The 72,089-nt window shown below is 43.8% G+C and overlaps 2 protein-coding genes across 3 annotated transcripts; one reads left to right on the top strand and one right to left on the bottom strand.

Moving 5' to 3' along the window:
* The first annotated feature begins 1,038 nt into the window (after positions 1-1,038).
* On the top strand, positions 1,039-17,369 carry SASH3 (SAM and SH3 domain containing 3). 2 transcript variants are annotated; one of them, XM_049644267.1, is made up of 8 exons: positions 1,040-1,293; positions 8,002-8,097; positions 8,813-8,959; positions 10,464-10,602; positions 11,847-11,995; positions 12,145-12,354; positions 12,505-12,655; positions 13,224-17,368. In XM_049644267.1, the coding sequence occupies exons 1-8, from the start codon at positions 1,237-1,239 to the stop codon at positions 13,412-13,414; spliced, it is 1,140 nt and encodes a 379-aa protein (XP_049500224.1). In that variant the 5' UTR covers positions 1,040-1,236; the 3' UTR covers positions 13,415-17,368. The 2 variants fall into 2 exon arrangements, with proteins under 2 accessions (XP_049500225.1, XP_049500224.1); XM_049644268.1 differs by lacking the exon at positions 8,002-8,097 and having other exon boundaries at positions 1,039-1,293; positions 13,224-17,369.
* A 6,935-nt stretch (positions 17,370-24,304) lies between these two features.
* On the bottom strand, positions 24,305-54,438 carry ZDHHC9 (zinc finger DHHC-type palmitoyltransferase 9). Its single transcript, XM_049644269.1, has 9 exons — positions 54,198-54,438; positions 43,964-44,124; positions 39,064-39,222; positions 33,431-33,568; positions 32,437-32,485; positions 31,580-31,682; positions 30,242-30,345; positions 29,742-29,838; positions 24,305-25,872 (listed from the first exon to the last, which is right to left on the bottom strand). Exons 1-9 carry the CDS (start codon positions 54,362-54,364, stop codon positions 25,756-25,758), a joined length of 1,095 nt encoding a protein of 364 aa, XP_049500226.1. The 5' UTR covers positions 54,365-54,438; the 3' UTR covers positions 24,305-25,755.
* Between the last annotated feature and the right edge of the window lie 17,651 nt (positions 54,439-72,089).

A 72,089-nucleotide genomic window follows, 5' to 3' on the forward strand; every position in this document is an offset into this window, starting at 1 on the left:
TCCTTTTTGTGTATCCATGTTTGCTAAATTATATATGATGAATATGAATTGCTTCTGGAATAAGAAAATCATTGAAGTTATTAAAATATCTGCCACAGATAACCCACAAAGTGAACATTGTAAACTTAACTACACACGCATTCAAGAAATGCCTTGAAGGGGACATTTGCTAATGGTACGAAGTTGCTTGCGAAATCATGTCTTTTTCGTGGTGATGGCTGTTGTGATGACAAATATATGGGGGTGGTCAAGGAGTTTTGACTCCAGGCATGACTGCTGTGGTGAGGACGGCAGTCAGCATGGTTGTGGCAGTGGGGATGATAGCTGTAGGGAGACGGCTGTAACCATGACTGCAGATAGAGGCAGATGGCTGAGAGTTGCTGACTACATGGGTGGTTGTTCTAGCAAGTGGCTGTGGTAGCATTGGCAATGACTGCAGCAGTGACAGTGGCGGGGATGTCGTGATGGCTGTAAAGGGTGATGACTGTAGGAATAACTGTTGTAGGGGTAAGATGTTGGGGTGACTAGGTGGAATGTCTATAAAGGTGACAGCCGTGAGGCTGATGATTGTAAGCTGATGGCAATGATGAGGACTGTGGGGGTAACGGCTGATGGTGCTGACTGTAGGGGTGATTGCTGTGGTGATGATGGCTGTAAGTGTGCTGATGACGGTGGGGATGACTGGTGGGAATGACATGGTTGTAGGGGTGGTAGTGGTGGTAGCAATGACCTTGGTGATGCAAGGTGACCAGGAGCATTGGCTTAACAGACAGAGAGACATGGTCCAACTTCTGACTTCTGGCTTCTGGTCAGTGAGATAAGAGGCGTGAGTAGGCCATATAATGTCCAGTTGATTGGCCACCTGCGGGGAGATGGAGCAGGATTGCTGATGATTGACATGAGATGGCAGAGTAGGGACTTTTCTCTGCTTCTTCAACCTAAGAGCCGTCTGCATCGGAATCTCTGGAGACTGAAGCTGGGACTTCCTTCCTCCCTAGGGGCCAGCAGGGGCTGCGATTGCTGTAAGAGCAGGTCACGTGGCGGGGCTTCCTGTATGCTGCCGCCGCCGGGTGTCCATGGCCCGCACCCCCAAGCTGCCACTGCAGCAGTCAGAGTGGCGGCCAGAGGCTCGGTCCATGCTGTACTCCCTGGACGGTGTTAGCGAGGCTGAGCAAGAGGCCTCGGTGTCTCGACACCTAAGATTGCAAGGACGGAGCGTCACCAGGTCAGAGGACCATGTTGCGCCGCAAACCCTCCAACGCCAACGATAAAGAGCCCACTCAGAAGAGAAAGGTGAGGAGCATCTCTGAGAACCCACTCCTTCCTTCCCTCTGGTCTCTCAACCCATTCCCTCCAGGAATCTTAGAAGTGGGAAGAGCCAAAGGCCATACGTTGTGTCTGTAGGCAAGGGCCAAAGGGCAGTGGGGCAGGGGCCCAAAGGTTACTAGAGTAGCAGAACTACAGAAGAGACTTTCAAAAGCTAGAGAAGCAAGGTTATAGAATAGACTCTTAGAAGTCTGGAATTCTAGAATTCAACTCCACAACGATGGGATAGAGACCTAAAATTAAGGGTTAGAACCCTAGACCAGAATTCAAGAATCACAAAATATAATTCTCGAGTTGAATCCCAAGATTGTACTTAATTCTCTCTCCCCTACACTGGTCCTGCCACTACTTCTGCCCAAGCATGGCCTCTCAAGAGCTGCTCAAAGGGCCCTGCTGGGCCACCCGGTTAAAAGCCATGATACTCCTGGGGCCCCTACCCTGTGGCCATCGCCTGGACTCTGCCCCCTTGATTCAGTTCTGTTGCAGCTCTCCAGTACCACAAGAGCGGCAGCCAACTAGAGAGTGGGCCCAAGGTGATTTCTATACTCAAGAAAAGGGTCTCCAATGCTGAAGTAGAATGCACAGGGTGTACAGGTTCTTCCCAGGTGGGGAGAAATTATTTGTGAAGACTGAGAAATGAAGCTGGTGAGATGGGAAGGAGGAAAATTTCAGTGGAGGGATTTTAAAGACCAGGAAGAAAAGCAGGTGCCATGGGCAGCTGAAATATTCCTCTTCCTGGAGCAGAGGCCCAATAGAAGATTACTTGAAGACTGCCAGATCTAGATTTCCCTAAGTTGGATTTGAGGATTTCTAGACTTATTCTTTGATTCAATTATAGGATTTTCCCAGGCAACCAGCAAGTACATCCCACACATCCAGCGGGATCCTAGGACCATCACAAAGCAGGCTTGAACCAGGCCCAAGAGGCCCAGGCCTAGCTCCCAAGCTACACTCTGGGGCCTCCAGACCCTCACTCTGCCCTGCTGTTTTCTCCTGGAGCCCAGGTGCCCTACGGGGGAGCCCCTTGTCAGGGGAGCAGCTCCCAAGCGGAGGCCCAGCCAGCTGAAAGGCTGAGCCCTGGGGCACTGGGGTGTGCCTCCTGCCCCATCTCAGGTCCTGGGGTGGCTGCCACTTCCGGCTGTACACTCCCCACTCCAGATGCTCCTCTAAGGTTGCAGCGGAGGTGGGCAGAGGCGGGTAGAGACTCATGAGTCTTCACACAGGCTCTGCCACCACCATCCAAGCCCTGCTTGGCGCTCGGCCCAGCAGGCTTACCATTGGCTGCCACCCCTCAGTGAGCAGGTCCACTTCCCCTTGATCTCTGGTTGATGGGGGTGGGAAGCAGAGACTGCTTTAGACACTGCTGGGCCCCAAACCACAGGGGAGCTGAGCTGGAGGAAAGGGCCTGAGAAAGAGCTGACACTTTGACAGTGGGACCCTGTGTACCCCAGAGGCACACAGAAGCCAAAAGTCCCTGTCTTCTTCCATGACTTTCCTTATCCAGATTCTGTTTGGTGACTCGGCCTCTGGGATTCCCACCACCCCCACCCCAACAGGCTTCTCCCAGGAGAAGCAAGGCCCATGTGGCACTCTGAGGTCCATGTCCTCTAGGGAGGATCATCCAGGCAAATCCCAACCCACCCCTGCCTGAGCCTGGGCCAGCCTCCAGAGCCACTCTCCAAGCCCTGCACTGTGGAAATGCCCTTAGCTTCCAGAAGGTAGGGACAGCATCTTCTCCAGGCCTGGAGGTAGCAGCACTGCTCTAGTGCTATGACCTTGGGCAAGTCCCTTCTTCTCAATGGCTGAAGTTGATGTGATGGAGGGAAAAGCACAAAGACAAATGAGGCTTCTTTCTCCTGCCCCTGCTCCTCATCCCAGGCCTGCCAAAAAAGAATGTGCTGGGCAGGGGGCAAGAAAGTGGGGTTGAAATCCTACAGGTTCTAGGTGTAGGACCTTGGACAGTTCATTGACCTTCTCTGGGCCTTGGTTCCTTCATTTTGGAAAAAGGGGATAGTTCTTGATCTGCGCATCTCAGGAGGTTGTATAGATCGCCTGGAACAATCAGTGTGAGAGTGTTCTGTTATGTGCATGCATGTGCACACAAGAGGGTGCGTGCTGTAGGCATGGGTGGGCATGGGGAGCATGCTGCAAAGAAGATAGCCTCAGTCCTAGCCCTGAAGTGGAGGCAACAAGACTTGAAAGCACTAAGAGCCTGCACCAAGGGAGGACTCACATCAGGTGCCAGGTGCTGCACGTTCACCCATATCTTAGCTTGTTTGCTTCGCATGTCAGCTTTGTGACATAGGAGCAGATCTTGTCTTTATGTCTGTTTTATGCCCAAGTCTCAGAGAGGTGAAGTGACTTACCCGAGTGCACACAGACAGGAAGCTGCAGAGCAGGGATCCAAGCCAAAATTTGTCAGTCTCCAGAGTCTTAACCCCTTCTCTTTATACCCTCGTGTCCCCCTACTGATCCCAAAAGCACTAGGAAACTCTGATGAGCATAAAAGACTCAGCCCACCAGTAAGAAAGCACACCTCTACATGATACCCTCACCAGCATACACTTTGTATTTCCAGTGCTTTCTCATTGCCCATAGGCTAACTAACACCCAAGTTCCTTGGCATGGCTGGCAAGGGCCTTCCATGGCCTTTTCTGCTCCACCTCCCACCATACCCACTATACTCAGAATGTTTCTAACTCTCATTCTTGCTTAAACTTTTCCCGGCTCCTCCTGGAGAAATCCTGGCTCCCCTGCATGGAGCAACTTAAATGTGCCTCCTTCTCCATGAAGCCCTCCCAAACCCTTCCTCCTCCATGCTTCCACCCGCTCTCCTGGAAGCTCCCTCCAAACACTGCCCACAGTTGCCATTACACTCAATCCATTCCTGTACTGGGAGGCAACTCCGTAAGCTCTGAGCACAGCAACACACACAGGCTTCCAGAGTTGCAAACCTGAGTTCAAACTCCTGCTCTTGCTGCTGCCAGTTGTGTGACTCTACCTAGGACACTTCATTTCCCTGAGTCTCAGTTTCCTCAGCTGGGCAATAAGGACATAAGACAGGACCGTGGTGAGGCTGGAGTGAGCTGGTATGCACGAAGTGCTTGGCAGGGTACAGGGTACCTGGGAGGTACTTAAGCCCTTTCTTACTGGACCCCCACATATGCACAGGTCAGTGCCTAGGGCCTAGGGGGTGCTGGGTATATGGCTGGTACAATGAAGAAGCTGAGAGGGTGGTTGCAGAGACACCCAGGGAAAGCCAAGCTTCCTTAAGAAGTAGGGGAAGAAGATGCCAATGGGGAACAGTGTGAGGCTCTGAGGGGCTGAGCAGGGGAGCCTTCCTACAGGGAGCAGCATCTTTGAAACTGGAATTGAAAAGCCTTTCTATGGATGTATAATATTCATTCAAAGAAGTGCATAAATTATAAGTGTTCCACTCAACGAATTTCTATAAGGCAAACATTCCCTCACAGGCAACACCCAAATCAAGAAGCAAAGCACTTTCGTGGTGCCCAGCTGGTTCAGTTGGCAGAGCATGCAACTCTTGATCTCGGGGTCATGAGTTCAAACCCCATATTGGACATAGAGCTTACGTAAAAAAAAAAAAAAAAAAAAAAAAAAAAAAAAAAAAAGCACTTCCAACATTCCAGGAACTTCCTTCATGCCCCTGATTGTCACTACATGCTCTCTTTTCCTAAGGATCACCATTATCCTGACTTCCAACAGCATAGCTTAGTGTTGCCAGGTTTTGAAATTTCTATATGAGGAACCGTATAATGTACTCTAGTGGCTGACCCCTTCTGCTCAACAGTGTATCTGTGAGATTCATCCATATGTTGGGGAGAGCTCATTGCTATGTACTATTCCCTTCCATGACTCTGTTACAATTCCTGTATCCATTCTACATTTGATGGGCATGTGGGTTGTTTCCAGTTCCATTGGATTGTGAAGGAGGGGAGAAACTATGGGTGACAGAGAAGGGTGGAGTTTTCCAGGTGGGGCACACCCTGGGTGAAAGTACGGAGGGGGTCAGAGGAAAGGCTAAGCACACATGGACATTTGCTGAGGGGTTGCTATGTCAGCGCCTTCTATTCTCACAGTGACCAACGAGGTAGGTGCTCTTGTCTTCATTTTACCCACAAGGAAATAGAAACCCAGAGAAGTTGAACTCTTTTAGCTTTGCACAGCTGGTCAATGGCAGAATCAAGATGTGATCACTTGTGAGCTGACAGAGACTAAGGATCGGGGAGGTTAAATAACTCACTGAAAGTCACACACCCCCAGAGTTGAACTCACCAACATCTGATGCCAGAAAAGTAGCTCTTTCCAAGAGGCCCACATACTCCTCTTGGACATGGAAAAGGGGCCAACAGTGTATGGTACTACCTCCTGCCCTGGGCAGGACCCCCCAGGAAGGTCTCACCCCTTCACCTGGAAGCCAGGTGGAAATCCAAAGGGGCTCAAGGGTTTCAACCCATACATGGGTGGGGGATCATTTCAGAGTCACCAAAAGGCTTTCAAATATTTGTGGTTGTCCCTCAGGTTGGAGGTAGGCTGGGCCAAAGTCTACCCTGGCTGGCCCCCACCCCTAGTCACCTGAAGAACATGTTTAGTTTTTTCCCTGTACCTGGGTTGAGGAGTGGCCAGCAGGCCCAAGTCCCAGCACCATCCCCACGGCCATTTTGGATGGTTTTCCTCCCATTTTGAGCTAAAGCTGGGACAGAGGGGCCCTGACATAAGGTCTTGGGGGCCAAAGGCCCCCCTCCCAGCCCCCAGCCTGCAGATTAATGACAGGAAAAGGAAAGAACTGCGGCCTGGTGGTGAGTTTACTCTCCCCAACAAAGCCCACTTCCGGCCCCGTGCCTGCCCTCCTGCGTGCTTTCCTAGGCTTGCCAGCCCCTGGGGCTTCTAGGGCGACTCTCAGCCTCCTGGTCTGCAGACAAGCTAAAGGGCAGTGAAGGGAAGGCCATAATGGTCCCATCGGTCTATAAATAGCAGCACAGCCTGCCCTCCTTGGGCCCAGGCCAGCCTGGTGCCCACCCTCTCTCTGTTCCCTCTTTTCCAGGCAATAAGAGGAGGAAGTTATCCAGGCAGCTGCATCCTAGCCATTCAAGAGAAGGAAATAAACAAAAGGTGGAGGAGAGAAGGGGAAAAAAGGGGGGGAAAAAGAGGAAAGAATAGTGGGTGGGGAACACCAAGGAAGGAGGATGGAGGAGACGCATGGGAACCACAACAGTCACCCCGTGGTCATGCTTTCCCCTCCCCATGCCCACTCGCTCCCCCCTTTTCCATCTCTCCAGTGTAGCACAGAAGAGGCTTTCTGACTGAGGCTGTAGGTGCTTCATTTGGGCAGCCCTCATGGTGGTAGTGTCTGCTTGGCATGACTGCTGACCTAGTTTCTGGTCAGCTAGTTGGCTGCAACCTCTAGGAAGGTGTGGCCCCTGACCCTGATTGCCTATTTGCCTTTGGTCAAGACCCACCAAGAGAACTAAAATCCCCAGGAGTCTTCGCTGTAGTCCCCAGGAGTAGGGGCCAATTGTGTGTGTGTTGGGGTCAAGTGATACTGCCCCTGTCCTGGGGGGGGATTGTCACTGGACCCCCCTTTCATAGGAAAGAGGATGTGAAACTTTCAGCTTTGTGTGGGTTTGGGGCTTCGGTTCCTCAAGCCCTTATCTCTGGTGTCTGCAGTATATCCAGCTCTATCTGTCTGGCCATCTGTGAACCCTGGTTCCTGTGTGTATCTCTGGTCTTGACTGTCGATCTTGATTCAGGCTCAGCCTTCACTTCTTGTGTGTAAAGCCTGACTCTTTACCTGCCTGGCCCTGGTTTCTGGCTGCCATCTTGCCATGCTCATGCATATACAGTTAAGAACGCTCATTTCCTGAAAACAACCTCATCAGTGCAAACCACTGGCAGGGTTTAAAAGTCCAAACACTTGAGCCAGCCCGTCATGTTAGTGGGCTAGTATGCTGAGATGAAGAAAGAAAATGGCTGCTTTTTTTTTTTTTTTTTTTTTTTTTTTTACTAAATTAACCCCAATAGTTCATGTCCCAAATCTGTTGGCACCTTCTACTGAGGGTTTCCAGAAAGTATAATGCCAGGCCTAACTGATTCCTGGGGTGCGACTGCCTTGCTCTTCCAAGGACAGATTCATCAGGTTGGAGACATCAATGTATGTGCCACTATCACTGTGACAGGGACACCATGCTTGAATCAGATCCAGGGCAAAGAAGCCACTGTGGTATTGGGGAAGGTTTTCTCTGTTATGTAAATGTGATGCTATGGTCGTGCTGAGGTATGTCTCTAGTAGGAGATATGCTTTTGCCCAGACTCATTTAGTATTTCACTGCAAAATTCTGGAGCCCAAACTTCAGGTACTGGTGGAAATGTGCGCTTTGTCTGAGGCCTGGCTGAGGTCACAGTCTCCTGAAGTCTGGAGCTTGCCCTGGGGCCAGCATTCAAGGCTATTCTTGGCTGAAGAGCAGCAAGCAGCCAGGTACCTCCAAGTACATCTGGATGCTGCACCTCATTAGCCCCAGGTCCTCAGGGCACACGTGGGCACTCCTAGCTCTGGGCTACGTGCGGTGCATGTGTCAGGAGCAGGGGACAGCTCCTCGCTCCTAATTCTGCCAGCCTTTTTCCAGCCACTCATGGCGGCTCCTCTGCCTCTTCTAGCTCTCACTCCAGCGCTCCAGCAGCTTCAAGGATTTTGCCAAATCCAAACCCAGCTCCCCCGTGGTGAGCGAGAAGGAATTTAACCTGGATGATAATGTGAGTTGCTGAGGCTCCTCCTCCGGGGATCTGACTGCAGGCCCCGGGTGGGAGGATGGCAGGGTGGGGGAAGAGGAGATTTTCAGACTGAGGAAAGCCTGCTTAAATACAGAAGGCCCGCCCTCCCACCCACCGAAATTCTGGGCCCCAAGAACTCAGCCGCGTTCTTTTCAATCGCAAATTACAGTGGATCCTAGAACCATACGGGTTTGAATGGCGCAGGTACACTTGCAGGCGGATTTTTTTCAATAAACCCAGGACAGTACTGCAAATGTATTTTCTCCTCCTTGTAATTTTCTTAATACAATTTTCTTTTCGCTAGCTTACTTTATTGTAAAAATACAGTATGTAGTACGTATACATACAAAATATGTGTTCATCAGCTGTTTATGTTATGGGTAAGTCTTGTGGTCAACAGTAGGCTATTAGTAGTTAAGTTTTGGGAGAGTCAGATGTTATACATGGATTTTCACCTGCAGGCAGCGGGGGTGGGATTTGAAGCCCCTAACCCCCACGTTGTTTAAGGGTCAACTGTAATTATCAAATTAACTACAGATTAATAGGGCTGATCAGGTACAGGACTAGGAGGGAAGGGGATGGGGGCCTCTAACTTCCACCCCCTAATCCTCTGCCAGGACCTGAGGGCCTCCTTCTGCCCTCAGATCCTGGACCCAGGATCACCAGTGTCCCTGGACCTCCTCCTTTGTTGTCACAGATTCCAGAAGATGACTCAGGTGTCCCTCTCCCAGAAGATTCCGGGAAGAGTGGCAAAAAGCTGGGGAAGAAGTGGAGGGCCGTGATTTCCCGAACCATGAACAGGAAGATGGGCAAGATGATGGTGAAGGCCCTGTCAGAAGAGATGGTGAGGCCTGTGGTCCGGGGGAGCAGAGGGGGATGGGGAGGACGGGCACTGCTCTGGCAGGGTGTGAGCATGACCACCTTGACAGCCACTGCTCAGGTGCCATGCCTGAAGGCCTGATTCAGTACCAGAAGGAAGGTCATACGGAGGAGAGCTCACTCAGCCGTGGACCTGGCAGCAAGGCATAGTCCTGAGGGAGCAGGGGTAGGATCTGAGGATGGATGGGAGTCTGGGTATCAGAAACTACTGGGAAAGGCAGCTCTAAGCAGGGGGGCCGCTAACAGGGAAATGAGACTGCCTGAAGCAAATTCATCCACCTCAACATCTCACTTGGAACCAGCGTCTGGGATTGGGAAGACTTGATTCGAAGAGGGGCCCCTGTGAGGGAAAATAGAGAAGGCTGGCTCCAGCCCAGGGAGAAAGGGTAGGACAGACAGCTGTGGGGCCAGCACATGTCAGGAGCTGAGGTCACACAGTGGGTGTGCTGAGCTCAGGGCTCTTACAGAAGGTGCCCGGCCATGGTGTGCTCTACTGGCTCGCACTGGCTTATGCCGGCTGGGGCCAGCAACTGGTCAAATTTTCGGGAATTTTGTGAGTCAGACGTGAAACCCAAACACTGCTGAAAATGAGATTATATGAGCTTAGAATTAAACAAATATTACAAATAAGGAGACGACCGTCAATCTTCAGAACTCATAATTTCCCGACTCTTCTACTCTCTCTTACTATTCTCTAAGTTCTTGAGGGTGTTTGCATCTACAGTCTCTGTGTGGTGGCATTAGCCTATCTGGTGTGCTGCTCGGTCAGTGACTTCGTACCGGTGCCTTGACGTCGGCTGCTGCGGGGAGGATTCCCGACACAAGAATTGGCAACTGCTATGAATCGGGGCTTTTATTCCTAGGGAGCCGGTTGTGAAAGGGCCACCACCACACTGAGGTGTGGTGAAGTGGAGGAGCTGGAGTCACTCCAACTTGTTGTGGGTTCCCGTGTGGCCTTGGGGACGCTCCTCCCTTCTCCTCTGTAAACTCGGGAGGGTCATCGCACTACCTTTTGGTGTCACCGTGAGGATGAGATGAAATGGCGGGCAGGGCTGGCACATAGGAGCCCAGCGGAAAGCAGCTCCTCTCCAGCACCGTGGTCTGCTGGACTCCACCCTAGCAGCGGCGCTCAGTGCAGGCTCGGGCACCGAAGCCCTTCCCGCGTGTACGTTGGCACTTGAGGCTGACCGAGCACATTCACGTGAATGTGCAGAGTCAGTCCAGCAGACCACGGTGCAGGAGAGGCTCCTCATTCCATGAGAGAGGCAGGGCAAGGACTGTCATTCCCACTTCACAGAAGCGGAAACTTGGGCTCAGAGATGCCAGGCAGCCTATAAGCGACAGAGCCCACGCTCGAGCGAGGCCCCACTTCTCCACGGAGCCCAGGCCCGTTTCCTCTGCACCCGGAACTGCCCCGTGTGCATCCCAGTCAAGGCCTCTCAGGGCTCCCTGCCTCCCCTCCCCTGCAGGGAGACACTCTGGAGGAGGGCTCAGCCTCCCCGACTTCGCCAGACTGCAGCCTGGACAGCCCCAGCCCTGAGAAGATGGCACTGGTCTTTTCTGAGCAGGAGCAGGAGCTTCCGGCACTTAGCCGCCAGGCATCCACAGGTGAGTAGGGGCCAGAAGGGAAAATCTGCTGAGTCTGGAGAAAAGGACTGGGTTAGGGCCATGCAGGTGGCTGTCTGGGAGGGAGGTGAGAGAAAGGAACCTTCACGGTTTACCTGCTGGGAACTTTCCGAGCCCTCTCACGTTAAATTTTCACAACAACCTCATGGTGCCAGTACTATCATCCCCACTGTATTGATGTGAAAACTGAGGCTCAGAAAGGTTTTCACTTGCCCAAGGTGACCCAGTCTTGAGCTCAGGTCTGCCTAGAGGAGCTGCCACTTGCTGTCTCCAGGCCCTGGAGGGGCCCAGGGTCAGAGGAAGAGCCCCATTGCCCTCTTGGACTAGCCCACCCCCACCCTCCCAAGGGGAGGTAGAGGCTACAGCGCCTGGGCCTCTGACATCCCAGGCTGGGGGTGGGGGTAAAGGGTCTCCACCTGGGCTGGGAAGACAGCCTCTTGGACTGCAGCCCTTGGTTTGCTGGGCTCAGGGCACCACTTGGCATGTTCTAGATGTCTATGGGGTTGGACAGCCCCTCCTGGAGGAGGGGCTGCAGACTCTGGGCCGCAGACCCACAGAGCCACTGTCCTCACTCCTCAGGCTAGTTCTAAGTTCTATGCTCTTTCTCTGACTCCACAGACACCTCCCTGCCCCCACCGAAAGCCACTTATAATGCCCTCCATCCCTCCCCTCCCAGAGAGAAAGAGCCTGTCTGAGTTTCCATGTCATGTTATAACCAGACACTGAGTCTTATTAAGTAGAGAAAGTAAAATATTAGTTTAGGTTGTGGTTTCTCAGGTGCAAGGTGGCTTCCAGGAGCACTAGAGTAGGAGTCAGGAGACTCGGAGTCTAATGGCCCCAATGCTACCAATTGTAAGTTGAGAGACCTTGAGCTGTCAATTGTCCTGTCTGGTCTCAGTTTTCCTCTTCTGTTCATTGGGGTGTTGGCCCAGTTGGTCTCTAGAGGTCCTTCCAAACTGCTCATTCTTTAGTCCATGAGCCATTTCTCCTTCTGTGGTCAACCACTTTCATGTCTGTGGTCCCAAAGGTAAAGCTGTGCTCCTGCAGGGTGGTAGAGGAGGTGGGTCAGAATCCCTTCTGCAGTGTGAGACTTGCCGGAGACCAGCATTCTTCCCCAGCATGAATCCTAGGGATTTCTAGCCACAGCCCCTGGAAGGTACCTCCCGGGTACTGCCCCAGCTGTCTTAGGACTAAGGTGACCCTCCTCCCTGCCCCATATCCTGCAGGCAGTGAGCTCTGCAGCCCCAGCCCAGGCTCTGGCAGCTTCGGAGAGGAACCACCTGCCCCACAGTACACAGGGCCCTTCTGTGGCAGGGCACGAGTCCACACCGACTTCACTCCCAGCCCCTATGACCATGACTCGCTGAAACTGCAGGTAAGGTTGGCATGTAGGCCTCTCCTGAGCCGGGAAGGCTGTGCTCATAAAGGAGCCTTCTTTGAGCCAGGGTATAAGTGTCCCTGGAGGCCAAGGGAATACCCCTCCCCTCTCCCCTGCTCCACTGTGCTCTCCTGTCCTCCCAACAGAAAGGAGATGTGATCCAGATCATTGAAAAGCCACCTGTGGGCACATGGCTGGGCCTGCTCAATGGCAGGCTGGGATCCTTCAAGTTCATCTATGTGGATGTGCTGCCTGAGGAGGCCGCAGGACCTGCCCGCCCCACCCGCCGACAAAGCAAGGGCAAGAGGCCCAAGCCCAAGACTCTGCATGAGCTGCTGGAGCGCATAGGCCTGGAGGTTTGAGCTGGGACCTGCACTCTAAGATCAAGGAAGGCACACTTGGCCCAGAAATGGAGGCTAGGGCATGGTCAGCTATGTGGGAAGGGGGGGATCCTGAGCGGGGGTGGCTTGTAAGTGGCCACACTGGTGGTCTGCCTCTGCCCACAGGAGCACACGTCCACCCTGCTGCTCAATGGGTACCAGACACTGGAGGACTTCAAAGAGCTGCGGGAAACACACCTCAATGAGCTGAACATCATGGACCCACAGCACCGGGCCAAGCTGCTCACAGCCGCCGAGCTGCTGCTGGACTACGACAGTGAGTGGGTTTAGGAGCTGGGTGTGGGGGTGCCTTCAGGTATTCCAGGGAGGGGAGGCCTGCCCTGGCCCTGCCCTCTGAGCACACTCAGCCCCAGGACCCCTCTGCAATGGGAAGGCACTTTCCACACTCCAATTCCAGTCTCAGGAAAAGTTTGGCAACAGAGGGGTCTTAGGGATGATGGGGTCCAACTCCCTTTGGGGTCAAAGGGAGACTTAAGGCCAGAGAAGGTAAGGCATGTACTCAAGGCCTCAAAGCTGGGTAATAACAGAACCAGGAACAAGTGCAGCTTTCCCAGCTGCTAGCTGGGTGCTGAAGAAGTTTGAGCTCCTGGGCTGGGTTGCTGCCTTGGAAACCACTCCCACATGGTTCTAAGCCAGAAAGGGTGAGCAGGGTAGGGATGGTGGTGGGTGCCCAGAGGGAGAGACTGCCTATGGTAGACTTCCCAGAGTCCCTACCCCACACACAGGGACTGTGGGACTTTGGAAGGGGCCCTGGGACTTTGGAAACCCCTCCCAGCTAAGGCGTAAGCAACCCCATATTCCATCTCCTTCCTTTGCCCCGGCAGCCGGCAGCGAGGAGGCGGAAGAGGGCACCGAGAGCAGCCAGGAGCCAGCGGCAAACACAGTGTCTGAACCCAAGGTGGACATTCCTCGAGACTCTGGCTGCTTCGAGGGCTCAGAGAGCGGGCGTGATGAGACAGAGCTGGCGGGCCCTGAGGAGCAGCTGCAGGGCCTCTCCCTGGCCGGGGCGCCTTGAAGCAGAGGCAGCGGCACAGGCCAAGGCTGGGCCCCAGCAGCAAACACTGGGGATGGGCCTGGCCTCCCACAGAGGCCCAGACCCCAGAGGACTGGTGCCGAGTCCGGCCCTGCTCCCCTAGCGGTGCCCAGGGCTGCGGAGGCCGGCCAAGGCCCTCCCTGTAGGCTTGGCTGGAGTGGATGCGGAGCCACCCAAGGGCATGTCCCACCCACCCAGCCCCCTCCCTCCACCAGCTACTGACAGCACAGAACTTCCAGGCACTGCCTGCTCCCAGTCACAGCAAGTGGGACATTGCGGGCCCATCCTACCCATGTCCCTCACCACCGAGGCCCCCAAACCCTCCTCACCCTCACACCACTTTCCCCTGTCACACTGCTCCTGAAAAGGGGGCCAAGTCAATGTTTCAGGTACGTTTCAAAACCCTAGGGAGGCTGGCCATTTGAAAGGACCCTAACTCATCATGGGTCCATACAGACTTCCCCGAACATGGCTTGAAGAAAGCCACATGGACCTTCCCCACATTCCTTCTCCTTAACTTTTTGAGAGGTCTGGCCACTAAATCGCCATCTGACTTAAACCAAGTGCTTTCCCCAATCAAGGTCTAGGACTGGTGAGGATTAGAGTGGATATCGCTGAGGACCTTGCCAGCTCTGACATTCTGTGACGTTAAAAGTCTGCTGTCCTGTCACCTGTGGCTGAGGACACCAGTGGGGTTTACTGAGGGAGCTGAAGGGACTTTGGGCTCCCAAATGAAACAGCTCCTCCTGCTCATTTGTTCCATACCTCCCCACGTGACTCAAGCCAAGATACAACTTCCCCCAGCTTAAAGCAATATGACCCTCCCTTTCCACTCCTGGCACCATCCAACGACACTTCCCCTGAAGGCCAATGGCAGATAGATCTGACTTCCAAGGACAGAACTGCCCCTCTGAAGCCAGATGCAAGTCTGGACTCAGACTCGGCCCCTTGTAAGGGTTCTTAGAAACAAAGAAAGCATGAAGCTTGACACTGGGGAGCCCACTACCCCCAACTCTGCTTTACAAGAGGTTTTGATGTACCGAGTTCTAGAACAGGAGGAAGCTTCTCTGTCGGTGGGGGCCCTCCCTTGATGTCAATACCAAGTCTGTGCCCTGAATTCCCAGAGTAAACCTTCCCCAGGGTCCAACTGGCCTGGGGACAGGGCCCACTATGTCTAGGACGGCCTGCTTCGTGAACACACTTCTCGACCTACTATGAAGAATTTTGGTAAAAGCTACCTTGGGGAAAAGGTTTGGGTGTAAATATGAGGGGATGGAGGCAGATAAGTTGGCAGCAATAAACATAGGTAGAACTAATTACAGTCTCCAGTTATCTTGCCTATGGAGAGAGGGTTGGAGGGTCACACCAGTATCCTTTGAAGCTGGACTCAGCAAAATGATCTCCAATGACCTTTCAGGATCATCTGTCCCTTCCCTGAAGATGCTCACTGCCCTTGATCCTGCCAACCTAACACTCCAGTTTGAAGCACTAACTGGCTCTGCCCTCCCTGTTAACCAGCAATCCTCAGAATACAGGATCCCAGAGCCACAGGCCTTGCTGGGGTCTGAGAGTGTGGGTATCTATTTCCCTCTTCCTAGAATGGTTATTGAACAAGAGCCTTGAAGACCTCCACCAGTGAGGAAGGGCCCATGCTAGAGGCTGTCCAGGGTCCAAAAGGGAGAAATTTGGATTCCGCAGGGCCTTCCCTCTGAGGCCACCTCTTTTTGGACCGCATCCTGTCCCCACTGAAACTATAGCAACTCCTGGGAGGTGGGACAGAGACAGAAAAACTCCGTTTCTGCCTTCACGAACTGCACTAGGGATGGCAGACTGCGGTAAGAGCTGCCGCCAGAGTGAACACAAGGCTGCTCTGCTTCCAGGCTTTGTTCTCAGCTGTGCTCACACCACTGCCCTTAGTGGCTGTGGGCCACAGGCAGCTGCAACCATTATCCTCACCAGAGAAACCGGGAGTAGCTCAAACAGCCTCTAAGCTCCAATGGTACCATGTACTTGCTGCCATTTAGTAGGCACCAACTGCGGTACCAGAAACCAAGCACTTGGCCTTTATTCTCTCAGATAATCTCCGAAGTACCCTGCTCCTGCTTCCCCCCCCCCCACCGCCCAGGTACATGCCATCATCTTCCCACTTTACAGAGGAGGAAACTGAAGCTCAGACAGGTTGAAGAAGTTGAGTAGGGAGTCCGACAACCTTTCAGAAGCCTCCTGCCCTCCAAAGGGCAATCTGACCCTCTGTCATGTGCCTTTGACACCCTTTGACCTGGCCATTCCCCTCCTAGGACTTGATCCACAGAAAGAGCCACACAAGTGCACAGATATATGGACAAAGACGCTCATAGCAGCTTTGTCTGCAAGGGTAAGCAATTGGAAGCAATGCAAATGGGGAATTAGATACGTTATAGTTCATTCACATAATACTGTGCAGCCATTAATCATGACATGGTAGAAAAATATTTCATAACACAGGGAAAAATCTTTGTGATTTTTTATTGTTTAATTAAAAATTTTTAAATTATACAATAATGTACAAATATTCCTGTTGTAAAAGAAGTCTGTGCTGTATCACGGGGGGCGGGGAATGAGTACTAAAACATTATTTATAGGGTGATTCCATTTTTATTTAAGAAAAGGAAAACGTACAAAAGAATAAAGACTAGAAAGATCTGCACCAAATGGTTACCAGTGAGACTAGTGTGGCGGGACTGGGGGAGGGAGGGAGAGAAGTGTTCACTTTGTACATTCTTCTTGTGTTTGGATTTTAAAAGTATCTATTATTTTATGTCTATTTAAAAAGGAACAATATTTTAAGTTTTGAAAAAAAAAAAAAACTAAATAAATAGGCCCCAACCTCTGGCCTCCAATGTGGAGCAGTAGCAAAGTCATTCTCCTGCTGTCGTTTGGCACAGGCTTCTGGAAAGGTGAGGAGTGGGGGATGAATAACGCACAAAGTACTTAAAATCCACACAAACTAAGGGGACCTTATCAGAGTAGATTCCGAAACCTTTTAAAATCCTCGGGTAATACCTATCTATTAGGCCTAAGCTGGGGAAAGGAAAATATCAGAAAAAGCAAAATCAGACTGAGAAAGTGTTTTGAACTCCTCCCCACCCTAGGGAGGGGAGTGTGGAGTGTCTCAGAGCTATCAGGCCCCAGTTTTGTCTACAGGCTGGACACAGGCTGATAGCTATGCAGAGACTCCAATGATCACAAGACTTTGGGATAGGCAGCTGAGGAGGGGCAATGAGGAAATTGTACTCTACAGGCCAGGGCCTGAGGGATAAGAAAGGCAGGGCCAGGTGGGGCTACAGCCCAGGGCCCTAAGTGCCTCCATCAGGCAGGGCTGCCAGAACCTTTTCACCAGCCCATGGACATCTAGAAGATGCTAAGGGCACCCTATCCCAGCAAACCAAAGGCTGCGGTCCAATTGGCTGAGTCTTCTCAGCTAGAACCCTCTATCCCTTCCCCCAGCCTAGTATTTCAGAAGCCTAGGCTCCCCTTGGGAGGGTGGGGGTGGGCTAGTCCAAGAGGGCAAGGAGGCTCTTCCTCTGACCTTGGGCCCCTCCAGGGCCTGGGGACAGCAAGTGGCAGCTCTCTCGGTCAGGTAAAGCCTAGCAGTTAAGAGTCTCGGCCAACCTGAGTTCAAATCTTGGCTTTGTCACTTAGCTGGGTCACCCTGGATAAGTTACTTAACCTCCTCAAGCCTCATTTTCCAAATCAATAAGGTGCAATAGTACTAGCCCCATGGCGTTGTTACAAAGATTGAATGAACTATTGTATGTAAAATACTTAGTAGAGTGTCCAACACAAAATCAATGCTTAATGAATGATAATATATATCTGATCCCCCAAATTCACATCACCTTGCTACCTCCATTTCCCTCCATTCAAGGCCCATTTCACCTTGAATCCCTAGTTAGTGTAGTGACCAACAACAAAGGCTTTAGAGTTAAACTGAAGAGTCTACAAATCCTGACTCCACTGCTTACTAATTACATGACTTCAGGTGATTATATACATACATATTTCTTTTCTGTAAAATAAGAATAATAATCTATATTGCAATATATAAACACATCGAGCCAACACATTGCACATGCTAAATGTGTGCAATGTTATATGTTAATTATATCTCAATAAAAATTATTTAAAAAATAAAAATTGAATTTAAAAAAGAATAATGATCTAATAATACTTACCTCTTTGGGTTGATAGAGAAATAAATGAGATAATGCATATAAAGTTCCTGGCACATAGTAACAATAAATGGTGGCTTTCTGACTTTTTTGTAACCTCCAGGGTACTGAGCTCAAGACTGGGTACAAAAGCCGTGTCAATATGTGTTTGCAGACTAACTGCTATAGCCCACAGACAAACTGATATCCCAGCTCCCAGAGGGTTCTGGGATTCAGGGTAGAGGATGCCAGCTGTGGTGCTAAGAAGCTGGTGATGGAAAGAAAGCCCACCTGAGGAGTGAGGGGAAGCCCTGGATCTGCCCCGTTCACAGTAGGATGATCAGTCCCAAACAACAGACTTACTTTAGGCAACTCCTTTGGACATCCATGGGCTACTAGAAGGAACAGGATAAAGGCTAGATTCAAGAAGAAATAGAGTCCAGCCAGTTCCTCCCCAGTTCAGGTTTTGAAGCAACTTCCCCCTCCCTGGCCCATCAGGGAAGCAGCTGGGGGAATCAGCACATCCCACCTGAATGAATCATCCCCCTTCTCACTCGCTGTCCTTATTTCTTTTTTTTTTCTTGGAAATATCTTTTATTGTTTGCTCAAATCAGTGTCAAAGCAAGGTCCACACTTGACATTGCATTGCTAATTTTTTTTTCAATATATGAAGCTTATTGTCAAATTGGTTTCCATACAACACCCAGTGCTCATCCCAAAAGGTGCCCTCCTCAATACCCATCACCCACCCTCCCCTCCCTCCCACCCCCCATCAACCCTCAGTTTGTTCTCATTTTTTTAAGAGTCTCTTATGCTTTGGCTCTCTCCCACTCTAACCTCCTTTTTTTTTTTTTTTCCTTCCCCTCCCCCATGGGTTTCTGTTAAGTTTCTCAGGATCCACATAAAAGTGAAAACATATGGTATCTGTCTTTCTCTGTATGGCTGTCCCTATTTCTAACAAGCTTCATTAGACTTCCCCAGGTACGTTGTGATCAGCTCTCCCCAAATGCCGCAATGAAGGCTGTCAACTCCACAAATTCCCTTTCCTACCCGCCAAACCCTACAGCAGTGTGGTTTGACACAGTCCCCAGCCACAGCTTCCAACTCGCAGTCATAGAGACCTCCACACTCAGGTCTTTTGCATAAGTGGAGGCCATGGTGGGGTCATTAGAGACTAAGGGCATTAAAACAAAAGCTAAAAGAGGGTTTTAAAAGGAAAAAAGGACATTGATCACTGTAGTCTCAGTGAGGTCCAACACCTTCCCCCACCCCGAGTCAGGAAATTCATGATGAGGTATGAAGTTTCCCTGGCTGGGGAAAAAGAAAGCCACAATAGAGGCTACCTTGGCTTCTCACACAACATTGGCCACATACTATAGTATTCAGCCAACAACACAATCAAGTGGGAAGGAACTGCCTCCCTTCTAGACTCAGCCAAGACTCCTCCTCCAGGAAGGCCCTAAATAAATGGAATTCTATAGCACTTTATATGTAGGCTTCACATTTTCCTATAACTTCACAGTTACCAAGATAGCATTTGTATACCATTGCCTCTGGGACCTGCCAGGGATAGAGACAGAAAGAGCCCAGGGCAATGGCCCTCACAAAGGGACAGCCAACTTGACTGTGGGAACCAGGCAAAGCAACTTCCTGACTTTCTGTGCTAAAGAAATCCAACCATCAGTTCAACCTAAGTGCAGGGATCTGGAGAAATATTTAAGAGATTTAAGTTTAAAACAAAAATCCACCACCCACCCCCACATCAGCCTGAATATATACAGTCAGCCCTCTGTATGCCTAAAATGGAGACATCATTGGTAAAATTAATCCAAAATGGCAAAAAAAAAAAAATCCTAAAATCATTGCTGGTTCTTAACTCACAAGAGAATGGGGTCAGCAATGCAATTTCTCCTAAAGTCAACCCCACCACACAGTTTTTAACAGGTACTTATTGAATATTAAATAAATAAATGAAAGGCTCATTTCACTCAAGTGACACTGGAGTTATTCAAACTCCTTTGTCTGCGCCTGGCTTATGTGGGAAAGCTCTCTGAACTGGGAGTCAGGACATTTGGGTTCTGGTCTGGGCTCTAGCAGTATATAACCTTAGGTAAGTCACAGTATTTAATTTGGTGAGAGAGCAAGAGCAAATGCAAGCACATTCCTTTCAGCAATGCCATTTAACAGAGCCTGGGTTTTATGACAAATAATCACCCTGTGTCTACTTTGGCACACAACTACAACCCTTTAGCCACACTGGAACAACCAGATAGCTGAAGATGGCCAGTGGCTGGCAGAAAAAGCAGACAGAGGAGCTTGAAGAAAGTGAAGGGGCATGGAATATCAAGGGAGGTAATTCTACACCATGTTCCAGAGTTGTAAAACCACTTCTAAATCAGGGTCCCCTCATTTCCTGGCCTGTGGTGGAGTGTAAGCTCCAAGCTCTCATTTATTAATCAAGTAGAAAACCCCCCAATACCAGAAGAAAACGAAAGGACTTGGACAGCCAATTCCCAGAATACAATTGGCAAGAAACGTAAGAGAGAGGGGAGGTGCAAAAAATGTTTGACCTTGTTATTAACAAAAGAAATAGAAATGATGTGACACTGAGACACCAGTTTACAACTATCAAATTATCAAATTTTTAAATGAGATGTGCTGAAGCAGGCTCTCTGATACACTGCTCATAGGACTAATGGTGACAGCTTTTCTGTAAAGCAATTTGGCCATATTTATCAAAAGCCTTCAAAAGAGCACTCCCTTTGACTCTAGTGATTCCATTTCTAGGAGTCTAAGGAAATGAATCACAGATATACCCATATTTTAAGAAGTTCATCACAACATTATTTACAATAATGTAAAATGAAACTCCTGAATGGCTGACAATAAGGGAAGGGTTATGTATATGTTATAGAATTATTTTCAAAAATTCCTAATGATATGGAAAATGCTAAGTTTAAAAAAAGCAGGGTACAAAACTCTATTTATAGTTGAATTCCACTTATCTTTTAAAATGTACATGCACACTGGGGTGCCTGGCTGGCTCAGTCGGTAGAACATGCGACTCTTGATTTCAGGGTTGTGAGTTCAAGCCCCATGTTGGGGGTAGAACTTAAGGTATATATATATATAGACATCTCTCTATATATATATCATATATATATATAGATGTCTGTATCTATATATCATATATATAGATATCTATATCTATAGATATCTATCTATAGATCTATAGATATCTATATCTATAGATCTATAGAATCTATAGATCTATAGATATCTATATCTATATACATATATTGGTATATAAGATACATATATATATAGTTATATATATATATATATATATATATATATATATGACTAGAAAGAAACACACCAAAACATTAACAGTGATAATTATATCTTTCTTGGTGATGAGTTGATGGATAATTTTTAAAATCTTCTTACTTTCCTATACTTTCCCAATTTTCAACAATGAGCATGTGTTGCTTTTAAAATTAAAAAGCACATTAAGTGTGTGAGGGGAGGAGGATGCTTGTTTATATTCTGAATTTTCCAAATATTTAGAGGTAGAAAGGGACTTTTGAGATAATATAGTGTTTCTCAGCCCTATCAGCCCCAATACTCCCTTGGAAGATACAATATTTTGTGATGCACACTTTGCCACTCTGAAATGATGACTTTCATAGTTAATATAACCAGCTTCTACACATAATTTCCAGAATAGCAATATAATACACTAATTACAATATGAAGGAGAAAAACAGGAAATTTGTTTATAAGATAATATGTATTTCAATACGCAAATACCTGGGCAAGACTATACTAAAAGATATGAAGTAGTCAGAGGTTCCACTTATACATGTAGATCCACTGTGAATGCAATTGCTACAAAGAAAGATAAATACAGGTACGTTGTATTGGCAACTTAAAAATCCATGAATGGCATTGTTGTCAGTGACATGATTTTCAAAAGTCACAACTCTTGGTAAAGTTCTGAACCAAATAAAGTACCCTGTTCCCTCAACTTACAGAATTGTTGCATTCCTGGAAATTCAGTGTATATATTAAAACCGTAAAAACATATTTTGTGTTGATTTGTAAAATAATTAGGCCCAGGGGCGCCTGGGTGGCTCAGTCGGTTAAGCGTCCGACTTCAGCTCAGGTCACGATCTCACTGTCCGTGAGTTTGAGCCCCGCGTCGGGCTCTGGGCTGACTGCTCAGAGCCTGGAGCCTGTTTCAGATTCTGTGTCTCCCTCTCTCTCTGGCCCTCCCCCGTTCATGCTCTGTCTCTCTCTGTCTCAAAAATAAATAAACGTTTAAAAAAAAATTTTAAAATAATTAGGCCCAGCTAATTGCACTAGGTTTTCCCACCTACATTGATGTCCTCGAGGACGTTCAAAAGTTTACAGATGCAGATTTCTAGTTCCCATTCCCATTTCCTATTTACCCAAAACATGAAATTCACAATGACTTCCTTTTTTGTGAGTTGGGCTTGCATTCTTTAAAACTAATGATATTCACAGTTTTAGCCTTTGGTACTATTTCTAAAGCCTATTGCCTAAGAATAGCAAGTGATTCCTAGAATGTATTCTTAAAACTGTCACAAATGTGTTTGGAATTATTGAAAGCACTGTTCTTCTTTAGTAGCACCAAAGCACAAGAGCAAATTACCACTTTTTAAAAACCATTTACTGTGATCCCTTGGTGATTTTCCCTAGCCTGGCCCCAGCCTCAGGAGTATAAAATGAACAGAGCTGGAAGAAAAGGACTAACAGGACTAGGCCATGGAGGGGGGAGGGGGACTAGGTTGCTAGGTTACCGCTTGAGCCATTCAGAGCAGTCCCAGAGGAGTACCAGACACAGAGGACAGGTCCCTCTCCCTGCCCCACTCAGCTGAGGGCCCTCTCAAAGGAAGGGGGGGCACAAGAGGTGGGGGAGGGGCTGGTCACTCACACTAGGCACAACAAGTAAAGAAACAGACATCCCTGTATTTCTAAAACCATTCAAGTCTCCTTCATTGATTGGCTTCACCCCAAAAAGAAAGATTTCTTTATTAAGAAATACCAGAAAGAGAAAAACCTACCACACATACACATTTGTAGGCTCACACAGAAGTGCAGAGATTTACATATTAAATTGCATTTAAGTTAGAAAATAGATTTTAAAACAAAATACTTTTTTCCCCCAACAAGGTAAAGAGATTTGGTCAGTAGGAAAAGGGGCCGTAGGGGTAAAGGCAGGAAGGTCAGGGCAGGAAGAATGGAATTTAGCTGCTATAGAATTGGAACCCACATCTACCACTGAGGAAAAAAAGCAAGGGGGGAGATGATGTTCTCTGCTAGGGCTAAGAGGGCCCCAGAGCCAAATGGACATGGAGAAGTGTTCCCAAATAGCCAAATTCCACCAACCCCCAGAAGGTTTTGGATCTGTGCCAGCCATCCTTCTGGGGAAGTGGGGTGCATAGGAAACTTAAGGGATGGAGAGGAAGGGGAGAGGTGGAAAGAATGTCAGCCATTGAAAAGAGTGAACAATTTAAGGCCTATTCCCCTGGGAAGAACCAATTCTTCAATCTCTTCTCTGATCGGAACTCAGACTAGGGACAATCACAGCTGGTGCATGGTATGAATGGGACAGATCTTCAGGCCAAGGTCTTAAATACAGAAGATTTATAAAGGAAAAGAAAGAGGGCAGGGAGTATGAAAATGCAGAAACTTAAAAAAAACTCATTTCACACTAGAGATAAGGGATTTCCGTGTTTACCATTCACCTCAGAAAGAGAAATTTTCTCTGACAGATCTCAGGGACAGCAGAAAAGTCATTGAGGTAAGTTGGGCGAGGAGAGAAATCTGTCCAAACCCAAGAGAAGACATGGGCTGAGACAGGGTAGGCTGAGAACTGACTAAAAAGGGGTTCATCTGAGTGTCAGGTTAACTAAAAAAATCTAGTAACTTCCAAACTCTCCAGGCTTGGCCTTATATTGAACTAACTCAAATCTAACTACAAGAATAAAACTGAGAGATCCAGAAAAAGAATGGGAAAGTAGAGGCAGAAAGGAGAAGAATCTGAGACAGTCAGAGCCAGTCTCCCCACTCTCCCTAAAGATTGCTAAACTCAAACCTTGCTACAAGAAAAATAGGAAGACATACGAAAAATCTGCAAGCAGCCAAACTTCATTAATTGTGATTAACTGGGAAGGGTGAGATAGGTATTGGTAAGGAGTCTTGACTTTAGACCATTTAAAAAGAAATATATACCATCGCTTGTAAAAGATCACTAACAAAATATTTCCAAGAGGGGGCCTTGATGAGCCTGCTTTAATAACTAAGACTCATTTGCAATTAACAGCATCCCTCTGCATAAAAACAATATTCTAATAAAGTGTGTTCTCTTGAGTAAATACAATCCCCTCCAACCCTCCCAATCTTGCTAACACTGTATATTGCCTTGAAAGCCCTTTCTTCATAGCCCAGCATAAGGTAAACATCGGCCCAGAATGTAGTATAGATCAGTGGAGAGTTTGGGAGCTATCTCTCCAACCCAAGGACCCCGTAGAAAATGGAAGTATGGGTAGTAACAAGCAACCCCTTCAACCCCCACCCCCAACCCCCACCCACAAAGACATTCACACCCTCATGGTGGTTCTTGAAATGGAAAGGGGAAGGAGGAGGCAGGCAGTTTGCATTAGACACAGTTTAATCACCTTCAAATAGATTAAAAGTTCTGGTTTACACTCCCCCCACCCCTCCCCGTAAGTCATCCAGACAGGACCCTGGCTTAGAAAGAGAAAAACACAGGTGCTCTAGGAAATATAGCCACATATAATACATAAATCTTCTTCCCTGAAATAGAGCAGATCCTGAGCAGAGCTGACTGGGGGCCACAGCCCACCCCCAGGGTGAAGCGGCTCTGGGACTCTGCCGGTGGAAGTGCTGGAAGAGTGGGGCTTGGAGGAAGCCCCCGTGTGGTTACCAAGCCCGAGGTGGGCCAAGGCCTTGGAGTGGGTTTACCCGGGAGGGCAGCAGTGCTGGGCTTTCCCTCCTCACTCAGCCGAGGCCTAATGGAAGTACTGGTTATTCTTTTTTTTTTTTTCTTTTTTGAGGGGACATAGGGGAGAGGAGAGGAGAGGAGAGGAGAGCCTCTCTGTGCCTTGGTTTCCCCATTTGTGCATTCAGGGCCTCTACAGGCCTCACACAAGGAGTCTGAGGGGGTAGTGTTTAAGTGAGCACTCAGGCTTCCTCTGAGGAAAAGGAACCACCAAAGTGCACACTTTTATTACTGCCATTCCTGCTCCTAGTGGGAGCAAGAGTCAAAAGGAAAACAAAAGGAGCTAATGAGAAAGGAGGAGAGATGAGACAAAGAGTGCGAAGGGCCATGCCATTGGCATCTCATAAATTCTTACTAAGAATGGCACAGGTATTAAAAAGGTTCCGGTAGTCTACAAGAAATGTGAATCGTTGTCTCTACTGCAACTACTTACATATATCTAACTGGAAACGGGTGGGGTTTGGGTGTTAGAAAGTGGGCAGGGGACAAAGGAGAAACTACATGAATAAATACAAGTGGAAGGTACCTGCCCCATTCCTGAAAGGATTTGCTGGCAATGTTGGCACTTTGTAGCCAGGAGAATCCTCCAACCCCACCCTCCACCCTCTTCACTTCTGAAAGCCCCAAGAATCCCTTTAGGATTCCCTGGCCAGAGTTCTCTATGACTGCCTCTGGACTCATGGCATGCAGCAGTTTGAGAGGATTTGAGCCAGTCTCAAGACCCTTTATCCCCAGAATTGGACCACTGACCCCAAGCAGGAGAGCTGGGACCTGGAGGAAAGAGAAGGGAGTCCAAGGAGACTCCATGGCTGAGGCCATGGAAAGCCAGTGCTGGGGTCCAAGAGACCCATTTGTCCAGTTACCAGAGGTGACTGACATCTTCTGCAACTGTCTTGAGTCCAGAAATTAAAAACAAAAAGCTTGCAGCAAGAAAATGCCAGTGTGCAATTGTGTGAATAAAGACCAAAGAAAAATAGTAACGGGGACAGCTCACTTGCTCTCTGTCTCAGGTTTATATCTTCTCCCCTTAAATCTCTCACAGCCCTAATTAAACACAAACAAAAGTCTCTTCCATAGATAGGCTACTTCTCAGCTTCAGTCACCTCCTGTGGTGGCTCTGGGGGCTCTGGGGGTGGCATCTCTTCAGGAGTGCTGGTGTCCTCCGGCATCTCATTTGGGCTCAGATGTTCTGTTGGGGCCTGAGAAGAAAAACATATCAAATTCAATACAAGGCTCGCCCTCAACATCCAAATGGAGATAATCCATAGACACTGAACTCTTCCTCTCAACCCATCAACCACACTGATGCTACAGATATGCAGCCACCCACACCAAACTCAGAACCAAGACTAAACTATTGTCTTCTCAGCAAAATGCATCTGAAGTTAAGTTCTAGTCTTCACTGTCTGAGGGGATAGATGTTTCCATTATTATTCATGATAATAATAAAAGGGACCACAAATAATTATGCAGACACCCCCCCTTCATAACAGAATGCTATAACATACTTGTCTAACATAGGCCTGATTCAGTGGTTCTCAATCTTTTTTTTTTCTTCGCCCTAACATACAGCTCAATAGAACAGTGATTCTAAACCAAATAGGGTGGGGTGGCAAAATCTTCAGATGGTATATGTGGTAGGAAAATGCCCCCTGAGTGATTCTAAAATACTACCCTTCCCTACATTCAACTTAGAGCTACTAACCTAGATTGTTACGATTTAAGATCATATTCATCAGAAAAATGATATTCAAAATGATGATAACAATTTATAAACAAGAGTTTGCTGTATTTTCAAAAAAAGAAAATTCAAAATTTAGGAAAGGCAAAGTAGAGAACAATGATCTACTTTACAAAAAATCATTCACTTAAAAGTAGGATTCTATTTGAAAAGAAAGTTCAAATCTACTAAAAATCTATTACAATAAACAAGTCCAGCAAGGTTTCAAGACACAAGATCAATATACAAAAATCAACTGAATTTCTATAGAGTGCCAATGTACATTCCAAAAATGAAATTAGGAAAATAATTTCACCTACAATAACATCAAAAAGAATAAAATACTTATGAATAAATGTAACAAAAGAAGTATAAAACTTATATTCTGGAGGTGCCTGGCTGGCTCAGTCAGAGGAGCATGTGACTCCTGATCTTAGCGTCATGAGTTCGAGCCCCATGTTGGGTGTAGAAATTACTTAAATAAAACTTAAAGAAAAACCTTAGGGGTCCCTGGGTGGCTCAATTGGTTAAGTGTCCGACTCTTGATTTTTGGCTCAGGTCATGATCTCACAGTTTCATGAGTTCACAAGTGAGTGATTTGGGTTCAGGGCTGACAGTGCAGAGCCTGCTTGGGAGTCTCTCTCTGCCCCTCCCCCGCTCATAAGTTTGCACTCTCCCTCTCTTGTTCTCAAAATAAATAAATAAACTTTTTTTAAAAAAACCTTCTACTCTGAAAACTACAAAATATTGTTGAAAGAAATTAAAGAAGATCTAAACAAATGAAGACATCCCATGTTAACAGTTTGGAAGACTTTATCTTGTTAGGAAGACAATATTCCAAAAATTGATCTATAGATTCAATGCAATCCCCATCAAAATTCCACCTGGCTTCTAGAGGTACCTGGGTGGCTCAGTCAGTTAAGCATCCATCCGACTCTTGATTTTGGCTCAGGTCATGATCTCTCAGTTTGTGAATTTGAGCCCTTCATCGGGCTCTGTTCGGAGCCTGCTTGGGATTCTGTCTCCCTCTCTCTCTGCCCCTCCCCTGTTCTCTCTATCTCTCTTTCAGAATAAATAAATAAACATTAAAACTTCTTTTTAAAGAAGGTGGCTTTTTGCAAACTGACAAGCTGATCCTAAGATGTATATGGAAATTCAAGGGACCCAGAACAGCCAAACCAATTGAATAAAGAATAAATTGAATGACTCACACTTCCTAAATTCAAAACTTACTACAACACTACAGTACCCAAGACAGTGTGATACTGACATAAGAACAGATATATTGATCGATGAAATAGGATTGAGAGTCTAGAAACAAACTCTTACATTTACAGTCAATTGATTTTTCACAAGGGTGCCAAGAGAATTCAATGGAGAAAAAGCAGTCTTTTCAACAAAGGGTGCTGAGGGGTGTCTGGGTGGCTCAGTCAGTTGATCATCCAACTCTTGATTTTGGTTCAGGTCATGATCTCAGGGTCATGGGATCAAGCTCTACATCAGGCTCTGCGCTGAGTGCGGAGCCTGCTTAAGATCCCTCCCTGTTCTGCCCCTCTGCTGCTCATTCTCTCTCTCTCTCTAAAAAAATAAATAATAAAAATTTAAAAAATGTTTTTAAAAGGGTGCAGAGATATCCACATGCAAAAGAAAGAATTTGTAAGTTAACTTAAAATGGATCAAAGATCTAAATAAGAGCTAAAACTATAAAACTTTTAGGAAAAACAGGCATAAGCCTTCATGACCCTGGATTAGACAATGGTTTCTTACATATCTACTGACACCAAAAGCCCAAGAAACAAACAAACAAAAAAAAGATAAAATGGACTACATCAAAATTTAAACTTTTTGTGCTTCAAAGGACATCATCAAGTAGGTAAAAAGACAGCCCACAGAATGGGAGAAAATATTTGGAAATCATATATCTGATAAGGGACTAACATAGAGAATAAAGAACTCTTAGAACTCAACAACAACAAAAAAAATTCAAATTGCCCAATTTAAAAATTGACAAAGAATCTGAATAGATACTTCTCCAAAGAAAATAACAAATGGCCAATAAGCTCATGAAAAGATGCTCGGCAGCATTAGGGAAATGCAAATCATAACTACAGTGAGATACCACTTCACACCTACTACGATGGCTAGAACCAGAATGCCAGATAATAATGACAAGTGTTGCCAAGAATGTGGAAAAACTGGAACCCTCATACACTACTGGTGGGGATGTAAAATGGTGCTGCCAGTTTGGAAAACAGTCCAGCAGGTACTCAAAAGGTTAAACATAGAGTTATATGACCCAGTGATTTCACTCCTGGATATATAGCCAAAATAAATACACATGTGTCTATGCAAAAACTTGTACATGAATGTTCATCATTGCATTATTCATGATAACCAAAAGGTGGAAACAACCCAAATGGCTATCAATGAATGTATAAATAAAATGTGGTATTATCCATATAATGGAATATTATTCAGCCATATAACATAATGAAGTATTGCTACATGCTATGACATGGATGAATCTTGAAAATATGTCAAATGAAAGAAGCCACACATTATATGATTCCATTTATATGGAATATACAGAAGAAGCAAATATATAGCAATGAAAGTAGATTAATAGTTGCCTAGGGATGGGGCTGGGGGAACTAGGAGGAAAGAGAGAGTGACTGCTGATGGGTGTAGACGTTTGGTGAGGAGTAAGGAAATGTTTTAAAATTGATTGCTGGGATGATTGCACAACTCTGTGAATATACTACAAACCAGTGAACTATACATTTTAAATAGAGATTTTACAGTATGTGAATTATAGCTCAATAAAGCAATTATACAAAAAGAAAGTTCAAATAATACCTTTTTGGGAACATATTTTATAATGTATATCCTAAACAAGACAGCTGGGAGGTTTTCCACAACATCTACATATTCTAGGGAGGAAGCCCTTCCTACCAAGTTAACCACTCCATTAACTCTAACCCGCTGCCCTGACCCCTATCTTTGCTCTGATAGCATTTTATGCTTCCTTCCTCAAGGCACTTTTCACAACATTGAGCAATGGCCTGTTTTCTTGTCTCTCATCTCTACTAGACAATGAGCTCCTTGAGAGCAGAGACATCTTTGCCTTGTTCACTGGCATATCCCTAGCACCCAGCACAGTGACTGGCACAGAATGTCAAAGAAACTAAATCCACCTTGAGGGCACAAAGATTTGAAGACAATGTCAGTGGAAAAGCAGAGACAGAAGCTGGAGCCACTGGACATGGAATTGCCTAATTGTATCTCAAAGGTGTAAATTTAGCCTACACCTTCTATCACTGACTCAGCCGTTAAGTCAGGAATACTTACTGGGCTCTGTGGCAAAAGGCTGCTACTGGTCTCTTGAGTACTGGGAGGTCGACTTCCACTTTCCTCCAGTGGCAAAATACCCCTTCGATCCAGCACACTGAAGGAGAGAGGACAGTTAATAAAGCACTTTGTATTCCCCCCTCCACCCACCCACCCCACTGAACCTTGCTGTGTATACTGGAAAACATAAACCTGTCCTTTAGCAATCTAGCATTATCCTAGCACATGCCTCCTGTCTTCCGTTCTTTTTTCATTCCACAAACCAGGGAACACCACATTAACCAAGGAACAAACAGATGAAATAAGAATGAAAGGTCGTCCCTTCAAAACAACTAGCCTGTGGTCTGTGGTCCATGTAGATATAGCACCAAAGGATAATCCCTGGGAAGACCTATCTGACATGAAAAGGCCACATTCAGAAGAATGCATCAGACCAGGTAATAGGATCAGGTTGAATTGCTTGTCCCAAGAGTCCCAGGATTTTCTAGTCCTCTAAGTACCTGGGGGGCAAGGGGCCACACAGCACTTCACAGCAGTTCTTCACAATGTTGCCATGGCTATAGGGATTCTGGACACGATTCTTCCCTGTCCATGAGCCTTTGATCTGCAAGATAAAAGCCAAGGCTTGTATTAAAATTTACGTTGAAGAAATGCAGCATGAAAGGATGAAAACGTTCTGGGGATGGATGGTGGCGATGGTGGCACAACAACGTGAATGTACTTGATACTATTAAATTCTACATTTAAAAATGGCTAAGATAGTACATTTTGTATTACATACATTTTGCCACAACAAGAAAAACAAATACCTGCATAGCCATAGAAAAATGTTCACAATAGAGTGAAAAATCAGAAGCTGAATAATATGTATTATTTTCCACTAAAAATACAAAATATAAGGGCGGCAGGGTGGCTCAGTTTGTTGAGCAACTGACTTTGGCTCAGGTCATGATCTCACGGTTCATGGGTTCGAGGCCCACATCGGACTCTGTGCTGACAGCTCAAAGCCTAGAGCCTGCTTCGGATTCTGTGTCTCCCTCTCTTTCTCTGCGCTTCCCCCACTTGCGCTCTCTCTCTCTCTTTCAGAAATAAATTTTTTAAAAAACATTAAAAAAATTTTAAAATACAAAATATAGGGGTGCCTGGTGGCTCAGTAGGTTAAGCATCCAACTTCAGCTCAGATCGTGATCTCAGTGAGTTCAAGCCCCACATCAGGCTCTTCATTGTCAACACAGAGCCCACTTTGGATCCTCTGTCCCTCTCTCTCTTCCCCCACCCCAAATAAATAATTAAATTAAAAAATACAATATATATATTCATATAAACAAACACAGGAACAGGTCTGAAAGACTACAAATCATACCATTAACAATGGTGAATTTAAATAAAAACTGAAAAGAAACTAATGGTGACATCTAGGAGGTAAAGTTGTAACCTATTTGCTATTGTTTACTCATCTGTATTTTCCGATTTTCTATAATAAACATGGATTAATTGGTAATTTTTAAAAAGCAGGGATTTAGTCAGTGCAACTGTGCCTCTCCATTCCAAATCCAGAGGCACTAACTAGCCTTTAAGGATCTATGAACAGCTGAAGACAGTGTACCCGCTCAACCACTGAACCTCTTCTTCCCAATTCTACATAGGTACTCAGTGCCAGCCAAAGCAGTCTGCTTTCTCCTCCACACAGTGAATTTAACAGTCTCCCACACCAGGTTGCCATTTGCCTCAACCTCCCAAGCCCTGGAGACTCAGTTCTCTGGCAGGTATAGCAGGTAATGACAGAATAGGCTTTGGAGAGGAGAATATGTGATAAGGACAAGGGAAAGTTGACTCACATCTTCATTGGTTGTCTGGTTGAGAGCCACGAGGAAAGTGTGAAATCCAGTCAGTCCCACGACGGACCAGAGTGTGAAGAAGCAAATGAGCACTTCTAGAACAGTGAGGTGATGTTAAGGAATGTTGAAGCAGCTACACCAGGGGACTCAATGCCTCAGCCCATACTCATGGCACCAATCACACCATCTTTACCTCTCAGAACATATATCACAAATGGCCAAGTATCTGTATATAATAACAGATGAATTCTAAACTCACTGGATATACGAAAGGCAAAGGACCCCTGTGTATTCACTACAAGTAGCTCTCTAACAATTCTTGTGTATTTAAGTGTTCATTTATTTATCATTAGCTCTTTGAAGAGGACATTTCATCAAAGCTAAACAATGTTGGCCATCACTGCCAATGGAAAATCCATCAAAAAATAAACTTTGTAATGAAAAATTGGTGGGAAAAACAGAATGTGACTTCTAGAAATCCCATCTGAATCTCCTTTTCAGAAATGCAACTGCTATACAAAATAAGCCTTAGCTGTAACAAAAAGGTAGGACTTCCATCAAGTGACATAAGAGGTATACTGAAGCAAAGACAGCCCACTAGAGGAGGCAGGGCTGAGACTATGATCAGAAGGACTTAGGAGGGAGGCAGTGGAGAAAGGGGTGAGAGAAGGACCTCCTTTTAAGCCCTGGCCATCTTCCATTCTGGTTGCTACCACTAAGACTACATTTTTTTTTATTTTAGACTTTGGCACTCTCTGACATCTGAAAAACGAGATGGTGGGAGAACTGCAGAGAGAAAGCCTACTTGAAACTAGTTTAAGAGGGCGTCACAGGGACATACTGCCAGGGGAGGATATGTTCCAGGAGTTTCTTTCAACGTCTCCAGGAAGCCAATTTTCAAGGATTCTGTTAAATTGGGAGGACAAGTGGAAAGAAAAATCAATAACTTTAGTAAAAAATGCACACTTACACTAGTACCCACTCATTTTCCTCCCTCCCTATCCCTTGTTACAAGCTGGCAAGAGATTAAGCCCTCACTCGGACAAGGGACTCTCACCTACAAACTGGTAGTCTCCTCACTAAAGAGTTTACATTTTCAATGCAGGACCTGGCACTGGACTAGAGAGTCTGATAGAAGCCAAGCTTCCCACTCCTCTCCCTTTTCCCTAGCCTCCAACTATGAGCACAGATGGGGAATATTCATTCATAGCTGAAAGAAATCAGAAATATCCAAGAAAAATCCTCTCTCCTGATTAACCCGTATCTCTCCCTTATTCAAAATCTAGCTGAGAACTCATCTCTTGATCAAGAGATGCCCCCTTTAACTCCACATCCCATCTGCCTTTAGGGTTACTTGGTAGTTGTGTGTGTGTGTGTGCGTGTGTGTGTGTGTGTGTGTGTGTGTGCGCGTGCGCACACATGTGGGTATGTATTTTCTATCTCCCAAAGTAGACCATGAGCAACTAAAAGGTATTTTGCTGGTATAATCCCTTCTATCACCTGGCACAGGGTAGGTCTTACAAGGCAGAAGAAGAAAGGATGCAGAGCCAACATACATCCTCAGTCTTTGAGACAGCCTCAGAAATGTCCACTAGTCTGGGTACAGGCCATAATCACAGCCTCAACCTTCAGCAGAGGGCCAATGAGAAGGCCAACACACTCAGTAAATACAGATGGATGTGAGCTGAGTTTTGGAGCTCCGCTCAAGAGCAGTGCTCATTTCTACCAGGTCCTAGGGTGCCTTTGCAATAGTAAAGTCCCACCAGGAAACCCAACTTCCCTCAGCTGTCCTTAAGTCTTCTCCCACTCCTCACCCCTATTCCAACAACACACACTGCCTTGCATACTCACTGAGAGCCACATAGACGATGTTGAAGGCGAAGACATAGATCGTGAGGAGGGAGAGAGACAGGATAAAGAGGTAGAAGTAGCGGTAGTTCCTCTTTCCAACACAATTCCCCACCCAGGGGCAGTGATGGTCGAAGCGCTCTGTGGGAGAAAGAGAGAGTCCAGTGCCAAAGCCGCCCAAACAAAGCACACACGACATCTACATAATACCTAATTTAGAGACCCCCAGTGTCACTGCTGATTTCAACTATAAAAAACACTGGTTTCTATTTTTCACTTTTTCACTATGTTTTCATAGTCATCTCATTTGCTCCCCACAATCACCCTGGAAGTTGAGCAAAATAAGATATTCTTTTCCTCATTTTACAGTTGGAGAAACTAACGCACTGAGGGATCAGTGCCTCAATGCCTCACTGCTAGTTGACAAGAGACTTTGCTTTTCCAAAGAAAAGCCTTTGGTGGACTTACTAAGTTCAGGAAGAATAAGTAAGTGAAAATACCCAAGGAAAGTTTTAAAAAATGAGTAGTGTGGTTTTTCTTAACCTCTAGTTATTTTTTTTTAAATGATAAAACTAGGTGGCTCAGTCAGTTAAGCGTCCGACTTTGGCTCAGGTCACGATTTCACAGCTCATGAGTTCAAGCCCCACGTCGGTCTATGTGCTGACAGCTCAGAGCTTGGAGCCTGCTTCGAATTCTGTGTCTCCCTCTCTCTCTGTTCCTCCCCGCTCGCATTCTTCTGTCTGTCCGTCTGTCTCTCTCTCTCAAAAGTAAATAAACATTAAAAAAATTTAAAAATGATAAAACTACAACACTTAAAATGATGTGGCATAGCTCAATGGAATGGAAAGTACCCAGAAAGTCTCTAGAATATTTAAGAATTTACTGTCTAATAAAGGCAGTTCTACAAAAACAGTGGTGAAAGGAAGTATTATTCTATAAATAACTGACACAATTGGCTACTTGGTGGAAAATAACGTTAGATTTTTTTTCTCCTCATACAATTAATCAATATTAATTCCAGATGAATTAGAATTACATGTAAAAACAGAGTACAACCATAAAATAACTATAAAGAATAAATGAACATTTATCCCCTGTAGAGCAGGACGTTTTTAGCATAAAAGTAATGGAAGAAAACACAGATGATAAAGAAAAATATATTTGACTCCATAAACCTTAATATGCATTTTATATATGTTAAAAATACTATAAAGAATCTTTAAACAGGAAAAAAAACCAATGGGAATGTATGTAAATTTGTACGTTAGTATATGAGAAGTCCTTACAAATCAATAACAAAATACAAATACTCCTTTAAGAAAATAGTCAAAGGGCAAAAAGAGACAGTTAACAAATACCACATAAACATATATTTAAATGTTTTCAGATTCACTAATGATTCAGTGCAATACTAATACAACAATAAGACAATTTTTGCCTATTGAAATAAGAATATAAAAATAACATCCAGTGCTGGTGAGAATAGCATGGAATGGACACTAATATACTCTTTGTGGGAGTATAAATTGAAACTTTCTGAAAAGCAATTTGGCAGTATGTGTCAACAGCCTTAATAAGGCTAACACCGCTTTGGCAAAATAAATTCATTTTTAGTAATTTCTCTTAAGGAAATAGAGATATGCACAGAAATTTAAGTTTAGCAATTTTTTACTAGTATTTTTTATTGTGGTAAAATATAAAGCATGCATTTTGCCAATTTATTCATTCTAAGTGTACAACTTAGTGGCAATTACTACATTCACGATGTTGTGCAACCATCACCACTACCTATTTCCAAATATTTTCATCACCCCCAAAAAGAAACTCTGTACGCATTAAAGAGTAATTCTCTGTTTTCCCCTTCCCCCAGTCCCTGGTAACTTCTAATCTTTCTATCTCTATGTCTATTCTACATATTTCATATTAGTGGAATCATACAATATTTGGCTTTCTCTGTCTAGCTTCTTTCACTTAGCATGTTTTCAAGATTCACCCACACTGTAGTATGTATCAGCACTTCCTTCCTCATTATGGCTGAATAATATTCCATTGTATGGATATACCACATTTTGTTTATCCATTCATCTATTGATGGACACTTGGGTTGTTTCCAACCTTTGGCTTCTGTAAACAATGCTGTCATGCTCACTGATGTACAAAAATGTTTGAGTCTCTATTTTCAACTCTTTTTGGTATTGATATGGACAGAATTGTGTCTCCCCAAAATTCATATGTTGAAGCCCTAACCCCCAATGTGACTGTATTTAGAAACACGGCTTCTAAGGAGGTAACTAAGGTTAAATGTCATAAGCGTAGGGCCCTAATCCTGTAAGATTGGTATCCTTATAAGAAGATGAGACACCAGGAGTGCATGAACATAGAAAAAGGTCACATGAACACAGCAAGAAGGTGGCCCACCTGCAAGCCAGACAGAGAGACCTCACCAGAAATCAATCCTGCCTGTGAAAAAATAAATTTCTGTTGTTTAAGCTACCCAGTCTGTTGTATTTTGCTATGGTAGCCTGAGCAGGCTAATTTAGGTATGTATATATATGTACACACACACACACACACACACACACACACACACACACACACATACACACACACACACAAGGGGTGGAATTGTTGGGTCATATGATAATTTTAATTCTATGTTTAACTTTTTGAGGAACTGCCAAGCTGTTTTTCACAGTGGCTATGTCATTTCATATTCCCACCAGCATTGTATGAAGGTTCTAATTTCTCCACATCCTGAAATTTAATCATTTTGATTGCAGTGCAATAATAATGAATAAAATGGAATAGTAAATAATACTTAATTATAGGAAACTGCTTAAATAAACTAGAATATTGAAAATTTTTAAAATAAACTAGAATGTAGCCATATGATGGATTATGCAGTCATTAAAATAATATATTCAAAACACATTTATTAAAGATCTGGAAAAATACTCAGGATATAATGTTAAGTGACAAAGGCAGGATTAAAAACTCTATCATGTGTGATCTGTATAAGATCTAAATAAGTGGTACTGGAAGGAGATACAGCAAAATGGAGAGTAAATTTGGGATTAAGTTTTATTTATACTTTCTGTACTCCCCATATTTTGTACAATGAACATGGATTATTTTAATGAAAAACACACAAAGAATAAAATACATCATTTTTAAAAAGCAATAAGCTATGCACGGGTCAAAATAAAGACTTCAAGAATGGTACACCTCCTGGGGCACCTGGGTGGCTCAGTTGGTTAAGCAACTGACTTTGGCTCGGGTCATGATCTCACAGTTTATGAGTTTGAGCCCCGTGTCGGGCTCTGTGCTAACAGCTCAGAGCCTGTAGCCTAGTTCAGATTCTGTGTCTCTCCCTCTCTCTACCCCTCCCCCTCTCTCTATCCCTCCCCCGCTCATGCTCTGTGTCTCTCTGTCTCTCAATAATAAATAAATGTTAAAAAAAGTAAATAAATAAAAATTAAAAAGAATGGTACACCTCCTGATTAAAGGGCTACAATATATCTTTTCAGAAAAGAAAAAGTTGTAGAGAAGACACACACAAGTAGTAAGAATGGTACATCTCCTGACTAAAGGGCTACAATGTATCTTTTCAGAAGAGAAAAAGAAGATGTAGAGAAGACACACCCAAGTGGTTAGGGTAATACCTGAATCAAGAATTACAGATATAGCCTCACTTTAAGCAAACTTGCCATAAAAATATTGGAAACTGTAGATTTATACAGATTTATTTTCACTACATTTTAAATTATACTTTTTCTGATAATATAATTAATATACTCTCATCATAGAAAACTTGAAAAAAATAAAAAAGAAAATGAAGGAAAACAGCATCACTCAAAATTCCACAACCTATAGATAATAAACTATAAGCCTAAGCATTCTGGTGTATTTCCTTGCATATATCTTTACATATACTTATATTTTTTCAAATGTGCAACTGAGATCATACTATAAATGTAGCTTATTTCTTTTTTTATTTCATTTAGCTTTCTGATATGAGCTTTTTCCATAAGTCTATTGCATAAATGTCCCACAATTTATTTGACTGCTTACCTACTGGTGGACAATTACATTTATTGAATTTTTAATCACTATAATAATCCTGAGATAAATATTTCCATACCTAAACCTTTTACCACATCCCTGATTATTTTCTTAGGACAGGTCTCTAGAAAAGGAATCACTAGCATCAAAGGGTATACATGTTTTAATAAGGCTTTTAAGAATCTCACTAGGTTGTCTTCCAAAAACTTTGTTCCAATTTACACTCTTACCAGGGTAGGACTAAGCATTATCAGGTTTTCCTTGCTAATATTCTAGATTTTAAAAGATCGTTTTAATTTTTATTTTTTTTATTTTTAGTATGGATGAATTTTTTTCTTGTTAACTAGTTAATTGCATTTCCTGTTTCATAAACTGTCCATATTTCTACTGGAATGTTACTGCTTCTTTTTTTTAAAGCAATTTGTATGAGTTCTTTATATTTAAGAATATTAATAAGGAGAGGGAATTATTTATCAAAACCCTCACATCTGACCTTCTTGAAATATCAAGTTTCCTGGCTAATTTAAAATGAGTTTTAATTTATAAAAATCCTATCTACACACAGATTTTTACCATATAAAGTAAGATATATCTTCCCAACCTTTGCCTAAAGAATTGGCTAATAAGAAGAAAGCAATGTACTCAGTCAGGCATGTTCCATGGCATATATAAAGAATGCTAGAAGTACGCTTATTACATATATATATATATATATATATATATTTTCGGTATACGCAGAAGAAGTATGTATATATATATGTATATATATATATATATATATATGTATAAAGAGTTGCACATATATGTCTATTGATGGATATGTTTACCGCCTGTTTCTGATCTTTCTCAGGGTACAGCACACATGAGGCAATGCTTACAACTAAGCCACATATATGCAGATAGAAGCACAGACCCATGTATTATGCACACCTGCCACCCTTGCAGCATTAGCAGAGAAAGTTAAAATGAGTTTTAGGATCAGACCTGTTCCAGTTTCATCTTACATTAATTACACGAACCTGCACAAAGGTGCTTCACCTATTTCCTCATCTGTGAAAAGGGGATAATACCTCATGGGGTTTTACAAGTTTTAAATGAGAGAAAGGGAAAGCGCTTAGCACAGTGCCTCCTATATAGTAGTATCTCAATAAATCTTAGCAACTTTCTTCTTCTTGGGAACAGTACTTATATATCCCTTCTTTCCCCAAAGTTGCCCTCCAGTGGACTAGGGTTTTCTTCCCCCTACATAAGATGGGTTCCACTTGAAACAAATCCAGTCAAGAAAAATGCAGATCTTAAAAACAGGTAAAGTTTACTTCCCCATTTACCAAAAAGTTTTTTTTTAGTAAATTTTAGACCAGAGGATATTTAAAATAAGATTTGATCTACACAAGTACAGTTGCTTTTTCACTTGTTCAGAAGCTTGCTTCCTATCTAAAGTTTCCTAACTAAATCTAGCTTATTTCCTATGTAAATCTGTCTTCCCACCCCTATTGATTTTTCCCTAGAAAAATAACCCTGACCCTCTCCAACTCAGCCTTTTCCCCAGACAAAGCCCCTTTGGTTTTACTCACCCACACAGTTGTCACAGATGCTGCAATGGGAGGCCCGGGGTGGCCGGAAGATCTTGCACGTATAACAGTATTTCAGCTTCACAATCTGGTTGTTTATCTGAAAATTCTTGATACGAGGAGGTGGTCGCTGGCCCTGGGGCACTGCACCATTGGTAGCCTCTGGAGATCAGTAAAGACAGTTACTATCACTGCTAGCTAGCCATTATTTGAGTCCAAAAGTCCCACCACTTCTCGAAAAGCAATGGGAGTACTCAATAGTGCCCTAGGGCCCACTGTTTTCTACAGACTAGCATTCCAGAGGACACTTTCAACATCACAGTGTCCCCCCAAATTCCACTGAATGCCATGCAATTCTTTTGTGCACATGTGAAAAAGGGTTTCTTCAAGTTTTGTTTTGTTTTGTTTTTTGCAGATTACAAAGAAAAGCATTCATAAAAGAAATAGAAATGGCTAAAAAATATATGAAATGAGGGGCACCTGGGTGGCTCAGTTGGTTAAGTATCTGACTTCCGCTCAGGTCTTGATCTCATGGTTCATGAGTTCAAGCCCCACGTCAGGCTCTGTGCTGACAGTTCAGAGCCTGGACCTGCTTTGGATTCTGTGTCTCCCTCTCCCTCTCTCTCTCCTGCTTGTTCTCTCTCCAGAGCGCCCCTCTCCTGCTCGCTCTCTCTCTCAGTCTCAAAAATAAACATTAATATATATATAATATATATATTATATATTCCATATATATTATATATAATATATATATTATATATTCCATATATATTATATATAATATATATATTATATATTCCATATATATTATATATAATATATATATTATATATTCCATATATATTATATATAATATATATATTGTATATTCCATATATTATATATAATATATATTATATATTCCATATATATTATATATAATATATATATTATATATTATATATTATATATAATAATAAACATTAATATATACATATAATGAAAATACCCAAATTCACTAACAATCAAAGACATAAAAAAAAAACCAACACAGATACTGTTTCTACCTACTATATTAACAAATATTAAAAAGAATAAGAATACCCAATGTTGACAAGGATGGGGAGAAGGTATTTTTATATATTACTGGTAAGCAATAAAGCAGTGGCTCCCAAAACTTTAAAGGTCTATATTTTTTGATCCATCAATTCTATTTCTAGGAACTTAACAAAATTACAAAGAGATATACAAAAGATGTTGGTGGAAGGATTATTTGTCACAGAGTCCCTTTTAATAGTGAAAATGTGAAAATAACCTCAGTGTCACAATAGGAGGTTGGTTAAGTAAATTATGATACATGCACAGGATGGAACATTATGCAACCATCTAAAATGATGTAGACAAGTGAATGAAGACACAGGACAATATTCACAATGTATTGCAAAATGAAAATGTAAGCTAAAAAGCAACATGCATAAAAATATATTATCTTGCAAAAATAAAATATATGCATGAAAAGAGAGTGGTAATACTTAGAATCAGAAAAACCTTTTAAAAATAAGAGTAATGTGTGCTTATTGTAAAAGGCTTGGAAAAAACAGAAAATACATTTAAGAAAAAATAAAAATCACTGACAGTCTCTCAACTCAAGGATACCCATGCATTTTGGTATATTTCCTTAACAGATAAATAAACATTCATGATTTTTAAAAATTTGAGATATAGATATGATTTTGTACCCTATATTTTTCACTTAACATTATATGGTGAATGTTTTTCCATGGTTGTTAAATTCTCTTCCAAAAAGATGAATATTGGCAATATAATAATATTCCATCATATGCACATCCTGTAATTTATTTGACCATTCCATATAGTGGCACATTTAAGTGGCCTCTGAGTTTTTACTATTTAAGTGATGTTGCATGCAAAAACCTAAAATATCACAGATAAAGCTTAAATCCTCTTTGATCACCACTCCAATCCCAGTTCCCACCTCCCTTCCCCAAGAATATATATGTGTGTTAAAATTAACTTCTAAAACAGAAAGATAAAAAAGAAAAGCATGTTGAAATCTGAGTAGTAAATATGAAGTTGCTGGCATTAAAATAACTAGGCCCATATTAAAAAGAAAAAAAGTTTGGGCTTAAAATTTCGGCTCAGGTCATGGTCTCACAGTTGTAAGATTGAGCCCCATGTCTGACTGTGCTGACAGCGCAGAACCTGCTTAGGATTTCTCTTCCCCCCCCCCCCCGCCCCTTCTCTGCATGTATGCTCTCTCGCTCTCTTTTTCTCTGAAAATAAATTTTTAAAAAAGAAAAGGACAAAGGAAAAAATGCTGAGCTAAAAATCCTTCTGTAGTAATTTGTATAACTCTCTGATTATTTCCTTTAGCTAAACTCTAAGCGAAGTGGAATTACCGAGTCAAAGGGTATGAACCCTTAAAACCCATACTGCTTATTGCCAAAATGCTTCCCAGGCAGATTGTATCAATTTGCATGCCCATCCATCTGTAGCGTATGAGAATGCCTGTCTTGTTGCCCCCTAGATGTGCAGGATAATTCTAAAAACAGAATAATTTTTCAATTCACTTTGATTTTAAAAATATCTACCATATGGAATTTTTTTCCTTTTTTTGAAGAGTGGGGTAGATGCTGTGAAATCAAACAATAACAGTGTGTCACAAGTCTTAAAAGGATGATAGCTATTCATTAGAGAATGATAAAAGTACCAGCATGCCACCTTAATATTCCTTTGCGTGTGCTTTACATGAGGGCACCTGTGAGATACAGTTCATGGTTTGTCCTCCCCATGAGGCACTATGATACAAGGAAATCACAGTGTTGCCTGCTGCCCATCCCCCAGCCCTCATGCACAGCACACCCAGCATAGGGCTGAATGTAGTGTTGACCAAAACTTGCTAACATAAACATATGTATGAACTCAAGAATGCAATCTTCTACACAGAGAACATGCTAAAAGGGGAGGTCAGAATGTGACAGCTCAAACCTGGGCTCTAGGCCCAGTGATCTGGCAAAACAGAACTAACCTTGCTAATACCTGCTGTGAGATGCAAAAGACAAGTCAAGGCACTGCCTTGACCTTCAGTTTCTCCATATGTGAATGGAAATGGGATGATAAAAGAATAATCCAGATGGAGAAAAAATGGCACACACAACTCTCCCTCCTATCTTCCTCCTAACTACCCCAGCTTTACCAGGTCTCCCCTGAACTCCAGCTGCACCAACACACCTGGCCTCTTCTTTCTCCCCACCATACCCACCCTCTCCCCATCCCTAAGTAGTTCAGACGTGCACAAGCCTATGTCCCCTTGGCTCAACTAAAACAGGATGGAATTTTTAAAAAAGAAATTCAGGGGCGCCTAGGTGGCTCAGTCAGTTAAGTACTGGGCTTCGGCTCAGGTCATGATCTCACAGTCTGTGAGTTCAAGCCCCACATCAGACCCTGTGCTGACAGTCAGAGCCTGGAGCCTGCTTCAGACATGTGTCTCCCTGTCTCTCTGCCTCTCCCCTGCTCATGCTCTGTCTCTCTTGCGTGCTCTCAAAAATAAATAAACATTAAAAAAATTTAAAAAAAAAGAAATTCAGCAAGAAGCCAGAGGTAAATGCAGCTAAAATAAACAAAAGAAATACAAAAGCTTTCAAACCACTCTAAGAGTATCAAACCATCATACTTTACACCTTAAGCTTGCACAATGTTGTGTCAATTATATCTCAATAAAACTGGAAGAAAAAACATCAAATGGAAATGGGAGAAAATATTTTGTTAATAATAGCATGCATATAAACATCAGGAATAAACTCAATATGAGAAATACAGAAACTAGGCTTTAAAACTATAAACATTTTATCCAAGGGCATAAAACTCAATCTGAAAATAAAAACACAACATTTTCTTAGATAGGCAGATAATATTATATAAATGTAGATTCTCTCAAAAAATATAAATGTAATGTAATACCTATTATAACCCTGATAGATTTGTGTGTTTTTAATTAAATAAAATAATATTAAAATAAAAAAACAAACAGTCTAAAAATCTAGAAGCATATTGGTGCTCCATGGGCATAGCTTTTAGTCTCACAACTTCCGGGTCCCTTTCTTCTACTCTGTCTGGCTTGGATGCTGACTCAAGCTACTTGGGTACTGGACTTGCAAACAATTTAGGGAGGCACTGATGTTGGGTCTGCTGGGTTCCCAGTCCCTGCTAGTACTGGTATCACAGCCTTCTTTCCCAGTATGAGCTCCTAGGATATTCCCTCTAGCCCTGGGATCTTCAGCTTTAATTTGTGGAGTCACCCTGGCCCGTGGCTGTTGTATCACTTTATCTCTGTCCCAAAGAGACCTGAAAACTACACTGTAATCAGCCTATAACTGCTTCCATTTCCTTCCTTTACCTTCCTAGAATTCTCAATGGTTCTTGGCACCATGGCTGTCTCCTCTCATCTTGTGTATTCCCTTAAATCAGGAATTCTTGGTGGGGCCCATGAATGTGCTTCAAAAGATCCACAAGTCCCTGAAATTACAGCCACAATTATATGTATATGTAAACATATAAGAATATTTTTTATGAAAAGAAGGCTTATAGCTTTCATCAAAAAAATCGAATGCGTTGATGACCCTTCAAAAGTAAAAAAGGCCATCCTCTTGGGAACAGTGCAGCAGGACCTTGGTAACAAACCCCTACTGAAATGCAACCCAACACAAGAAAGTATGAAGCATATGGCTTTCAAATCTTGCTAAACCTGCCTTACCAAATTCATAGGGTGGTCATGATCTCAGATTCAGTTTCTTACAGGGAAAAGGCTAGAAATGATTCTTAATCTGCAACTACATGATTCTATTCCCTTAGTGATTAAAGTCACCCACTGCACAGCATCTTGCCAGCTGGTTAGAAAACTCACCTATCTCCATTTCTATGAAAGCTGCTTCATCTGGTAGGGCCCGAGGGATCACTCCAGGGTCACTGAAGCTGGTCCTCAACAGTGTAGCCATGGAGAAAAGGAAGAGCATGGCAGCAAACACAGGGATGGCAGGAGACAGCTGGACAGCCAGGTAGCGGCATCTGAAGAAAGCAGCCAATTGAACATTTAGTTATACCTACCCTGTATTGACCTCAAATTGTTACCAGCATGTCGATCGGGTCTCCACAAGAAAATCGGCAGTACCTTGAGGGAAGGGACCATGTTTTTTCTTCTCTTGAATTACCCATAACTCCTTATATATGGTTCTGCACATAATAGGAAACCAACAATTATTTGATTGGTGGACCTATAACCTAGAGAAGACAGTCTCAAGGGACTTCTCCTATCACCAAGTCCAGTCCCTCCTTTTGGCCTGCTGAAAACCCCATTTCCTCTGTGCCTCATGAAAGGCTCACACCTATTAAGGTCAGGGAAGCAACTGAGCCTGGACTTGTAATTACCATAGGTTGCTCTTACTCTGGGAATATGTAGAGCTTTTCAAAAACACTCATCTAGCATTAGGCCTGAGCTCAAGGAGGAGGAAGAAAAGATGAGGACCATTTATGAAGCAGGGTCCCAGTGTCAGACAGAGGGTAGGTCTGGCATGCTTCAAAGCCAATGAAAAGTTTCTGGGCTGCTGACTGACTTTGAAACATCCATTCTTTTCTCTCCTCAATGAGCTCTGCTAGTAGGTGCCTACTGACGTTAGGCAAGGAAAATCTCCTAGCACCCCTTCTCAACATAATGTTTCCTCCCCCTTTCCTCATAATTCATCTGGAAGACTACCCCTCTTCCTCTCTGGATATCCCAGCTCTACTCATCTTTCAGGTCCCAGAGACATCAATGCCATCATTGTCATCATCACAATTTACTGAGCATTCACCATATGCCAGGCATTGCACTAAGCCCTTTATATGCACCATCTCATTCAATTCTCACACTAAATCCACAAGGTAGATTTGATAGAGAGAGGTCTTAGAGAGGTCTTGCCTCCTCTGAAAGGCCTATCCTAAGCTGCACTAATCTCTCTCTTCTCTACCGCTGTCATCCTCATTGCCAGAGCCTTGTATTGTTTCCTAGCTGTTTTTCACTATGTTGACCTCATCTCCCCCAGCTGGACTTCATAAGAGCAAGAACCTTGTCTTTTTTGGAGTGGGAACATTTGGGGTTGAATTGTGGTTCTACCAGCTCCTAGCTGGGTGACTTAATTAACTTCAGTCTCCTTATCTGTGAAATGAGGATAATAATAGCACTACATAGGGTCATTTTGTGGATCAAATGCATGAATATAAATAAAGTACTTAGAACTATACCTGACACATAGTAAACTTTAAGTAAATGCCAGCTGTTAACAATTACCATCATGCTTCTTTATGTCCCAGAGCTTAATGCAAGTACGGGAACAAAGAAGCTACCAACAAATACTTGTCACATTCAACTGAATTTCAAACCAAATAAATAGGAATATGCGATGAGAGTTATCACTGACCTATTTTTATTCTCTTCCTCCTGGGAGACATTTTTTCATTCAACACAGAGATCTTCTCTTAGAGGCAGACTATAAGTGGATGAGCAAGGACCAGAGGGAGAGCAGAAAAAGTACGCTAAGGAAAAAGGCTTACCTCATCGGCATGGGGATTAAGCAAGCTGCTGTCCATTCAGAGCAAACATTTAACCCCGGGGTTATACATTCGCTGTAGTTTTGGAACAGTCCCCATGAGATCCTCCCCTTGCCTCCCCGCCACACACACAACTGCATGAAGGGTGCAAGTCAACTATAATATTAGGCTGAGCGGTTTGTCATAAAGGTGAACATATGTAGCAAACTTGCAAAATGATGTTTGTGGCTTTTTGTTTGCCTGCTTATTGCCTCCTTGGTCTTAGTCTGCTTTTGTATGACTTATTTCTTTCTAAAAGCTAAGGGTAGGGGACAAAATTTGAAGAACTGAAGGATCTTAGTACAGAGTAATTAAAGCCCCTGCATATCACTACCTTGTGGATTACCCTCTTTTCCATTGTTCCACCTTCAGTATACAGATAATCAAGAAGTGAATTCAGAAACAAAAGTCACCTCCACCTACCAGGGACCCAAAGGACACAAGAGAAATACAAGACTGTTTCACAAGCAAGCCAAGTAAAATTACCACACTAACAGAAAACAGCCATCTTTCTAATCACTGCCCATTTCTAAGATCACTCTTGAAAACAAGTAATGTCTCTAGAACTCAAACTGCTCTGGGTGTACAGCATCCAATAAATAGACTTAGAAAAATCAGAGCCAACCAATCAGCCACCAAAGGGCTTTTAAATTGTCTTATTACAGGAAAAAAAAAATAGAGAGGAAAAAGGGGCGCCTGGGTAGCTCAGTTGGTTGAGTGTCTAACTCTTGATTTTGATTCAGGTCATGATCCCAGGGTCATGGGACCGAGCCCTGTGTTGGGCTCTGCACTGAGTGTGAAGTCTGCTTGAGATCCTCTCTCTCTGTCTGCACCTCTCCACCACACTCTCCCTTTCTCTTTCTGTCTCTCCTTCTCTCAAATAAAAAAAAAGAATACCAAATAAAAAAAGATAGAAAATATATATACATCTCTCTCTCTCTCTCTCTCTCTCTCTCTCTCACACACACACACACACACACAATGTTAACCCCATGCACAAAGGACCTGAGATTAACTAAGTCCCATTCCAACACCTGCTTGTCAACCAGACAAAGAACAACTTAGATTTGAATTATGCTACGCCATCAAGGATAAAGGTCTCTGTAATCTCCACATGGACTATCTTCTGCACCTGCTAAAACAATCCACTCTGTGTGTCAACAAGTACACAATAGGCCCATTGTATTGTTCTCCAGAGATGAGGCTACTGGCAGCCAGTTGTCACTAGTGAGTGGGTGTGGCTGAGAAGGCAGATGTGGAACCAACAGGCCTTTCCACTCCAAGTAAGAGGAAACTAAGAGAGCCAGTGGCTAAGACTACTGTAAACTATAACATGTCATGTCTGTCTTTAGCAGTTATGATCAAAAATATCCACATAGGTTGGGGCGCCTGGGTGGCGCAGTCGGTTAAGCATCCGACTTCAGCCGGGTCACGATCTCGCGGTCCGTGAGTTCGAGCCCCGCGTCGGGCTCTGGGCTGATGGCTCAGAGCCTGGAGCCTGTTTCCGGTTCTGTGTCTCCCTCTCTCTCTGACCCTCCCCCGTTCATGCTCTGTCTCTCTCTGTCCCAAAAATAAATAAAAAACGTTGAAAAAAAAATTAAAAAAAAAAATATCCACATAGGTTAATACCATAATTGCAGTAAGCTAGGGGTCTGTCTCTGACAGGAATAGGGTATGTGAAGATTTGGTGGTAATTCCCAATATTGATCTGAAAAGTCAGGAGTATCCTAAATCAGTAATTTGTCTTAGTGAAAGATGGGATCTGTCATCCACAAATATAGGCTGTTTTTGAAACCCCCTAGTACTTTCCATTCATATCACTTCTTGGAATACTAATATCCATACACTTCTTGAAACAGAACTCTCTTTTGTCTTCAAAGTGCCAAGAGACTTTCCCCCTTCTAGAGGGTTTAGTGGTTGCTTTTCTCCCTTGTAAATTTTATAAATGCTACCATGTCCCCACTAAGTCTTCATTTATTCGACCTGAAGAGATATCATTATTTTAAGCCATCTTCTACCAACTTCTTGATTGGCCTCAGGCTTCCATAGCTAGGCTAAATGACTGGACTTCCACATGTCCCATGGGCCACATGGTGGTACTGTCTAGCAGTAACCAGCAGTGCCAGGCTGGGCTGGTGTGTCATGTCCCATCCCCCATCCCTAGCACGGTAGTTCATTGGAGGGACAATGATAATGACACAGACTTCAACTGATGTGAAAAAACTCAAAAGAGATTCATAAGTGGAACCTGTAAGAAACCAGACAGATTCCATAGCAGGGCTCTGCCTCATAGACTGGGAGTGTGGATTGGTGTTCTATACAATACTCTACCTCTAAGTCTCCCCAAAAGCTCAGTGCCAACAAGTATTTATGGGCCTAACAAATGAAGAACAAGAGAAAATGGGAGTTAATATTGTTATGGAAAACATAACTAACATATGAAACAGCTACAGAATAAGATAAGACCAGTAATTAAGGGTTAGGATGGTGATTCATACCCTAAGGACTATAAGTGGTCAGAGAAGAGCTCTCTTGGGAAGCTGGTGGCTGTTTGAAACTGCTCCCATAGCAGCCATTAAGGGTGGATTTAAGCACAGCTTGGAACAGCAGAAAGGGCCCAAGGATTAGAGCCCCATGATGGCCCTTAGCCCCACATAATGGCAATAAGCCTTTGCTATAAGTTCTCACTGATATGGATCGTTGTCTGTCCTTTTACATACTACTTACCTCTAAAGCATAGTAAACATATAGAACCACCTATAAGACTGACTCAAGGGTCTTCTGATGACACTTCAGAGTCTGCTGATAGGGAAAAAGTTTCCTTAGACACTAAAAACATAATTGAAAGTCAGCCCCTGACTGCTATGTGAAGGTCAAGGGAAGATGTATAACCCTGTCTTGTTCCAGTAGCAATGGGGAAAATTAACCAAACAGGGACATTTTCAATTTTGAGGCAATAAACCATCCTCTCACTGAAGAGGGCCAAAATCTGTAGCCAGGCAAGCCCGCTAAGTAGTTGCTAAATCTGTTATAATAGCAAATTTCACATTTCAGTTATACCAAAAGTAACAAATTTCAAATATAACAAATAAAATATTTCAATTATAATATACTCCTGCCTAAAAATTTAGAACAATTCCCCACTGCTTATTAATCCCCAAACCCCACAGGCCAGTATTCCAAGGCCCTCCATTAGTTAAACTGGCCTTACCTAATCATCATCATAAGATTCTTGTCTTCTCATTGCTCCATCCCAGAAACATACCCCTAATTACACTGAATTCACTAGCTTCTTGCTATTGCAAAATGAATAAGGTGCTTCCTTTGTTCTTAAACACAATACTAGCAGGCATCTCTGAGGAACATTTAGAAGGTCTCTTCTCTCCTTCAATAAACATCTCAACTGATGTCGGCATGCTGGGGGACATCCCTGTTCTTTGTGCTTGCTTTTCCCAAAATATAAAATCACTATACTCAGTTAAAACTCATTCTCAAAATATGGGAGATGCATTCGATAGAGACTGACAGTGTGAAACTCATTATCACAAAAAGTAGTAGAGACTGAATATACACAGATAAATTCTGAATGATGGAACTGCAAAGAAAGGAAAGCATACTGTTCAGAAGACATAACTCAACCCTTCTGCAGGGAGCATGCTTTATCAGGAAGTTGAACTTAGCCAAGTACTATAACAGATTGGTATCAGAGAGACATCTATGATGTTCTAAAACTATCATTTGGTTGGCCAAATCATAGACATAATCTTGGGCTAGGTAAAGCACAAGATAGAACCTGCAAAGAAAAATTTTCTGGAGAATGTTCTCTTGGTTAGAGATCATGATAAAGTCACTTTTCCCCCTTTCCAATCTCATCTAAGTAACTTCAGGAACCTGGATCTTGTCACTATAGGCACAAATATTCTGCCAGGTCAGTTTGGCTTTTGTCTACATAGCTCTGTGTCTCCTCAAACCTGGCAACTTTGTGTTGTCAGATGACCATTTCTCTTTCCTCTGTCTGCAGGGACATGATGCCCCTTTCATCAGGATCACCCACATGGTAATGAGGTAGGGAGCACATATTGCTTAGTTTTTCTCCAAGCCACCCTCATTCAGGCAGCAAGGACTCTGAGTGGTCACTGAGGTGATGACCCCTCATAACTCACAAAGCTTACTTTCTAGGTTCACACTTAGAGATGGGTTTCCCTGTTCCTGCAAGGCTACCAGAATGCCATGCCAGGATGCTACCAGTTTTCTACAAAGATACCTTCATTTCCTAGGAGCATAGCTGGGGAGGCCCAAATAACCTAGATGCCACTAGGTAACATAATCACTAGCTAGCAAGAACCCAGAATATGCTGGTCTAGCACTTGGCAATATGCACACTTTAGTAAACCTGAATGTCTTCTGGATTCCATATTCAAAAGGTTACAATGAGATGAAAGGTAGTGTGTCATACAGAGGTATTGGTTGTCCAGCTGATCTTGGTAAAGTAACCTCTTCTGTGGACCTGGTTTCCTCACCTGCAAAAGGATGGAGATAGTCTCCAAGGCCCCTTCCAGTTCTACCATTCTATGATTATGTGAGTCAAGACATTTAAAGTGTATCCAGAATGTGTTATTAATTCAGTAACATTTACTGACCATCTATGCTATGTAAGGCCTGGCAGAGGGCACTGTGGGGGCTACATAGACATAGGAGATAGTCCCTGACATTGAAAGAGCTCAAAGTGCAATAATCATAGAATTTAGAAATCTAAGAAATGTCATAAGATTATGTGTTAAATGAGCAGTATGTATGATTAGTCCTACAAATGCAGGAATTATTAGAAAGGTTTCATGAAGGAAGGCTCAAGAAGGGACTTGAAAGAAGCGGTAGAATTTGGATAGGCTAGAAGTGGGTCAATTACTGAGCAGCGTTACAAAGCTTTTTTCAGTTCATCCAATTCAATGACTCCTCTGTACGTCAGAAGCAACTATGTGTGTCAGTCCAACAGGGTTTGATAGTGCCTTGATACAATTTCCTCTACATACAGCACAATGAGGCATAAGCACTGATCATAGCAGCAAACTGCTTCTACTTCAGGTGTCAAAAGTCACATAGTCATTCTTGCCACAAGAGAAGTCTGGGTACATTGACCCCACCAGTGATCTGGTCACAAAGTTAAAAGAGATAGCGAGAAAGCCAATTCCAGAAAACAGTGCACTTGGTCCTTCCCCCTAGCTTTATCAGGAAGTTGAATTTGACTACCTACTACAATAGTCTTTGAGTGGCTGGACACCTCACAGTTGTCAGCGTCATTCTGCTATAATGTCCTGACATTACCAGCCAAGCTGGTGGCTACATGTTTACACAAGCTGGACAGGGTTTGGCCAGAAAAGACTGAGAATGGCTCATGTGGTCAAAGCTGAAACTGGCATATACACGCACATTTCCTAAATGCCTCCCCCTAAAGATAAATTAAGAAATCCTTTTCTTAAGCACTGCACAATTTTCACTCTGCTTTTAAAGTCAATACTTTTACCATAGATACAATTACATTTAAATATGTAAATGTATTTAAATACAGCTACCTATTGGTAATCTATCCTTTCCTTTTTGTGTGTATTTGAATCTTCCAGACAAACACAACAGTTATGCAGAATTTCAGACTCTCAGAGTTGCAAGAGGCTCAGTGATAATGTAGTCCAATTTCCCATTCCAGGCAGGAATCCACTTTGTGACAGCAGCCCTTAGAGGTGGCCACCCAGTATCTTTGGAAACACTTATAACAACACAGAGCTAACTAGCTCCTAGATGGACAACCTTTATTCATTTTATGTATTCAGCCTACTGTCTGTCCAATGAAAATTACAGGCCCCTCCTTTGAGAAGTCTAAACATATAAAGGCAAAATCCAAAAATAAAAAGATATCCACTGGCACCACTAATGCTGCATGTTTTTCATCAAGGGGTGCCCACATGCCTGACCAGATTTCTCAAGCCATCTGGCCGACCCAGGGCTGTGCCATGGGCAGCTATAAATCAACTTGCACTTGTTCCTAAGCACCTGCTGCAAGCGAGACCCCACTACTAAAATGCAGGTCCAGATGTGCGGCAAGATCTAGACTTCCCCAAGGCAAAAATGCAACAGTAAGAGGATGTGGAATCTATGTTCCTAGACAATTTAGGGACGAAAATAGACAGCCCTCTTCACTGGTGGTTCAGACACCCTCACCAGCCTGAAGGCAGGGGACTGGATCAGCTGATTTCCTGAGGTCTCCCTATGTTCTAATACTAACTAAGGGGCCCGTATCCTGTCCCCCAAATCCCAACCCCCACTGTGTGGTTAGTAGTGAATTATATACTCCAAAGGAAACAGTCAACCAGAAAAAGATTTCATTCTTCAGAGGCATGCTGGTGTCCTTTGTACAGCCTGTCAACAGCTAGGCATAAAGCAACCACCACCTAGAGTGTGTATGTCTATATGTGACAGACACACATGGACAGACACACACACACATATGCACGCAAACAGATTCAACCACTCTCAGTAAAAATGATTCATTGCCAGGGTCCTCTCCCCTTCGGTCAGACTTATGCTTCCCCATTCCACTCCTTAGCTAACACGTTTACTTCCTTCTCCCTTCCCCCACTTCTCCCTCCCCCAGCCTTACACTAAAAAATATTTACTCTATCACACAGACAGCTGTAACTCAAGGCAGTTTATAAACAACCTCACCCTTCATATCTGAGGGCAAAGCACAAGAAATAACTTGGGGAAAAAAGTCATCTTGGTAGAAAACTTAACCTGCCTCTGTCAAACAGTAACTTAGCTAATTATAAGCTTCATCCCACAGGCGGTTTTGTTCAAAGGCCTTTGGGGCCTAAGTGGGACAGATCCAAATCAGATTCTGTCTGGCTCCCAGATACAAAAAAGGCCAAACGCCAATAGCTCCAAATTCCCAATTCCCCTGGACAGTCAAACCAGAGGTTTTCTGGACCCAGAATTACCAGCTCACTCACACCATAGAAACAAATCTCATCTCTATTTTAAATAGTTCCAACCTCACAAATTTAACTCTAAGATGGAGGGGAGTGGCGGCAAAAAGAGCTAGTGATTCAGCAGGGTAAGGACTGAAAGACAGGGAGAATGATAGAAAGCAGAGTTCAGCTCTGCACTTCCAAAAAGAAGCAAGGAAAGAATAAAGCAAAAAAATATTTTTTTTTGGAGAGAAGGCTGAGAGGGGACAGCATTTTATTAGTGTTACACGTATGCCTGCCTGATTGCACATGCTCACTTGTACCACACACAAGTACACACATATACACACGCCACCGTAAACCTAAGACTGGGAAAGCAACTAAGAAGCCATCTCCAACCTGACTTCGCCAAATACTTCACAAAGTCAGAAGCAAAAGAGCCTTTGAGAAAGAGCTTTTCTGACCTTCCTTTTCTAGCCCTGTTATAAACTTCCCCCCACCCCTGCCACTGTTGCTCAAGCCAGCTGCAACCATCAAAAAGTCTGGCAAAACAGCCTGAAAAATCACTCTTGATGCACTGGGAAAGCCTGGAGCCCTTATAGAAGGACAAAAATGAGCTCCAAGAGATCAGAGCTCATTTTGATTACCCACAAAGGCTAGCCAAGGGGACCCCCTCCTCCCTGCCACAGCCACACCCCAGCCTGGGAGCTCCCGGGGTCATGGTAGTGCATGAACTATAGCAGGCTCATATCAGGGGTGGCTCACAGTCTACACACACACCTCTTGGCTCCTCAAGGCCCTCCTCATAATAATCCCAAAGCAATTAGCATTGTTCCCATCCCTAGAGTGTACAGCATTCTCAGCATACCCAGTAGTCAAGCCACAGTACCCTAGAATCCAACTGGTCACCTCCCTAGAGCAGTGACCTATACAGGCTTCAAATGGTGACTCTAGTACTAGCTATTATATCAAAGAAAAAAACAACTCCAAAGCTGGTATCAGACACACACAGAATACAGAGTTGTTTATGCTGAGTGATCTAGAGTGAAACTCACATTTAAAAAGCACATATGTGCCACACATGCAGCTGAGGCTGGAACCAATCTGCAAGTTCCCAGTTCAGTTGGCTTTTCAATTTAATAGCTAGGAGAGGTGACCCAGAATAACAGAATAGGTGAGTTTTGTGGTACAGAGTTATGACCATGAGGGCTGCCCCTAGGCCCAAGAGGGATGGGGAAGATGGAGTCTGTCACTAAACTCCTAAGGAGACCACTGAAAAGGAGAGGTGAGTAACAAAGACAAATGCCTTTATTTCCCAAGTGTGCCAGGGGTAGCCCCAAATCTGTGCTACAAAATTGGTATCAAAGGTCTTGGGTTTTTAATGAAGCACATACCCTGTTACAACCACAAGGAAATGAACTCAGTTAGCATAATCTATAGACATTACTCAAGAGGATAGTGGTATCCAAGGACCATCCACAAACTCTCCAGAAAGAAGGTTCTTCCCCTGGACTCAAAGTGACTATAATCAGGCAAGTCTACTCAATAGAAACTCACTCGAAGGCGAAGAAGAGTGTACATGTCCCCAAGATGAGGAAGAGGGTCAAATAGAAGATGCCCTTTTGCCGGGCCATCATGACTCGACCATCACAGCAGAAGGTGTTCCTGCCTGGGAGTTTCTCCCATTTCCGTGTCACCTTCTTTCTCACCACCATCACAGACATGATTGGAATTCCTGGTCCACAACGGGCTTTGTGATTACAAGAGAGAAGAAACAGAAGCTGAGCCCAGCTTTGAAATCACGATGCCTGCTATTGCTGCCGCAGGGTCAAACATCATCAAAAGTCCAATTTGTAGCCCTAAGAGAAAGCACAAAAAGAAAAATATGAGGCAGGAACAAGAAAATGCAGTTCAACCCTCCTTTACCAGAGGTGGAAAAATGAGCACTGCCTAAAGGGGTAGTGGTAGGGAAGTGGGAAAAGTTTATTTCCAATCTGTGTGTATCCTCTAAAAGGAGAAAAGGCTAAAGGTTCTCAAAAAAGAAGGGGGTTACCATGTTTTCTTACTATGGATTTAATAATCCCTATATTTCCAATATAATACTGATGATTTTATCATCATAGAACCTTGGAACTAGAAAGGATTTTTAGGGTGATAGCCCCAATTACTTTGTTTTGGAAACAAGTAAAGACCAAAGAGAGGAAATCACTTGTCCAGGGTCACACAGCCGCAAAGCTAAGCCAAGAAAACACGTCTGCTGACTTTCAGGCCAGGGCACTTTCCACTGTACCACAGTGTTCTATAATCATCAGTAAGAAGACTCAAAATAATGGTAGAGTTTCCCTCCTTCAGGAGCCATTCCCTCCCCTCCTCCATTCATCTTCTTTCTTTAATTAGCCACTCAAATATGAATCACACCAGGGAACAAGTCACCCTCTGGCAGGGCTAGGAGGTTCTGGACACTCTGTACACATATCCAGGTTGTATTTACTCAAAACAGATTTCCCCTAATCAAACCCTCTGTAACTTCCTGAGTCTGGGAAATGAACCAATCTTGCTAGTCTAGCCTAACATTTGTGGGAATCTTAATGAAACCACATCACAGACCTGTAGGTGAAAGGCTGACTTAAGCAGGAGAGTTCTGGAATGGTTGGGGGTGGGGGTGGGTGGACATGTCAGCAGCTAAGAAAAGTCATAAAGGTGCTTGCTTTCTGGGACATTCCATAAGTACCATCACCACTTGGCATCCTGAACCCCCAGGCCCAGGCTTTCTCAGCCACTGCCACCCTTCTCTTCTCAGGTGTGGTGCTGTGGCCTCTATTTACTGACACCACATGCCCCACGCTGGCAAGAATGAGGTGGAAACCTGCAGCCTGCCTGACTGATGAGAAACAACCAACCCGAAATCATTACGGGCTGGAGAGGGCAAGGGTCCAAATAGAGACTAGGAGATGAGCAGGGAAATGAGAAAGCAAGAAGCCTTGGCAAAGGGGAGGGAGCACCAGAAGGGCAGAGAACACTTCCTTTGTGTAAAACTAACCTGGAAAACAATCTCCTCCAGATAAACCGGCCCAGCGGGAGAAGGGAGACCAGGAAGGGGAGCCGGGCCTGGGAGAACAAAGATCAAAATCCGTCGAGAGCCAGCGACCGGCCCACCAGCCTGGGGCCCGAGGCCCGAGGCCCGGGCGGGCGGCGGGCGCGGCCTCGGGAGGCCAGCCCTGCCTCCGCCACGCAGCGGACCACCGCCCGAGGCAGGTTGGGACGCGCGCCACCTCCCCACGTTCATACACACTCACACACGCCCCGCCACGTGTAGTCAGCCGCGGTCAGGGGCTCGGCGGCTGCCCAGCTGAGAAGGCCAGTGCCAACGTCCGCGCGGCTGGGTACAGCGGAGGGGCTGTTAGCCCACCATGCGGCCGAGCCCAGGAGACCCCAACCCCCACCCCTCGTTACCTGAACCCTGGAGACCGAACTCGGCGGGGAACTGAGGGCAGGAAGTGGACTGTCCCAGGGGACCGCGTCAGCCGCCAGAGGTGGCAGCGACTTCTCCTCCCCAGCCCGGAGGCTGCCTCCTCCTGACAAGGGGCCCCAATGGTCGGGGCCCTAAACCAGCTGTGGCAACCGCCCACCGCTGGCCGAATGGAACGCTCCTCACGTCACCAGGTCGTTCCAGTAGTTGCTCGCCCCCCATTGGCTGCTCGGCCTCGGCGCCTCCGCCCCTGCCACCCCTGCCCCGAACTACCATTGGCTACCCCGAACGCCACTCGACGCTGCCTCCGCCCCGTTCCCCCACCCATCTCCCGGCTTAGTGCCCACCTGCCAAGCCACTGCCAGCCTCCCTTTGGGGTCCGAGAGCCAATGTGAGAAGCGTCGCTTTCTACTGATATAGTTACGCAGACACGGAGGTGAAAGGTATTGCTGATGGGACAAGGAGAGACAGGGAGGGGTACCAGCCTCTTACACACACGGCGAGACGCTGAAGCAACACTGGCTCACAGATCCGGGTGCTCACTTGGGCTCACCCAGGGCTCATACTAGGTCCGCCCTGGGCCTCTTCGGCCCTATTTGCATGAAATCAACCGCGACCCGGGATTTTACTCGTTTTTGGCATAAAGACAAGTCCTCTGCCTCCCAAGTCCCATTCAGTAGTTAGGGACTTCACCTCTGTCCCAGCCACCTGGCTTTTGGAAGAAAACACACATAAAAAGGAACTTGAAAGGGTCACCTGTCCCCAGGAACATAGAATCATTTTGCAGTACCGAAAACAAATAATCGACGAAGTTAGAAAAACTCTACTGACAGGACTTAAATTCTTCCAGGTAGGTAATGAAGTAACATTGTCAAGAAGGTTGTCAATTACTGTTCGTTTTGGAAAGCTTATGATAATTGAGGAGGGCGGGGATCCAAGGCAGAATCCCCACCCACCAACCACATTGATTTTTTTCCTTCTGCCACTCTCCCCTCTGCAGTTACTGCCACAATGAGCCACTGCTACTGATCTGAGTGAGTCGCATCCTTTAGAAGTTCGAGATTGGAGTGGGGAAAACAGTTGAGAACCAGGGAATTAATCTTATACAGAGGACTTTAAAAGGCATTAAGTCTGTTTTCACTAGTATGGCTCTTGGCTTCCAAATATAAGAGGAAATATGACAAAGGGCTGAAGGTGGCCTCTCCTTACCTGTCACACTGTTGGGGACAATGCCTAGATTGCTACCCATTTTCCTGAGCTTGAATAAAGTTTCTCTACGGTGAGAGTATTTGTAATTAGTACACAGAAGACTGCCAAAGCTCTTCCCAAGGCAGAGTTTTGGTGTGTTAGTTGAAGGACCATGTACATGGTCAGGAACTAATTCTCCTTTACAGTATTTGGGTCCCACATCATATGAACGAAAAAAAAAGCCATCTAATGATAATTACATTGGACACTTTCATGGCACCACCCTTCAATCAAAAATTTAAAAGGATTAAAAAATCACTAGGTAATTCTCTTATGAGAGAGATGTGTTATAATTAATTTGTAGGGTAAAGTATATCTTTATAAAGCTTCTATTGTTCCTTAGCACTCATGCTGATTATAATCACTGCTTTATTCCCTATAAACTGTATGATCACTATAATTGCCTCCAGTTCTCCCCTTTGATTCCTGGAAGGTGCTGGTATTGCACACGCTTGGCTATCAAAGGGAGAGGAACTTCCCTCGGCCCCATCGGACCCCTGGATTCCAAAGCCTGTACCCACTAGATGCCCTTAGGGATAGCATGTGTATCCCAGCTGCCATCCCCCTGACTGTGGAGCAGTCAAAAATAAATCTCTGCAGCTTCCAAACATACTTTGTCCATATCTCAGGTGCAGGTGAAGCTCAGGGAGTCCTGTAATCGATGTGTTACAGCAGTGCATTCCTGGGCTCTGCCCCTCCCTGCTGTGGGTCACATCCCTCTGGGATTAAGTGGCTGTGTAGGTCAGGCTTCTTTTATTACAATCTGTTATTACTTGTGTTTACCACTAAAAGAAAAATAAGGAAGATTTATATGGACAAACATTCTGTAGCACTTCCTTCTATGTAATTACATCATTTTATATAATCCTGAAAGTCTTAATGCACACACACAGCTAAATTGTGACTACAAAATGAGATTGTTTCTTTTCTCTTCTCAACAAACCTCCCAGACTTTATGTATCCAAATGAGGGTTGGTTCCTTTGAAGGGGAGTTACAGCCATGTGATGGGCACTAGAAACACCACTGGAATAAAGGCATCAGCTTCCATTGTGTGGTATACATTTTGGTGTGCTTGTTTAAAAATATCTGTCTCCATGGAGCACGTGGGTGGCTCAGTCGATTAAGCATCCAACTTTGGCTCAGGTCATGATCTCGCCGTCTGTGAATTTTCGGTCCATGAGTTTGAGCCCTGCGTCGGGCTCTGTGCTTGACAGCTCAGGGCCTGGAGCCTGCTTCCAATTCTGTGCCTCCCTCTCTTTCTGCCCCTTCCCCACTCATGCTCTCTCTCTCTCTCTCAAAAATAAATAAACATTTTATGGGGCGCCTGGGTGGCGCAGTCGGTTAAGCGTCCGACTTCAGCCAGGTCACGATCTCGCGGTCCGTGAGTTCGAGCCCCGCGTCAGGCTCTGGGCTGATGGCTCGGAGCCTGGAGCCTGTTTCCGATTCTGTGTCTCCCTCTCTCTCTGTCCCTCCCCCGTTCATGCTCTGTCTCTCTCTGTCCCAAAAATAAATAAAAAATGTTGAAAAAAAAATAAATAAATAAATAAACATTTTAAAAAATCTGTCTCCATATTTATGGATCCTGCATTAGTGTGTATGGATGTGTAGGTATAAAGTGCGGTCCTGAGAGCTGCCAGTGGGTTGCAGCTTGCCTGTTAGTGTTCCTCCAGGTATTTCTTCAGCAAACACCCAAAGACCCCTTTAGTACTTCATGCAAGAACAGACCCCCCAAGTCAGCCCCCATCCTGCATTCAAGCTCATGATGACCCTTTTTCTCTATTTTCTCAAGTTTCAACCCCACTATGTCCCCTTGCCCTCCTCCCCACACACGTGTCCCATCCCACCCCACCTACCTGACCTGCAATCCTCTCCAGACTTTCTGGCTATAAATAAATATATATTTGTAGAATGAATTGATGAGCAAAAGAAAGAGCCACAGGATGCCCTGCCCACACGTAACCAACTAGTTCTTAGCCAACAGCTATTTCCCTAAAGCCTGGGCTACTACCACTAACACAGAAGAAGCAGAATGGTGTACCTAACGGAAGGCACAAAAGCTTTATTGCCAGATAGACCTGGGTTCAAATCCTGACTCTTAGTAGCGTGTATAAACTTCTGTAAAATAGAGGTGCCTCAGTGGCTCAGTCAGTTGGGCGATTGACTCTTGATTTCGGCTCAGGTTCATGATCTCATGGTTTGTGGGATTGAGCCCCGCGTCGGGCTCTGTGCTGACAGCGTGGAGCCTGCTTGGGATTCTCTCTCTTCCTCTGTCTCTCTGCCTCTCCCTCTCTCCCTCCCTCAAAAATAAACATTAAAAAATAAACTCCTGTAAAATAGAGTTAATGCCTATTTCATAGAGTTATAAAGGAGATTAGAGATAATGTGTACTAAATGTCTGGCATATAGGAGAAACACAATCAATGCTGTATGTTATGATGACATCGGTACGTAACTACCCTCTCTCACCTCATTCCTTTGTCTACACTACTGACTAGGGGATAGAAAGGTAAAAGGAAGGAAACCTATTCTTTACTTTGTTGAACCCATGTCATCCATGTGCCTCCATGTCTTCATAACCTCTAAATTTGTCACTGAAGTTAATCCTTACCTGACTGACCTCTTGGCTCCCCAATCCCAGGGGCACCCCACTCTCTGACTAGGAAAAGCTTAGGCAGTAATCTTGTTCTAGTCAAATGGCTGTTCTCTAGCACCATCATCCTCACCTGTTAAGTGAATCCTCAACATTGCTGCCACATTATCTGTTGCAACAGGTGAGAGATCAGTGGAATCTCTTTCATTACACACCTCCTGTATTCATAACACTGTGCTGGCATTGTTGGCTCCTGTCAGAGACTGAAAAACACCTTTAAGATGCCACTGTGTGAAAGCCAAACATACAGAAAACCCAATAAAAATGCCTGGGGCGGCAAGGAAGGTGATGTTACAATGCAAGTGAACTGCTCATACCGAGCCTTTGTTTCAGTCTCTGATACCTGTCTGCTCCTGCCAGTTCTCAATTTTGTTTCATCTCTAGTCTGTGGATTTGTGACTCCATCCTGAATGGTTTTAGGTGTTGTGGTTAAGCCCTCAACACTTGCCCTAAGACTACTCACTCACCAATAAAGACCATTTACTGAGGACCTCTTCTGAGCCAGGGATTATGGTAGGTGCTTTATATAAATGAGGTTCCTAGATTGTGGTCTAAACTTGATATCCAAGTGAGAGCATCTGATACTGACCCGGCACAGCCCTAGTCTCTGACACTACCCAAGCCTCTCATTCCAGGTGCTGACCTCAAGGGATTGTGTTGCCCAATATATAAACTGGTTTATCATTTAATCATTAGGTATGTATTGAGCACCCAGTTTGCCCAGCCTATACTAAGCAGTATAGGAAATACCAAACAAGTATATGACATGATCCCAGCCTCTAAAGAACCTGAAATATTCAAAGACAGAAAAGACCAGCTCATGTGAAGTCATTAAATATAAATAAAAAACAGCGCAGAGTCCAGTTCTCAACTATGCACAGTAGAGTCTCCAACCTTTTTTTTAATGTTAATTTATTTTGGGGAGAGCGCAAGTGGAAGAGGGGCAGAGAGAAAGGGACAGAGGATCTGAAGCAGGCTCTGTGCTGACAGGCTGACAGCAGCAAGTCTGATGTGGGGCTTGAAATCACAAACTGTGAGATCATGACCTGAGCTAAGTCTGATGCTCAACCGACTGAGCCACCCAGGTACCCGGAGCCTCCAAACTTTTAAGAAGAGCTTTCCTTGGGGCGCCTGGGTGGCTCAGTCGGTTAAGCGTCCAACTTCGGCTCAGGTCACGATCTCGCGGTCCGTGAGTTCGAGCCCCGCGTGGGGCTCTGCTGACTGCTCAGAGCCTGGAGCCTGTTTCAGATTCTGTGTCTCCCTCTCTCTCTGCCCCTCCCCCGTTCATGCTCTGTCTCTCTCTGTCTCAAAGATAAATAATGTTAAAAAAATTAAAAAAAAAAAAAAAGAAGAGCTTCCCTAGGGGCGTCTGGGTGGGTGAGTTCAAGCCCTGCATCGGGCTCTGTGCTGACAGGGCTCTGCTGACAGCTCGGAGCCTGGAGCCTGCTTCAGATTCTGTGTCTCCCTCTCTCTCTGCACCTCCCCCGCTCACGTTCTGTCTCTCTCTCTCAAAAATAAATAAACATTAAAAAAAGAAGAGCTTGCCTCAAAAGTTTGTACCCTCTCAAATAGTGTTAGAAGAGTAAATTAGCAATTTTTTTCCAATACGGCTATTCATTAGTATCTCTTACTGTTTTTACATTTCATAACCATTGACCCAACATACCTACTTCTATCCAGAAATACTAACACAAAAGCTCAAAGATATATGTTCCAAGATGTTTATGTTAGCATTGCATGTAATTGCAAAAGTTATCACACAAAAATTCTTTAATGATTGCATTGGAGTACTATGAAGCTATTAAAAACAATGACATAGAGCATATATCAGAAAAGAGCATACCATTATCTTTGTATATGTGTACATATTTCAATAAAAATTTTACGTTAAAAAGTTAAGCATGTGCTGATATGCAAGTATGCCCAATATATATCAAGTTTAAAAACCAAGTTTCTAAATGTTTATAAAACCCAAATTTTATTTTTTTTAATTTTTTTTAACGTTTATTTATTTTTGAGACAGAGAGAGACAGAGCATGAACGGGGGAGGGGCAGAGAGAGAGGGAGACACAGAATCGGAAGCAGGCTCCAGGCTCTGAGCCATCAGCCCAGAGCCGGACGCGGGGCTCAAACTCACGGACCGCGAGATCCTGACCTGAGCTGAAGTCGGACGCTTAACCGACTGAGCCACCCAGGCGCCCCCCAAATTTTATTTTTTTTTCAACGTTTTTTATTTTTATTTTTGGGACAGAGAGAGACAGAGCATGAACGGGGGAGGGGCAGAGAGAGAGGGAGACACAGAATCGGAAACAGGCTCCAGGCTCCGAGCCATCAGCCCAGAGCCTGACGCGGGGCTCGAACTCACGGACCGCGAGATCGTGACCTGGCTGAAGTCGGACGCTTAACCGACTGCGCCACCCAGGCGCCCCACCAAATTTTATTTTTAAAAAACCTTGGGGCACCTGGGTGGCTCAGTCGGTTGAGTGTACGACTTCAGCTCAGGTCATGACTGCACAGCTCCTGGGTTCTAGCCCCGCTTCAGGCTCTGTGCTGACAGCTCAGCCTGGAGCCTGCCTTGGTTCTTTGTCTCCCTCTCTCTGCCCCTCTCCCGCTCATGCTGTGTGTCTCTTTCAAAAATAAACAAACATTGAAATTTTTTTAAAAAATAAAATTTAACAAAAAAACTTATTTTGTGTAGGTGTATATATGTATGATTTTATATGTGTGTATTTTAAAAGTCTGGAAGGATATATAGCAAACAGTAGTTACCTCTGAGGCGTGAGGGTGCTGAACAAACTTTTAAGTCTTATTTAATACATTTCTTTAATGTCTGACTAGTTACAAAGAACATTATTAATTTTAGGACTTAATAAATTAAGATTTAGAGGCACCTGGGTGGCTCAGTCTGTTAAGTATCCAACTTCAGCTCAGGTCATGATCTTGCCATTCCTGAATTCAAGCCCCGCATCCGGCTCTGCACTGACTGTTTGGAGCCTGCTTGGGATTCTATCTCTCCCCACCCCCACCCGTCCCACCCCTCTGCCCCGCCCCAACTTGTGCTGTCCCTCTCTCTCAAAATAAATAAATAAACTTAAAATTTTTTAAATTAAGATTTAGGAGCACCTGGGTGGCTCAGTTGGTTAAGCATCCAACTTCAGCTCAGATCATGATCTCACATTTCATGAGTTCCAGCCCCGAGTTGGGCTCTGTGCTGACAGCTAGGAGCTTGGAGCCTGCTTCAGATTCTGTGTCTCCCTAGCTCTCTGCCCTCCCTTGCTTGCGCGCTCTCTCTCTCTCAAATATTAAATAAAATTTTAAAAATTAAGATTTAAGGGGCACCTGGGTGGCTCAGTCAGTTAAGTGGCCAACTTCAGCTCAGGTCATGATCTCACACTTCGTGGGTTTGAGCCCCACATTAGGCTCTGTGCTGACAGCTCAGAGCCTGGAGCCCCTTCAGATTCTGTGTCTCCCTCTCTACACTTCCCCCATTCATGCTCTGTCTCTCTGTCCTTCAAAAATAAGTAAGCATTAAAATTTTTTTTAATTAAGGTTAAAAAAATTATTGGGGCACCTGGGTGGCTCAGTTAGTCAAGTGTTTGACTCTTCATTTCAGCTCAGGTCATGATCTCGAGGTTCATGAGACCAAGCCCCACATTGGGGTCCACACTAACAGAGCAGAGCCTGCTTGGGATTCTTTCTCTCCCTCTCTCTCTTCTCCTCCCCTACTCGTGCATGCTCACGTGCTCTCTCTCTCTCTCTCTCTCTCTCAAAATAAATAAATAAACTAAAAAATGCCATTTTCCAATAATTAAAGCAACTAGAATGTGGAATGATGTAGAGCAATCAGTGGAGGTTGTAACATTGGAAATATAAAGAAGAAAATGTAATCAAGGCCATTCCTTGGCTTTTCACAGAAATATATCTATATAATCATAATAAGGTAAAAAGTATCTATTGGTTTTCAACTTTTGGAAGCCAAACTACAGACAAATCACATAAAACTTAATTATGATTACAAAGTATAAAGTAAATATTAACAAACTTAATGTAAAAGCATAGCATACAGAAATTGGAAAGTAGACAAAATTAGGCGAGGTGGAAAATTGTGTGGAGGCACTAATATTCTAATTTTAGAAAGTGCATAATCAAGAGATACTATCTATAGATGATGAAACAAGAAATAGAGACTTGTGTTTCTTATATAAAGGCACAAAGGTAACCAAGAAGACATACAAATAGAAAGATACACATTAGAATGGTTGTCTCTGGAGAGATGTACTAAATAGAGGAACTAATAAGAGTGATGCATTTGGAGGAAGAGAGGAGTGGTGCTGCCATGTAAGTGAGCGAAATCCCACCTATCAGAGCAGCAAGTCACTAGATGTTTACAGCCAGTAAGCCAAGCTCAGACAGTATACCCATATCGTTTAGAGAAAAGGGATTATTGCAATACTCCCCTTACTGGTCTCCTTGCATCCACTCTTGCCCCCTTTTGTTCTATTGTTAACATAGCAGCTAGAGAGATTCTTTTCAATGTTAACTCAGATCTTGCCACCCACAGCTTGTCGAATGGCTTCCTATGTATGAAATAACAGAAAAAAATACATATTGGTCTCTGCCCCCCAGTTCATGGCACAGAGCTAAAGCCCTTCTAAATTCCTAAGTGGTAAGAGCACTACCAGCATCTTTTGTACTAATGTTTGGTCTTTGACCCTGGTTCCTGACACAGGGCTTCTGAAACCCTTGTAATTTCCTGGATGATCGAAGCATCTTTTGTTCTAATGAGGCAACTCTGGTGGGCTCTTGGATGGCTCCTGGATGAGGGATGGTCACTAGAAAGATCAAGCCATGATTAAAAGCTAGGAATTTTCAGCCCCACCTCCATCAAGAGGAAAAGGGAAAAGAGCTGTAAATGGAGTTAATGATTGATTATGCCTATGTGATGAAGTCTCCAAAAAAATTCCAGGAGTTTGGGATTTGGAAAGCTTCCTCGTTGGCGAATGCATCCATATACCAGGAAACTGACACATCCCAACTCCACAGGGACAGGAGCTCCAACACTAGGAACCCTCCCAGATCTTGCCCTATGTAGATACACCATCTCCATCTGGCTGTTCATCTGTGATCTTTATCATATCCTTTAAAAACCTAGTAAACCTAAATAAGTGTTCCCCTGAGTTCTGTCAGCTGCTGTAGCAAGTTAACAAAACCCCAGGAGGGGGCCATGGGAACCTCAGATTTATAACTTGTCAGTCAGAAGCGCAAGTGACAACCTGGACTTGTCATTGGCATCTGCAGTGGGAGGGGGGACTGAGCCCTTAAGCTATGGGATCTGACGCTATCTCCAGGTAGATAGTGTCAGAATTGAATTCAACTGTAGGACACCCAGCTGGTATCACAGAGGATTCTGTGTTGTTGAGGAAAACCCCCGCACATCTGATGTCAGAAGTGTTGCAAATGTGACAGTAGTATGAGAGTAAAGGAGACACACACAGGAAGGGAGAATGAGACTTTTCTAACACACCATCTCACTCAGAACAGAAGCCAAGCTCATTACAAGGGCTTACGAGACCTTACACAATCATCTACCTCACCATCTCCCAAACCCTGCACCTCCTGCTACTCCTTGTTCATTCTGTGCCAGCCCCCGTGGACTTCTTGCTGATACTTGAACAAACTGGATATGTTCTACCCAGGACCTTTGCACTGGCTGTACTTTCTGCCTAGAATGATCTTTCCCCAAATATTTTCATGGCATGCTCTATCACCTCCTTCAGGTACTTACTTAAATGTCCCTTTCTCAAAGAGGCTTTCCTTGGCCACACTATTTGAAATTGCACTCCCTCCCCAAATCTCCCTATGTTCTTTCTCTGATTTATTTTTCTCCCATAGTACTTAGTGTCTTTTCACATACTATACATTTTAATTATTTATCTAGTGTATTGTTGCCCTCACCCACTAGAATGTAAATAAAAGCAGGGATTTTCGTGTTTTTACCACCTTTATCCCCAGTGCTGAGGAAAGTGATTGGCACATAGTAGATGCTTATTAAGAGCTAAATTGCATCCCCCCAAAATTCATATGTTGAAGTCCCAGTACCTCAGAATGTAACTGTATTTGGAGATAAGGTCTATAAAGAGGTGATTGAGTTAAAATGAGGCCATTAGGATGGGGCTCTGATCCAGTATGACTGGTATCCTTATAAGAAGAGGAAGAGACACTAGGGGTACAAATACACAGGGACAGTCACATGAAGAGGCACCAAGAAGGTGGCCATCTGCAAGTCAAGGAGAAAGGTCTGGATTGGATCCTTCCCAGATGGCCCTCAGGGGAAACCAAGCCTGCCAGAATCTTCATCTTGGACCTCTAGCCTCCAGAACTGTGAAAGGATAAATTTCTGCTGTTTAAGCCTCCCAGTCTGTGCTATTTTGTTATGGAAGCCATAGCAAACTGAGTGCTCAATGAATATGTGGTTTGAATGAAAGGATAAACAGGTGGATGGATATGGCAGGAACATTAGCAAAACCCAAACCAGAAACAGTTTAAAAGTGGTAGACCTCAGGGATGGGAATACAGGTGAAGAGGAGCTGGGCAGGAGATAGTTGCTTTCTATTATAAGTAGGTCCTTTGGTACTATTTAACTTGTATCTACATGAATATATTACTGGTAAACAGTCTTTTTTTTATTTTAAAAAATGTTTATTTTTTAAAAATCAATAAAAGTTAGCTAAACCTCAGGCATACAAGGATAATATCTCTTTCCCTGTTGTCAGACCATAGCTTCTTCTATGGCCTGTTTTATCTTCCCCAGTTTGTAATCACCCACCTATCTTTTCTCCAGTTGACGCATTTTCTTCCTGGTAGACTCAGTCTCTTTTCCTCCCAGACTCTGGTGTTCAAAGTCCTTTGGCTTCAGCACTTCTTTGTTTGAGAGACACAGGAAGTATGGATACCCCTACTTCTCTGCCATGTTCCATAGCTTCTTCTATGTAAACAAGACAATTTCAGCATATTACTCCCCAAAATTCTTCATCCAAAGGTAAAATGTGTGGTCATTTCAATAGGAATTTGACTTTTTCCCTAGGTAGATCTATCATAGCTCTTAGATGGGATGGTCACCCTTCCAGTCTCTGGAGCACTGTTCGTATACTTTACTGTATTTCATCTCTGTCCTCGACTTTTTTTATTTATTATTCTATTTATTGTCAAGTTAGCTCACATACAGTGTAGTCTTGGCTTCAGGAGTAGATTCCCATGATTCATCACTTACATACAACACCCAGGGCTTATCCCAACAACTGCCCTCCTCAATGTCCCTCACCCATATTCCCCACCCCCCAACCCCAACCCCATCAACCCTCAGTTTGTCTTCTGTATTTAAGAGTCTCTTATGGTTTGCCTCCCTCTCTGTTTGTATCTTATTTTTCTTTCCCTTCCCCTGAGGTTATCTGTTAAGTTTCTCAAATTCCACATATGAGTGAAATCATATGTTATCTTTCTCTGTCTGACTTATTTCACTTAGCATAATGATTTTGGTAAACATTCTTAAATATTAATTCATTTTTTTAAGTTTATTTCTTTATTTTGAGAGAGAGAGAGAGAGAGGGCAGGGGAGGAGCAGAGAGAGAGGGAGAGACAGAATCCCAAGCAGGCTCTCTTAGCACAGAGCCTGACATGGGGCTTGATCTCACAAACTGTGAGATCATGACCTGAGTCGAAATCAAGAGTCAGACACTTAACCAAGCCACCCAGGCACCCAAAATGTTAATTCTTAAAAAGCAGTTTTACAGAACAAAAAAAATATAGGTTTATGAGGCTTTATATTACTTGTTCTAAATCCAGGACAATTTTGCCCTACAAGGGACATTTGGCAATGTCTAGACATTTTTGGTTCTCAAATCTGGGGAGAGTGCTATCGGCGTCAAGTGGATCAAGGCCTGGGACACTGCTAAATATCTTACAGTGCACAGTACAGCAACCCACAAAATCTCAATAGTGGCGAGATTACATAATTGTGTGGATGATAGAGCCATAACAAGTCATTAAGGAAAGTTATGGCTATTCGAATTAACCTCTGACAAGAACATAATATAGGAAAACTACCATACCATGCCATAATCTATTGTTTGATGCCTTTGTTAGAGAAAAATTCTGGACTGAATGGTAGTTCTGGTGGCAGTGCTAGGAACATGGGAGGCACAGTAAACTAGAAGGACTGACTGACTTCTGTCCATAGATCCTCATACAAACCGTCAATATATACAAATGCAAATGGCCATTCATCCTGTATTACCTCACTCTCACTGTACTGCCTCTTCCTGCGATCTAACTCATCTCCTCCACTCTCCACTAATCAACACTCAACACTCCTTTCTTTTATCCCAAACCTGAATTCCAAGATTTCTCCCAGACCACAACTCATGCTGGTATGCCTTTTCTGCACCTTTCAGCCAAGATTTCTTTCTTCTTTTACCTCTCTCATGAAATCTTCTCCATTCTTTGGAAAAGAGTGAATAATTTCTCACTGGTTCCATCTTGCATAAAACAGAATTCCTTCCTTGCTCAAAAACCTACCAAAAGCACCTACCTTTTCACACACACAACTAAGTGACTATTTAATGTATGGATCTGTTTGGTGTTTTGATTGCTGTGTATTCATGATAAAAAATGTCTGTGCTAGTGTTATGTCCAGTTAGAGGTGGTGTAGACAAATGTCTGGTCATCTGCTTTGGGAATATTATTTCTAAGAAGTGTGAAAAGAATCAAGGGCAGTCACTGTTCCACGCTATTGTTCAGAACATTGGTTTTGACCTCAAAGAGCAACACTTTCGTGCTGCCAGGTACTGGGAGCCTGCTATGGAAGGGGAAAAGTCCAGAATCAGTGCACTGTGGAATATCGGTAGAAGGAAACACAAGAGACTGGTAACAGTGGTTGCCTTTAGAGATGGAAACTGGAGAACTTAGAGATAAAGGTGGGAGAGAGACATAATTTTCAGTATATAACCTTTCGTAACTTTGGAATTTTGCTCCATGTGCATATACTAGCTATACAAAAATATTAATTTTTATATCAGTATATTGTACAAAACTACAGTATTTGTATCTTAAGCCAAACTTCTACCCAGCTACAAATGGATGCGAAAGTATCATGTTTTTTATATTCAAAACTGGGGCATTAAGGATATATTCTGGCAATCTGTTAAACTCTGAATCCCACACTGAGAAAAAGACTAAAAAGAAATTGTCTGCAATGATATGTTCCTTATTGATATGATTGTCTTTAAATTACATGGAAATAGGCAGAAGAAAATTGACCTAACTATAGTGTTCCTATACCTCCCTAAAGCAACACATTTAAAAATAATTGGAGGTCTGAAGAAAATGCAGTGACAAAATTTTATTTACATTTTAATGTAATATATAATTGATTGACCAGAAGTTTTAAGTACTTTGTATTCTTGATGACAAGAGAAGACCATTTTATCCAGGAATAAATTGTTTTCTGCCTTTAGTTTGGATGTAATAATCCCAAATCCTTTGGAAATAAAAAATGCTTTATCGAGAACTCCATTTCCTCAAATTCTCCTCATTTCCCCAGTGACTATAATATCAAATGTCACACATTTAAAACAAAACAAAAACATGGAAATGTCCCTTGTCCAGACTGAGCCTCTAGTATGAAGATATACTCTTTTTTTTTTAATCTGACCTGTAAGACCCTTCCGAATTTAAGCATGTCTAGCACATCTCTGGCCATCCAAGGTAAATGGTCATCATTCTGGTGTACCTTCCCCTGGCCACTCCAAAGAACTGACTTGAATTCCCATTGATGAACCTCACCCTCCTGGTACCTCCCATCACATTTTGCTTCTAATCTTGAATTAATCTGCACGACAACTAAGCTGAAGACTGATTTTCAAAAGGTGACATGAGTGTGTTTTAAAAAATGTGGTTCTTAACGCCTCTTCTAAATGAAGGAGGAATCAGGCAAGCTAAGCTGAATCATCTAAACCAGGCTATCTATCTATCTGGAGATATTCAGCACACCTCTGTCCTTGTACACTGTGTGTTTCTGTTCTGGGTTGAATAGACATCCCATCGGTTATTATATTTACCTGTAGAAATTTAATCTCTATTATTCTAAGATAAAAAGAGGCATCTCTCCACCCTTGCAAAGTCTGTTTCTATCTGGTAACAGCTTCACTGTTTGTGCATGTACACTGATATATTTGTCTGCTAAAGCTGCCATAACAAAATACGTAGACTGAATAGCTTAAACACAGAAATTGATTTTCTCACAGTTCTGGAGGCTAGAAGTCCCAGATCAAGTTGCCAACCAGTTCAGCTCCTGGTAAGGGCTCTCTTCTGCTCTTATGACCCCACTTAACCTTTATTACCTCCTTATAGGCTCTATCTCCAATACAGTCACATTGGGGGTTAAGGCTTCAACATATGAATGGGGTAATGTGGTATTCAGTCCATAACAACTGAATTAACAGTAAAACAGACTGTTTTATATTTTAGTAAATTAGCATGTTATCTAAGATACATGCAGAAACGTGTATCTACCCGCATATATACAAACATCTAGAAACGGCCAAGAGGCAAAACAAACCAGTTGTTTTGGAATTAGTGGGGATGGTGCATAGAATGCGCTTAAGGGCAGGAGGAAAAAGGGTGTTAGGGAGAAATAGGAAAAATCAGTTGGTGGGATAGGAAAAGAGGAACAGCAGCCCTCTGTACTGGCATTCTCTAACCAGGAGAACGTTAAGATTTTAGTAAAGTCTTGCATCAAAGCAAACAAATTCCACAGGATTGAATAGGATGCTTTGAATCTCCACTCCTCCTAATATTCACTAAGGCAAAGCTCTGCCAGGCAGGCTAGGATATGAACATTGCTTAACCTGTCCCTTCCTGATTTCAAGCTCACAGGAGAATAGCAACTATGTCCCTTTAACTCAATCTCTGCAGTATTGCTAGGCAAAAAAGCATTTAAATGCTTTAGATGGTGATGATTATGGAGGAAAATGGAATATAAATGGCTACTGACAAGTTTCATTGTTAACAACTTTTATAACCCCATTATTTAAGAGATGAATATCTTCATATTCCTAAACAAGAGGTAATCACATGTCTAAAGCTTCTTTGCCCCTCACTTATTTTGTAAAAATGCTATTCTCATTTATTCTCAATCTTCCCCCCTCCCCCCGCCGGTGTGCATTAGTTACTATGGAAACATTGGGATACCATAGTTTGAGTGTATCAACATTCCTAAATTCTATTAGAATATGAAGCCAATTTATATTGTATTGGGAGAGAGAGTTCTCACTCAGAGTTATAAATGAATACAAGACAAAATGAAATGTATGGCACTGCCATGCAAACACAGGCCTCACTTAGCACCACAAAATGGGTAAGGCTCATCTCATCTGCCCACTTTGTGTACCAGAATCCTGACAGTAGCTATCAATGAAATTGTCTTACTCTGTTCATGCTTCTATAACAAAATACCATAACCTGGGGTAAGAGGACTTACAAGCAACAAACATCTATTTCTCACAGTTCTGAAGCCTGGGAAATTCAAGATCACAGCACCAGCATATTTGATGTCTGGTGAGAAACTGCTTCCTAGACAGCCTAAGTCTTCTCACTGTGTCCTCACATGGCCAACATGGCAGAAGGGGCAAGGGAGCTCTCTGAGGTCCCTTTAATAAAAGCAGTAGTCTTATTCATGGGAACTTCACCCTCATGACCTAAGAACCTCCCAAAGGTCCCACCTTCACTGTGGGGGTTAGGTTTCAACATACGAATTTGTAGGGGACAAAAACACTCCATCTATAGCAGAGTACTAAGTACAGACATTTATGTTTGCTAAGTAAAGACACATATATAACGACATCAGTATGGGTTCTTTTTTTTTTTTTTTTGCTGTAACTAGCATTTATTCATAAACAATTTATTTGTTTCGTTTCCACTTTGACTCAAGAGTTTTTAGAGTAGTCATTTTAAATTTAAAAGTGACCAGATTTTTTTGCTGAAGTTTTATTGTTAATTTCTCTTTTTTTTATTTTATTGTGGTAA

This window comes from Panthera uncia, chromosome X (genome assembly GCF_023721935.1).
Source record: "Panthera uncia isolate 11264 chromosome X, Puncia_PCG_1.0, whole genome shotgun sequence".
Lineage (NCBI taxonomy): Eukaryota > Metazoa > Chordata > Mammalia > Carnivora > Felidae > Panthera > Panthera uncia.

Excerpts from the sequence above, each read along its gene's own strand:
- SASH3 (XM_049644267.1), top strand. The coding sequence starts at position 1,237 with ATGTTGCGCCGCAAACCCTCCAACGCCAACGATAAAGAGCCCACTCAG. Across the intron at positions 8,960-10,463 it reads AGGCCCTGTCAGAAGAGATG|GGAGACACTCTGGAGGAGGG; the intron begins GTGAGGCCTGTG and ends CCTCCCCTGCAG. Across the intron at positions 11,996-12,144 it reads ATGACTCGCTGAAACTGCAG|AAAGGAGATGTGATCCAGAT; the intron begins GTAAGGTTGGCA and ends TCCTCCCAACAG.
- ZDHHC9 (XM_049644269.1), bottom strand. The coding sequence starts at position 54,364 with ATGTCTGTGATGGTGGTGAGAAAGAAGGTGACACGGAAATGGGAGAAA. Across the intron at positions 44,125-54,197 it reads ACACTCTTCTTCGCCTTCGA|ATGCCGCTACCTGGCTGTCC; the intron begins GTGAGTTTCTAT and ends TGCTTTCTTCAG. Across the intron at positions 33,569-39,063 it reads CATCTGTGACAACTGTGTGG|AGCGCTTCGACCATCACTGC; the intron begins GTGAGTAAAACC and ends TTTCTCCCACAG.